Source organism: Ammospiza caudacuta, chromosome 1 (assembly GCF_027887145.1).
Source record: "Ammospiza caudacuta isolate bAmmCau1 chromosome 1, bAmmCau1.pri, whole genome shotgun sequence".
Lineage (NCBI taxonomy): Eukaryota > Metazoa > Chordata > Aves > Passeriformes > Passerellidae > Ammospiza > Ammospiza caudacuta.
Window position 1 is genome coordinate 115,448,865 of NC_080593.1, and position 60,948 is coordinate 115,509,812.

The window sequence follows — 60,948 nt, forward strand, 5'->3', positions numbered from 1 at the left end:
AGGAAAGATTGATATCACAATGAAAACATTTGCAGTGATGTTGTTAACAGATGTAGGAAGATGTGAATATTTTTTTTTATTGTTCTTTAATTTAAATTCCTTTTGTTTTCCTTACAGTGCCAGTAATGTCTTAGCCTTCCTTGTCCTTGTCCTGCATGGGATTCTCACAGAAGAGATGCTTTGTGCTGCATCTCACTTTTATGCTGCCATACCTGTGTTTGTTACACTCTGAATGTGTTTCTGGCACTTTACCAGACATGGGTGGAAAAAGGCATAGAAACCCTTTTTGGGGAATGAGGGTTAGGACAAGTTCTGGGGCTGGTAAGCATGGGCATGGAATATTCTTTGCTGCCATTTTTTGTGAGTTTGTAAACAAAATGTGGTTCCTAATTAAAGCAACCACTAAACCGTTTAACTTGCATAACTAGAAGTGACTCAATAGATTGGCCCAGGTCTCACTGACCCTGGCAGAGTGACAGGGCTGGCATTTTGTGTGGATGAAATGTTCAATAATTTCTCCAGAGCATTATGTGCAAATAGGCTTTTCTTTAACAGCAGGCATGCATGTCTTTTCCTTTCACCTTTCTGCTTATCAGTCAGCAGATCTTAGCCAGGCAATGTGAAAAATCATGATTTTCTCTCATCTTTTTGTTTTGTTTTGTATTCATCAGACATTAATACAAAAATATTATTGTATTTTTCTACAAGGAATGCAAACCTTGCTATATGCTACCTCTAATTCAGACGCCTAGGTGGAAACTGTTCCCTGTACATGCACTGTGAGCAGCTGAGATTTCTTTCATTATTATTTAAAGCATTTGGTGTTCCCTCCCTTTCAGAGGCAGGATTCTCAGTGGATCCATGACCTATGTGACATGTTTGAGAGGCAGGCAAAATGTGGAAACAAGTACACACCATGTTGCTGCTGAGCTTGGCAATCCATCTTTATCCTCTCTGTATTCTGGACTTTGGTAACAGAATGTGGAATTTGCATGGCATTTCCTTGCAAGCTCCTCAAAAACACACTGCAAACACTGAAATGAGTGCCTTTAGAAGAAATTCTGAGATCGGAGATCCCATGGAAGTTCTCCAAAACACTACATTTTCGTTAAGACCCACATTCCTTAGTCCTGTAACTGTGCTAGAACGAATAGGGAAGGGATGAATAAAAAGTCAGAAAGAAAAGGAGAGGACAGAAGCATGAGGGCAAGCTTTTACTTCACTAGTAAGAGAAGGTCAAAGATGGAAGATGAGAAGAGAGACTTCAATTAAGGAAAGTGAGGGACTACTTGTAATAGGAAGCATTTAAAGTTGTTTTGGTTTGTTCATTCATTGTGGTTTTATCTGTTATCTTTCAGATGTGAACTCTTAGGTTCTCTTTGTTTCACAGAAGAATTGAATGCCAGGCACTTCAGGTACACATGTGCTAAACTTCAAGACTAAAATCAACACAATTCATTATGGTGTTTAAGATTAAGGCTAAGTGCTTGCTCTTTTGAGGGTACATATGAAGGAAAGCTGGCTGATGGACATTGACCTTTTCCTACAACTCTCAGGCTTGTGGTTTAAATTAAGAGGAAGATTCACTGGCTGAAGAAGCTCCTATTCAGTTCTCATGACATAACATGAGAAGGACCCTGCAGGGTCTGAGTATGGCCTGTGTCCACAGTCTAACTCCAAGAAGACAGGAGGAGATGGTGTTTGGGGAAAGCCTGCAAGCCCAGCCACATCCTGTGGTGTTTTCCCATTACACCTCCCAAGAACCACAGCTGTTGCATGAGGGGTGTTTAGGGTGATGTCCCTGCCTACCCCCTTCAGAACCTTTATGTTCCCAGTGAATTTGACTAACACCTTTTGAACCTCACAGGGCAGCAAACTCACAAGGCTACTGCCTGCTGTGCAAAGAAATGTTTTACCTCTTTTAAACCCATTTCAGTTTCAATAAATTTCCCTTTTGTTCTGCTGCTGCAGAACTGGTGGTTGACCATTTCAGCTGTGTCACAGGCACCTTATTCACTGTCTTTGTGATGACCTTTGGCCACATTCCCCCCTGTCTTTTCCTCTCCTGAGGAGAAACAATATTTTTCTTCAGTCACTCCTTGTAGGACAATCCAGTTTTTTATCTAACCTACTTGCACTACAGCAGATGTTATTAAGTCTAGTCTAAAGAGGCACTTCATAAGAATTTAGCTAGTGGATATCAATAATTATTCTGGCCGTGAAAACATTGCTTAAGTGTCTGCCTACATCTCAAGCCTTCAGTCTCTTTTCTCACAAAGCTCCTGGGAGGTTGGTGGACTGTCAGAGTAAATGATTTGTTATGGTTCACAGTAGCTGCCAGTTCCTAAAGAAGAATTTTTCTTTTCATTGTTTTCTACTGATTTTTGCAGGTAGGGCAGAATCAATGCAAAGACATCTATTTCTTGTGTTTCAAGCATGTCTTTATGTTATGTTTTTTTAAAAGAATCACCTTGAAATTCTAGTTAAGGAAGTAGATAGTTCAAAAGGAGAATATGATAAAGGTTTCACGGCAGGCCCATGGTTTATATCACTGAGAACAGCTTTTGTCATAGTTTCTCCAGCTGACAGTAATTGAAGGCTTTCAATATCTTTGTCAGGGAGCACTGTGCTTGTATGGAGTTAAAAGGCAATCATTAAACAGCTTATGCTGTCAGCTGGCCTAAACAGCAGATCAAACAGAACATGCTTGAAAATTCTCTTAGCATTATCAAGTCACAGCTTACTAAACAGAGGCTCCTCTCTCTCTCTTCAGCCACAGGTCCCTCAGATGGTCCTGTTTTCTGCAAAGAAGACAAAACAAGGAAATGAACTATCATCCCTGCCTTCCAGTGCAGCACGTCCGCTGTCCTCTTGACAGGTAAATCTTGTGAATGTGTTCACCAGGGCTGTCATGTTATTGTTTCACATTCCCCCTGTAACAGCATGTGACCACGGGTGAACACGAGACACTTGGGAGCAGCACAATGCAGACCCTGCTTGTTTGCTGCTGTACCCTGCAAGAGAATATTTTAGCACCTGATAGCCCTGCATAGATTAGGCTTGAGAGGATGCCCATTCCCAAGTGAAACAATAGTGATCTGCATCTTCTCCATTGATGTCTTCTCCTTGCACTCTGCACCTGATTCACTTCTAATCAAGGAGCATTGTATGGGTGCTGCCTCTATGACCAGCACGGTGAGTGGATTGCGGATTAGCTCCGCTTTCATCTCCTAAACTTTTTAGAGAAACAGCAAGCTGAATTAGGGTGAGGATGCATTCCAAAGGCTTTGAAGTACTTTGTTGGTAAACAGAATGTATCAGTGCCTCCCTAAAAAATATCATGTTTTTCTAAATCTATTGCTTTTTATTAACCAAATATTTCTTGAGCAAAATGTAACTTATTTCAAGGAATGAAGAATTATCAATGTTATATGCATGCAAAGACAAACAAGTTCTCTAAAATGTCACCTGGAAGATGTTTTTGAACTGTGAAATGTGTGCCCTTTTTTGAAATAAAAAAAAAAAATAAAAAGAAACTGTAAGTCGTGTCTATGGTTTATTTCTTGAATAACATAAATATGTCCATAACAGCATCTGTTCTAGGTCAGACCAAGGTTGCTTGACACAGTATCCAATTTCTGGCAGTGACCAAAAGCAAATGCCTAAGGGAAACTATAAGAACAGGGCAAACGTATATCTTGTTTTCCTGAATGCTCTCTCAGCCTTCAAACATTTGAAGCTCTGGGATTTCCTGAGCTAGATATGGTTTCTGTGTAGGTAGTAACCCTTTATGAATTGCCCTTCCTCTGGTTTTCTCAGGGTCCCCTTGAACTGGTGTAAATGGCTTCCATGCCATTTCAATTTTAACACATTTAAAGAGTTTGTTAACTCAAAATTTAGGGTGCTTTTTCCCCAGTTATGGCTTAATAATATAAAGTTATTAAATTCCTGTGTAAGGCTTGTCTGTCTCATAGCCTTACTGCCATAATGCTACTACAAAGAGGACTATATACTGAAATGTCTGTCCTAATTATATTTAAAGCTGCTCATACTATCTATTTTAATAGCAGGAAGAACAGTCACTCTCCAGTTTTAGGTAGCCAATTAAAGTTTTTTACTTACTACCTAATCTGCTTAGACTCTCATTTTATTCAGGAAGACAGGTTCTGATGCAAAATTATGTAAATTAAAAATGAAATGCAGTGCTCTAAATTGTCCTTTGGAGCAGCCACTGTGCTTCTGCAAAAGGAATTTATGGAGAGCAGCTGAAGGACTTCAAAGTGCTTGGTGTGAACACTTCCACTCATGACAAGACACAATGGTTTGACTGAAATGGAGTATGTACTTTCCAACCATGAAAGGAGAGGCAATTTTAGATAAGCAGAAAAGTACAGAAAGGTCTAAATAAGAGTGTACCATGATTAATATTACTGTGCTTCTAAAAGACAAAATGAAATTTCTGGAGGCCTCAAGAGATCAAATATTTCCTTGAAAACTGTTATATTCAAAGCTATTACATAAAATAGCAGAGAGAAAAGTAGAAATAAACCCAAAACCTTACAGAAGCATCTTTTCATTGTCTTCTCTACAGCATTCTCAGATTAAGGATGTCAGAGGAAAACATTAGAGAGGGAATATTTTATATTAGGACAACTAAAGAAGTTGAAAAAACAGTCAATCTTACAGGCAAATGAAACTTTCCAGAGAAATCCCATGTTAGCCTGGTATCTTTTTTGGTTTCTGACTGTATAGATTGATCTATTTATTGGCCTAGTTTTAAAAGGGACACTATTTTCCCCTACAGATTTGTATGGTACTGTTTCATTTTCTCCAGCTCTTTTCTATCTCCCCTCTCTGTTTCCTAATTCCTGTGCTCTGGTTATTTAAGCTCACTTTTTCCAATACAATGAACCAAAACATGTTCCTAATGCCCAGCCTGTGTTGTGGGCTGGACACTAAGAAAGGCCCCTAGAATGTGCTGCAAGGAAAAAAGTAAATCTACTTATTTAGCAACTTCTGAAGCTTAATAGTCCTTCTACAGCCAGAGATTTGTGTCTCAGGTTGAGACTAAAGTAGGTTTGTAAATCAGGGGAATCTCCATCTGCATCCAGGACCCTTGGAGGAGATAACTACCCTTAGATGACTGAATTTTGTTGAGATGGCTCCTGCCCTTTATGTGCAGGCATCTAACCTTAGTGATCTTGGGGGTCTGTAGTGGTCTTGTGTTTCCTTGTTCTGAGTAAAAAAGTATAACAGAATCATAGAATAGCCTGGGTTGGAAGGGATTTTAAAGATCACCCATTTCCAACCCCTCTGCCATGGGCAGGGACACCTTCCACTTGATCAATTGCTCAGAGCTCCATCCAACCTGGCCTTAAACCCTTTAAGGGTTGGGACACCCACAAATTCTCTGGGCAACCTGCTCCCACCTCCAACCCTGGTGCCTATCCAGACTCACATTAAAAACATTCTCACTAATATCCAATCTAAACCTACTCTTTCAGTCTAAAGCCATTCTCTCTTGTCCCATCACTACATGCTCTTGTAAATAGTCTCTCCATCTTTCCCGTAAGATCCCCTCAGACATAGAAAAGCCACAATGAAGTCACCTTGAAACCTTTCCCTCTTCAAGCTGAACAATCCCAGTTCTCTCAGCCTTTCCTCATAGGACAGGTACTCCATTCCTCTGATCAACATGACATGCCTCCTCTGGATTTGTTCCAACAGGTCCATGTCCTTCCTGTGCTGGGTCCCCAGAGCTGGATGCAGCACTGCAGGTGGGGTCCCACCAGAGTGGGGCAGAGGGGCAGAACCCCCTCCCTGTCCCTGCTGCCCACATTGCTTTGATACAGCCCAGGACACAACTGGCTTTTTTGGCCGTGAGCATACATTATCAGGTCACCTCCAGTCTCTCCTCCTCCAGCACCTCCAAACCCTTCTCAGCAGGACAGTTCTGCATCTCTTCATCCCCAGCCTGTGCTGGTCCTGGTGTTGCTCTGACCCAGGTGCAGCCACTCGCACTCAGTCTTGTTAAACCTCATGGGATGCCCATGGGCCACTTCTTGAGCTTGTGAAACTAAATTCCTAGCTAGATCAAGCAGAACAAGGCAACCCAGCCTGAAGTGTGAAGTTTTATGGTAAGTGTTGAAAATTCCTCAGTAAGAGAACAAATTATTTTTCTTTAGATAAAATTGCTTATTTGACAGAAGTTGGGACTACTTGACAAAAATGTCTAGTGTTTAGAGCATATTTGAATATAGCTTTATGATCATTGTTCATAGCAAAAGGACACATAAACTCATTGCTGTTAAAAAGCTGTCCTTTAGGGGCAGTCATACACCAACATTCTGTTTTAACAGCAATAATAGAAGTAGCTGCGTGTACTAGCGATGCTTTTAGAGAAAACAGCTGCATGGAATAGATGGCAATGAATCTTGCTCAAAACAGCATGGTGATTTCTAATTCTTATCTAAATTCTCCTCCTAATTAAACTCTGATTAACTAATGAAATTATACATCTACACAGCAGGGCCCAGCCTTTATGCTTAATTTATAAAGGCCATGATATTTAAATTAAAACCATGAAAGTTTGGCAATCAGATCTTCTTCTAGAAGTTAACACCCTCTCTTCAGAGGTAATATTTGTACATATTTTTAAACAGAAGCATTGTCTTTATAGGTATTTTAAGCAGAAATTCAAATCCCAGGGTTTGAAAAAAAACCAACTTCTTGGATATACTACTAAAAATTATATTCCATTTTTAATTTATAGGAGAGAGTTTTTTATTACACTTCTCCCTTAGTTGTTCATCCTCTTTCCATAAATGCACTAATGATTTGAGTTCAGAGTGAAGGATAACACTTTTGTAGGACAGACCTGCTGATCTGGGACATGTATTATTAATGCCAAATGTCAAAAGACAGAAACAGCTGATGGTGATCTTGTCATTCACAGCAGGTGAATCTAATACAAAATCTCCAGTCACTCTTGCATTCAAACTAGTATGTTGCTCTCAGATTGGAAAATAGAACATTTTTCCTCAAAAGACTTAAATTCCATTAATAATTTCTGGTATATTCTAATAATTACATCCATTTTTACTGAAAGGAACTACTACACTGCCCACTGTTGCTATAATTGTTAACACAGAAAGAAGGCCTCAGGAGGTTAAAGATATAATTTTGAACTTGATTTGGCACCTTATGAACTTTTTGGTTTTAAAACTGAACTGCAGAACTTCACACTTAGGTCAGGTCTCTTGCTGAAGCCTGATTGTCTGAAGTTTTATACCCTTTTGGAAACATAAGTTCATTTTCCTGTTATTCTGTGGCTGAATTGCCACCTGAGTCAGGAAAGAAATTATTTCTAAGATGGAAATACAGCTGAAGTTGTTGATAATCAAGATGTTCAGCTGTTTCACCATGGCTGGCAGCCAAGGACTAAAAGACCTCTGCAGAAAAAAAAAAGAAAAAAAAAGGCATCACAAACTTACATAGCTAGAGAGAAGAAAGAAGAAATCTTCCAAGGACCTTATAATATGATAAGATTTTACTATTTCTACAGAATATACTGCCCAGAATTTCCTTCCATTATCTTGTAGGGCTTCTTTGGGGAGGAAGCCAGAACCAGTTTCTTTTGAAAACACTAACAAAAATCTTCTTACAAGCACCTGCTCTGAGTGACTGTCAGAAGGAATCTATTATATATGGAAACTAGAGAAGCTGTCATCAAAAACTTAATTCACAGCCTGAAGTAGCTTACATACATACATACACATACACACATTCATATATATACACATATATAAAAATTTAAATATATACATACATGTAAATTCTGGCTGGCCTATAAGTGTAACTATAAAATATATAATAGGAAAAAACATACCTAGCCTGGAACAAATACTCTGATTTTGTGCAAGAGAGGAAATTTGGAAGTATCTTATTACATCTGGAAAAACATGACAAGTGTTACTCAAGTCCTTGTTTCTATTGTATTGTATATTATTGTTAAAATAAAATATAAAACTGCTTGATGAATCTGAACAGAAAGTCCTAAAAGCCCTTGTGAGATCAAAATGCTTCAATTTTCAAAGTACAGTACTGATATTGATGTGAAATGCTTTAATATCCACAAAACTATGTCAGAAATGACAGAAAATTTCTGAACAGCTGTTGATATAAATTGATGGCACATTTCATTTTACTGAGCCACAAATGATACCGTAACTCTTTAAATAGTGTCAGTCCCTCTTTAGAGATAATTTAAATAAAGCAAATTCTGTCATAATTAAATACACACCAAATCCCAGAGGCTTGAAAGATTTCTGAACTCTGCTGCCTCCAAACAGAGGGCAACTTTATGCTGAAAGCAGTTAAGAAGTTTCACTTGTGTATGTTATTCTATAAATGAATCTTTCAGGGTTTCTTAAGCTTTCTTCTCAGACCATAAAATATCTGCCTTTTATGAGTACTGCCACACTAGTGTAGGCAGTTGATTTGCTTCAGTTTGTCCCTACTGCAAATGTAAAAGTGCATTATATGATGCATTATCCAATTTGGTCTTTTTATACTTTGCATGATAGGAAGATATGGAGGAGCTAATTATTTCACTTTCATTAATGAAATCCCCTTATACCAGACTTTAGAGAAACTGAGGTACAACCTACTCATTATAGCAACTGTTCATGTAGTATTTTGTAATGTTATTATCCATCTTGCATTTTTGTATTTTTAGTGAGGACACCTCATTTACATAGCAAAACCCCACATTTGTGAGTTTTAAGAAACTGTAAAATAAAATTCTTCAGAAAACAGAAACAAAATCCTGATAGAGAATAGTGTGGCCAAACTCTCACCCTGAGGGTTCACATTTCCTATGGTGAAATTACTTCATGCAGAAAAACAAAGTCAGCAACAAAGCTTGTCCACCTAAGCCATTACCACAGTCACAGCAGTGAATTATCTGCAGAATTCATGGTCCTACACTGCCCATTCTGACTCTGAGTCAGGTTACCAACCTGTGTGCTAAATGAAATGTGTATATATGTGTGCCACAAGATCAGAACAAAACCAGCCACTTTGTTTAAAGCCAACAGTTTAATCAGGATCCTCTATTGAAATATCTGGGGCATCCACAAATATTCTGCTTCCCTGACCCTAATGCACCACTCTGGCACAAAGGCACAGGCAAACATCAATAATAACTTGTATCAACAGCAACTTTCATTAAGTGCCAATGCAATAGTACTGTGGGAGCACCAGAACTGCTTGCTGGCGCTCAAAATTCAGCCTTCAGGTATCAAATTAAAACATCCACTTGATTACAGCTGCTCTTTGTGACAAAGTTAGTCAAATGAAAATCATACCATTTAGTGACCTTGATTGCAGCTGCTGGTTTGAGTATTTTGCATTGTTTTAACACTGATAATACATAGGAAAAAAAAAGTGGCTGAAGAAATTCTATCTGGGATCACTGTTAAGAGAGGGAAATAGGGCAGTCCTGTAATATTTTTTTTTTTACTAGAGCATATAGTGCTCTATTAAGATGTGCTTTTTTAATGTGCTTCTTAAGAAGGAAATGTTTTTCTCCATATATTTTAGCTCAAACTCCTATATAATGTTTCTATTCAATACCTTCAAATGGATAAAAATGAATTAGTGGAGTAAACCTTTATGTTTAATGGCAGGGGGTAGGAAAAGGAGAGGGTGGAAATCAATTTTTCCTGAAAACATAACACAGCAATAAAGGATACCCATGCTCAAGCACTGTTGGCTGCTTTATGGTTTTTTTCTCGGTTCAAACAAAGCTGTATTCAAAACAAGGATAAACATATCAATGCTAATTTTATATAAGACTCTTCCTTGTATAGTAATTTTACCTATTCTATTCATATAGCAAAGAGCAGGATTTCTTTGATCTCTTCCTGCCATCGATGTTTTGCCATTTAGGCTCCTACTTAATGCCTTTTGTTCTGGTATATATTTGCTAAAAGTGATAGATCATTCTGTTTATAATCTACATAACTGTCTATATTTCTGCCAGATGTCAGCTACTGTTCTTTCCTGTTAAAGTTCTCAGGAATATATCCCAGTAAATAACTCAGTACCAAATGACAACAAAAAAAGTGATGGTATCTTGGGTTCCCATGTGAAAATCTCAGTATGAATGGAGAATATTTAAGCTTCACTCATAATTATGTACTAAGAAAATAACCAAAACAAGGTGACTTCTGTGGAGTAGGATTTCTCTCAAGATGGTCATACATTAGGAAGATTAGTTGTTTTGCTGCACTCAGGATAATGAGATATGGTACGCATCTATTATTGCTTGTTGGAATTAGAGATGATATTCTCATTCCTGTCTGGGTTAGTGCTTACCTCCCTACTTGCTTAAACACCCCAGGACTAACAATTGCTTTTCTGCCAAGAGATTGCAGCTGCCACAGTCATCAGTCTTCTACAATCAGTACTACCTTATCCAAATCTACTACTTACCCAAATCTCTATTTTTGTCTTTAAAAACATAGGAAGGCAAATTACTTTAGTAGGGGTGAAACTAGGGTATGAATGACAAAAAGATACCTGTGACTTCACCAAAAAGCACTGAGGAAATTTTCTAAATTAAACTGTTCTCTGCTCATTTGACATTGGTTAGTTCTTATCACAGTATCAATCAGGTGTTTTCAGGCTTTGAAAAAACCCCACAAAACACAAACAAAAAACTCTCAAAACAAAACAAATATATTTTTCATTATCTGTCTGCCCAACTGGTGGCCTGTTTGTGATGGACAGTGAATCATGATATCTGCTCATAAACATGGGAGCATCAAACACAGGTGTGTGTGTTTGTGTGTGTGTGTGGGATGTTTTCAACATTTACCTAAAATTAAGTCTGCTTGGATCATTAATCTCATGCAGAATATTGTGACCTGTTTTTCCAAATGTTTGTGGTTATCTGTGACCTGCACCAGATGTTTAGGAAGATAAAATTGAGATTTTAGGTTATTAAGTGAGCAGAGAGGGTGTGTAAGATGCCTGATGCTGAAATGATACCTAAAACCTTCATTTTCACTTCCTCATGGAAACTTTGTGAATGCTATTACTTATTTTGCTCGAGTTAGTATCCAGTATATCAACATCCTTGCGCTTTTCTCAAGCACTGAATTTCACTTTGCTTGAAACCACAAAGCAATCTGGTGATGAAAGCATTTGGGAACAGATTAGGGAGCCCTGGATTAGAAGTAGCCAGCGGCCACAGAAGATGGTGTTACACAGAGTGGGATGGAGAAATGCCTGGAGGAATTTTGTGGCTTCAGAAAATTATCTGGTAAGTTTTCTGAAAGCTCCTCAGAATTCCAAGCCACATTCTAATGGCAAACAACATACTCACTAAATATTTCAGCTTCCAGTTTTATACCCTTATTAAGCCAACTCCAGCATTAAAGAAGAGTTAAGGAGTTTCATCTAATCCAGCTGTTCTGATATTTAAAATGGCATTTTTAATTGAGATTTCTTCTGCTTCTGTAAATTAAGTAAGGCATATTTTTCAATGTCTATAACAGCACACAGGAGGGAGTGGATAAATAGCAACTGTGTCTGGTCTGAAAACATTTTTTAATGTAAGAAATTCAATAGCTATGTTTCAAACCAAGAAAATCAACTTATATTTGACTGTTAGGAAGACAACAAGCAGGAATAAGAAGATCAGGGAGAGTCCATAGAACTTAATTATTGGACTAAAAATGTAACAAAATAAAGCCTCTTTCCATTTACATAAATATTTTTAAAGGTATTTCTAAAGTATCCCCCAAACAGCATTGTGCTGTTACTTTTTACAAGGTCAGATCATTTGTCCTCCCACTTGGTCATCTGAATTTCAGTTCACTGTATGATTTTTCATCTGATATTACAGCCAATCTACAGAGTTAGTGCTGATGGATGTAATCTTATGAAAAAAATCTTTTAACTGTATTCTTGGAAAGGAAAAGAAATGTGTTTGTTAGCCACAATACTGAGAAGAACTGTTTACTTGGCTAATTAGACATATATTGGGTTTGGAGAGCATGTATCTCTGTGTCTCCCCTAGGACTCTGCTACCTGTACATGGAGAAAAGCACCTGTAGAGGGCAAGAAAAGCAGTCAAATTTAATTTATGGGAAGAAAAATTAGGCTGAACTCGATCATGCCTTTGAACATACCACTTACTGTAAACAAAATATTGTTCTTTTCATGATGTATTAGCATTAACTTTTTATAGCTGCTGCATACATAGGGAGTTGTATGCATAGCGAATGATAGCTGGCAGAACTTTTTAAAGGCCTTGTTAGCCCTGACTTGCAGGATTTGTGGATATACCTTCAGTTCATTTATTTTGGCTTGCTCTTAAACTGTACTTTGATGTTCAAGTAAGTGTAAAAATTCATTTTGGGTGGAGCAACCCAATTTTGCCTCTGTTCCAAATTAATAAAAATCTCTAGATCATGCCAGAAACTGTCCTAGTTTTGCTCAAAACCTGATCTAAAATTGGGCCAGGTTTTGTCAGGCTCCACTAACTTTCCCATTATAGAAGTGCCACACAATAATGTTGCACAAGTTTGCTGTTAATGGCAGCTAAAAAGAATTACTTTTAGACAAGTGTCATGCCATGAACCAAATTCTTCTCTCTTACTTCCATACAAAAATGGTTAAGGTTATGGAATTACACTATTAAAAACCTTGTGGAATTTAGCTCTTTATTTTCACTTATACAGGGAATTTAGCAAATAAATAATGCTTCATAAGTTAAAGTTACCTCCCAGACTGCTTTTTCTGCCCCAGCAGTACTTACTCAAAGCAGAACAGGTCTCACTGACCTTGGCAGCACAGGTAGGTAATATATTTTCACAAAGGTGAACTTTTTTTTACCTTTCTTCAGCAGGAATAAGCTTTGACTCTTCAAAGGTATGAAATGCTCCAGCGTTTAAGATGTATTTTCAGTTTTTTTAAGTACTGATTTTTTCTTTATGTTCCTGCTGAACTGGTCTATTTTGCCGTAGGTTGGACAAGATTCTTGGTTATTCTTCCATAATTCAAAAGAGTGCAGTTGAACGATCCCAGTGATTAATTTGGAATGAGTTCCTGTGCACAGAGTTGGACACAGATCCCAAACCACGGGCACAAGTTTACTACTGTGAGTAATTGTAATTTTAGACAGGTTTTTGGACCTGGTGCTGGTTTTGATATCTTGCTTCCATTAAATGCAGTGGGCACTGGCTTGCACCCTTTATGTTTTGGATGATGGCCTTGTAAATTGTTTGGCCTCCACTTAAATATATAAGCATAAAATAGTAGCAACAAAATTGAAGTCTCTCTGTGCCTGAAGGTCATAGAACCACTGGGATGTGGCCATATATTTTTACATTAACTGACTTTAGGAGCTAGGGAATATTTGGACAGAATACTCTTTTGTTTCCTTGTTTTTTATTCTGAAAATGATGATTTTTAAAGTCAGAGGAACAGGCAAAACTCTATAAAATTAATAGTGGAATCAATAAAGACACTAACACTCTCTAGGTTACTTGATATTCCCTGAACAAGAAAAAAAGAAGAATAAGTGAGATCTAAGACAAATATTAAGCAGTCTCATTCATCATTGTGCTTCCTGGCTCTGGTATGGATCTGTTCTCTCCTTCATGGATGTCCTACCAGACATCAGCTATTCTAAAATCATCTCTTTCAGCATTGGGGTTATTTTAGAGATAATCTTTCTAAACCAGCAGAAGTCAGATTGCCAGGATTCCTCCAACACCCTCCCCTCCCCAATATAAGTGACCACCAGAGCAAGATCTTCCACATCATGAAGGAAAGAAATTAATAATGAAACAGGAAATTAATGAGCACTCAATTAGGCAAGTGGCTCTCCTGCTGCCCTCATTTTCAAAGGAAAAATATAAAATGTCTTTATTTCATCACAGCGTGGAACGGGAAGAAAACATAAATTCCCTTATGTCATGGGATGGGAAAATGACTTTATCAGCCCAGCTTAGATGGACTCACTAACCTAACTTTGAAAACTTTGGTGGCGTAACACAGAGCTACAGCCCTGGATCTCCCAGTGTAGGTGGCTCTTTACAAGCCAAATTTTGTCGGAGCTTTCCCTTTCTCCTTAAGTTGCTCCCTGACCTGTTTCCCATTGGGCAGTATATCAGGAAGCAGGTGATGTTGGTGATGTTTGGAAACATACCAGTGCAAACTAAATGCCTTGGATCCAGCTCTGGTATGGTGGAGCAAAACCAGCATTAAAGCCATTTCCTTTGGTGTGCCCAGGGTCAAACTAAATTGCTATAAACAAACCAGTCTGGATCCCAGAAGAAATGTTTATGTGAAATTGTACTTTCCCTGCTGCCTTCCCCTGCTTCCCTCTTCCCCTTACAAAGCTGCTAGAAGCAAAATACAAACACAACGAATGAGGATTTTTTTTTTTCCTCATTAAATTTAAAGAGACAGTAGGTGAGATTTTACACTTGTAGCTGTTCATCTTTGGAAAAGAGTGCAGTTGCTGCACAGCCTAAATACAAGAGGCTCTGCTGCTCCCTTTGCTGCCTGGTCCCCTGTCAGGCCTGATAGTGCTTCCTTCCTGACCTCTCGTGGCTTCCTGCCCTGAGCCTTATCGCAGCGAAAAACTTGACACTGTACTGGCTGTGCCACTTGGAATGCATTTAAATTCAGCAAATGGAAATACCCTCACCTTCACATTTACAAACAACCATCATCTGCAGATCACTCGGTAATTTCCTACTGGTACCCTTTGTTTTTTTTCTTTTAGAGATGTGTTGAAATAGAGAAAAGAAGGAGAAAAATAAACACAAAAAAAAAAAGGGTGAAGGAAAGCTCTCCTCTTTTAGGCTCACTTCTCTGCAATCTGAGAATCCATCTCTCAGAATGATGAAATCAACATTGCAATTACTTTAACAGCCATGTGTCAGTTTAGATCACTTGAGGAATATGTCTCCTGGATTTAAAGGGAGAATATTGAAGAAGTTCAGTATGCAAAAGAAATGAAGATGGTGCATCAAAATCTAATGTAATTGCGCCTCCAGTGCAAAAATGGAATTTTCTGCTAACAATGCTGTTTTTACCTTGATAGGAACTGAAAGATGCAGTACCACAATCAATACCTCATTGGACTGTAGGGATGTCAGAAGAATGATTCTACTGATTTTAGTTGACTTGACCCAGATGTGCAGAACTGCAATAACTATTTTAAATTAAAACATTGAATTTGCTAAAGAAATGAGTGTTGTCCCTCTCTGGCCAATTAGCCTCCAAGCCATGAGGAACAAGTTAGCAACATCTAAATGTAGGAACAATCCATGGGTCACATCCTTTTAATGACAAAAATGTATTTTACAGAACTTCTCATGTATTTAGAGACCATTTTATTATCATTTTTTAGGGTCAGAGGAGACTATTAACAATCACTAATCCAAACTCTGACATTCACAAATCTTAAACATCATCAACTTTCAATTTGATTGCCATCATAAAAACCTCAGAATAACATCATGTCAAATACTCCTATGGGTAAGTTTGGGAAGCATTCCAGTTATGTCAAATTCCATGAGTTTCCAGTCATCTCAGCATTTTATTGTCTTCCTGATACACTAAAGCTCTGTTTACTATCAAAAGTATACTAATTTTGTACTTGTTTGTAGTCCAAATACTTCACAGTCCCTTTGAAATGTTCAGTAGATTCTTTTTTTAAAGCATCTTTCTTCAAGGTCTATTTTACAACCCCAAATTATTGCCTTGCTTTTAAAAATTATGTCCAAACCTTTCATATATTTTTCTGAAGTGTTAACATCAGAACCAAACATAACATTTGAATAATTATTTCCTTAATACCATGTACAAGAGGTGATGTTACCATTTTATTCTTAGTTAACACTCCCTGTTATTTGTAGACTTCCATGTTGCCTTGCAAGCCTATATGTCAAAAAAATAGGCTCAATTGTAAAATCCCAAATGGGGAATTGATATTGAATACATTTTAGATCTTTAAAATTATTTTGTTAACTTAATCTAGAATTTTCAATGTCAGAGGACTAATATCCATGTTTATCACTATTAGGAAATAAGAGGATTGACTCTACTGAAGTCAAATGTGGCAGACTATAAACATGTTAAGCAATAATGAAAGAAAAATTTGTTCAATAAAATTCCAGATCAAATTATCTCAGATAATCTGTTTAAATTTTAGGGGCATATTTTGAATTAAAAATTTAATTAGATTTAATTTTTTTATTGTCTTGGCACCATTTAGGAATAAAAAATCAGAAAACAATTAAAGGATAGGCACATGGGTGATTAAATAGTTATTTTAAAATAGATTAATTCTTCAAATTAACTTTTTTCATTAAATAATTTGATTTTTAGGAAAAAAAGACATCAGATATTTGATAATATTTTTCTTGAGGTATAATTTTGCTGGATAAAAAGGTCTATTTTATATATTATATGTTTGTAATTGTTTATAGCATATGATAATATAATAAGCTGAATAATTTGGGTTAATTAAGATATTTCAATAAATTATTCCACATGGAAATCCTCCTATCACATAACTTTTTGATCTTGTTAACACACACACACATATATATACACATGTATGTCAATGCCATTATATCCCTTTCTGCTTTCCTTTTCCATATCACATTTTGGTAATATTAGTTAATAAATATTTTGAGGGAAAACTGTATTTTCCCACGTTTGTAAATGTGCCATGAGACTTGTGAATGCTTCTGAAATCAACTGTTTTCTGGTTATAAGTGAGACTGAGTGGATTTATTTCACAGCCTAGGCAATGGGGTGCAATGTCCCAATGTATGTGGTTAAGCAAATTGAACTGGCACCTCAACCTCCCTTCAGTTCACAAAAGAAAGGATTCCTGAGTGGGAGTTCCCTGACCTATCTTTCTTTAGCAGAAAGAGATAACAATACTTTAGAGTCATAACCTCATCCACTTTAGGCATAACCTCCTTCCTGATTAGTCAGTTGGAATATTGTAATTAATGACATCATGGTAATGATGAGAGAAGAGTACCTGCATTAAAATACCCAGAAAAATCTTAAATCCAGAGATTGGATTCTCTACAATTAAGCTTTTGACTGAACAGTGTTGTTTCTTTTTGACTGATTTTGCAAATAAGCTACTGAAATCTTTAAAAAAAGGAATGTGCCTCACATATCTAAGAAAAATGGTATTGAGTGGCTTAAAATCTTCCATGCTCTCTTAAATAAGCCTATCTGTAAAATGTCAAAGCTTGAAGTTTTCCAGGAACTCTTGCATCAGCTTGAGGGATAAGGTTAGACAGGACAAGCACCATTTAAATGGAATCCCATTTATTTCCACACTTGGTAGGCTCAATTCCTAAGTGATCCTTACTAATGCCATGCACACTTGCTGACCAAAGTCTCTGGGTTTTGGTAATATAACATGAATATGTTGCAAGGTTTGATCCAAAAAGAGATATAATAATCTAGAGAATAAAATAAAGAGAAAATACTTGAATTGTCTGCTGAGGCTTGGTATTGAGCACATCTGTCCTTGTGCCTTGCTCTATATTCCAGATGTGAATTTTAGGTTGAAGTTGTAGTCTGACCTCTGGATCCCAGGGTGGGTACTGTATAAGAAGAGAGACTGTGTGATTGGTCTTCCTCCTGGTTTGTCCCAAATGAATTGATGGAAAGGGATGTAAAATGAGCAATTTAAGACCTTACATGCACTGGCCAAGGAAGATGAATTTGTATCTGGGCAAGTACATTGTTCTGCACCAAAACAACATTAAAACCAAATAAAAACCCGTTTCTACCTAAGCTTAAATTTGAACCTTATTGCCTTTTCTTTTGCATGTCATGGCCCTCAGAAAGTCATGTGTAGCTTTCAGTAAATAGCATAAATATGTATTTTTGATACAGGAAATTTTTTTAATTTAAAAAAGCCACCATAGTCTGCAAAAAGTTATTCTGACAAAAGAAATATGCAATTAGGTTCTCTACTCCTGTCTATTCAGCTAATTATGTAGTACCCATCACTAAAGTATCTGACAGCTGCATAGTCATTCCTGGATTTTATTTTCATTAAATTCTCATGACACACAGAAATAATCCCCACTTTACAGTAAACAGACAGTGATTTGCTGATTTTCTGTTGAAAGTTAGTAAAATGGAATGTCATATTTGAGGAGGAAATATTATAACTGTCAACCTAAACCACATTATAAACCATTGTAGCTGCTGGCAGTTGCTAAAATTAGACTACCTTACATATGGGAACGCTTTTAAAAAATCTGGCTACTCTTATAAGTACTAAAGAATTCTGAAATTGTTTTTATTCTGTAATATATGCTAGTATGGTATCTGCTAAAGGAAGAGACTTTCTTTAAGACCTTTCTCCCCAAGCTAGAATAATGGTTATACTTAAAAGACCGGTTTTGTACAAATGTCTGTGTATTAATTCATTGGACACAATAGAAACTTATAAAACAAGGCAATCCTCACATTTGCAAAAGCTAGATAAGGCTGAAGGATTTTGAACTGTTCTAAAGAGAGCACTTCATGTGACAGTAGCTATTTAGGACAGTTTATGTCATAAGGAATAGGACTGAAATTAATGTGGATTTTTATCATGTCTTACTGTACTTCCCTCCAGCTACTTAGTAGTAGTCTAATAATACCGTGCCAGAATTCTGTGGGTTTATTAATATTCCCTACACATTGTGTTTGTTTCTGTTTTTTAAAGTTATTGCCAGATTATAGCCTGTCTGTGCCTGATAGTGGTTGTGTTTGTATATGAGCACAGGGTCATCTGATAACAAATTGTAGCACTGTGTGATAAGCAATGTTTAAAATGGGTGCAAGCCAGAAACCTATGGCTCCCAGTATACTTTTAGAAAGTCCCATCAACAAAAGAAAGAGTTCAAGGTATTTCGGAAAAGGTCATTGATTACAACCAACCTCACGATCGTTCTGGATGTGTTCCTTCCTGCACAGACATAATTACATTTGTTTTACAGTCAAACTTATTTTCAGCTTTGGGCAAGGACAATTGCTTTCAGATCTGATTTTTGACTCACATGTACCAGTTTAAGAAAGCTGTTAGCTCAGAGTCAGTGAAGAAGCAGTAATGGCCAGATCTCCTCTGGACCTCTCAAGTTTAAATATATAAAATAGTCTTGTGAGTAGCCAAAAAGCATTTAGCTTGCTGATCTTGATTTCTTCCAGGAACTATTATATTGGAATATCTTCCAGTACAGGGACTTTTCCCTATCTTTTACTGCAGGAGTTCATGCATCTGTGTCATTTCCCTTTTTTACTTTCAGCTGAAGCACAGCATTTTCTGAGAAAATCACTACAGCTGTAATCCAAGTGAACCTGTGGTCTCCTTTGGATCCTATGAGGATTGGATAACCTTCCTCCCCTGCCTTCTTTGAACTCTTTTACATGTAATGGTGACAAGTATTTTGAACCTCTCACGAAAAGCTGTATGTTGTCATATTTCCAAGGTGGTACAAGGTAGTACAAAAGAGAAATGTTTTTCTTATGTGTGTCTTTTACCTAGAGAGTGCATTTATCTGTAAGGGTGTGGTCTTAACAATAGGTAGTGGGTCCCTCAGGCTTGTAATATTTGGGGTTGCACCCCTGCTTGTGGTCAAGTTGTTCTTAGTGCTGTATCATGACTATTGTCCTAGATAGTGGGAATAGTGTCCAATGTGAACTGCACCAATACAAACAATATTTCAGATGCTTTCAGAGACTTTTTGTTCACTGTAAATCTTCCTTATATTAGTATGTCTTCATCTACTCTGTGCACAGCCTATGAGGAATGAAACAATTTGCCCCAATTCATCTTCATTAATTGAAGACATCAGTGTTTTGTTGTTTTCCTCTTTTTTTTTTTATGATCTACATTAGAAGTCAACCTGTTTATTAGCAACTTTACTACGACACTGTTTGAAAAAAGGTGTTGACCAAAGATTTTGATAGTCAGTGGGGAAATACTGTCAGGTTGTGGAAATTTAGTTGATTCAGAAGGAAGATATAAGTTCTTAGCTTTTCTTTTAAAATGACAGTAGTGTCCACAGATACAAATATTGTCATCTTCCTTTTAGTTAAATTTTGCTGTGACTATAGGAAAAAGGAATTGTGATTTTATTTGTTTTTTCAGTTCCTTAATGTACAAAACATGGGTAGGGGTTTTAGTGAGATTCTGTTCATGTTTAAAATTCACAACTGCCAAGTTTATGTTTGCTTGGTTTTTGTTTTGCTGTTTTTGGTGTATTGTTGTTTTGTTTGGTTTTTTTTAAATTATACTGCTTTCAAGATGTTGGGATGGCAAAAGTACCAACAGATTCTAGTCTGAAGAAAAATACGCTGTTGTGCATTTCACTGTTTGGAAACAGACCCTGCCTTGTGGCAGACCTGAGTGCCATGCAGCGTCACAAGAATTCCAAGGCTCCTTTCACTGCTCCAGCTAAGTGATGACCAAAGTAATTGTCCAAATCAAAAGAAATACAGGGAGCCACAAGACAGCTGGGAAGAGGAAGGAAATGCCAGTAGAGGTAATGCCCACATCTGTGTCTGCAGTGGTAAGCAGACCTGGCCTCTGGTCTGAAAGGAATAATCTGTCCTCCTTACAAAGCAAAGTAAATATCATTCTCCCAAAACAACCAGGAAGATCTAATTCAGGGTCTGTTAGAGCCAAGGGGAAGACTCACACTAACTCCAGGACACTAATAATACACAATCTGCTTTGAAAACACGAAACCATTAGTATTGTACACTCTTCTTTTTATTTAACATTTGACTTGTGAGCTTCCCTTGTATGTTTCACTGTTAAACTACTCCACATCAGGACTAGTTGCTACAGTTTCCTCTGCAAGCTTCTTTTTTTCTTCATTTCTTTCAAAATAACGTGCCATGTTTCCAACATAAACACCAAGGGGAAATAGATGAGCGAGTACGTAATCACAAAACTATCTCAGGCAGCAGGCTTCTGAAATGTGTTAAAACCTCAATCACAACATGCTTGTGCTCCTGCCAGTGCCTGATGAATATCCTTGCCATTTATCCTCTCTTCTGGCCACTTCCCCTGGAATACTTGAAATATAATTAGCTTTTTCAAACATAGTTTCCTATAAAACAGCTGCAGCCATTGTGCAGTTGTCCAAAAATAAGGTAATACATTGCACATAACATCCAAAAGTATTTATGCTAAGTTGTCCCTTTGTTAACTGAAAGACAAGTGTGAAATTAAATAAACTTTATGTCTTTTTGTTTTAATTGCAGGAAAAATCTCAGGAATTTCTATTGCTGGTGGGTTTTTTTCCTTTACATTTAAATATTTGTGACTCAAAAAAGGGGCACTAGGTGCCAAATTTTTGTGTACCTAACTTGCATGTTGGTGCCCAGCAGTACTTCTCTCAGCACCCTCCAGCAGCTGCAAGTCCCAGCTCTCTGTAGATATTGTTATGAGATCAGACTCTCATGGTGCAGGTGAATGCTCTGAATGACTCCAAAACTTTTGGTAACTTCATGCATGTTCTACTTCTTCTGCCAGGAAAACCCGAAGAACAGATTTCACAACAAAAAGTTTCTTAGCCTAAATTTTCTCATGGATCATAAAGGTGGAAGGTAGGGTAATCAGGTTTGAATACCTGTAAGCCACATGGTACATTTTCCTGATTTAAATATGATGTACTTCTGGACAAAAATACTGATGAAAAATTAAATCTGTGTCATTTGTCATTTTTAACAAGCAATGAAATGGAATTATCAGGATGGCAAAATTGCACTAAAATTTTTAGAACATGGAAAATATGCAGGACCATCTAATTTTTTCCTTTCACTCTCTATGACATTTTCCTTTCTGTTGCATACTCCTTCCTCCAGACTTCTATGTTGTCTTTGCAGTAGACCCATAAACTGCAGAGCTGAGAAAAACCTTTGTATTGCTCTCTTTCAAAAGCTGAAATTGTAGCCCCTGGAGCAGCTTTCACTTTCTCAAGATTTGGCTACTCTTTAATTTTTCTTATTATACCATTTATTTTTTTGTAAGGTTCCAAATCACCTTGTGCCACATTTTCTCAGCTGGTTTGTGGCACACATATATCTCCACTCCTAATGAATTTCAAAGGGAGCACTGTAAGGCTGCAAGTTAAGAGGTTCCTTGAATTTCTTCTCGGAAAGACTTTTATCTATGTCATTTGTGGCACGTACATTTTGTAAATAAACTGGAGTTTTCACTTCCCTGCTTTGTTATTGGAAGCTGTGATTTGGGACTGGAGCCATTCTGTCCTCTGTGAAAAGACACTTGTTTATGTGTTGTCTAGAATATTGGGGCCTGCTTGCCAGGGGATGTACAGTAGATGTGACATCTCAGCACAGCCTATTATGTCTGCCCTGATTTAAACAGTTGGGTTGAAAAATGTTATTTTTTCCCACAGCGGGTTTCTGTCAGTAAGAAAAGATAACATGAGCTTATGCTTTTATACCAATCCAATGCTATAAACCTTCTGGTTTCAGTTATGGATTTTCTACATAAAACTGATTTGGCATGATGTCTTCCAAGAGTAAAATTTTTATTCAATTGAAATTTTTGTTTATAAAGTCCATCTGATCCAAATTCTGTAATAGATAGAGTATTGAAATTGCATAACATCTTGCTAGCTACTAGAAGATAATAGTAGCTTGGAAGTTTTTTGTTTTGGTTGGAGCATCCATTGCTTGTCAGGTGACTTATAGAAAGGGGACACTTTAGTCCTGCAGGAATATGATCCTTGTCTCTTCCCTACTTGAGGCTGCTTAACTTTTTTAGTCTGCTAATGAACTACTGTGGTAACACAGACCTGTCCTCTGAAATGGCACTGCTAAAGTAACAAAATAAAGGAGGGATACCTATTTCAGGTGTAAAAACTGTAAATAACTTGTCCTTTTCTATAGGCCTCACATTTATAGCGTGATTAAGGTAAAAATGAATGTTAGGAATTGTCCTCTGCTCAGCTCAGAACTCATTCCCTCCTCAGCCTGATCCTTGACCAGACCAACTTCAGCAACTCAGAGCACAATTCTACAAAACAAGGGTTCTCAGAAAATGGCATACCATCCATATCTGTGTTAGATAACAAATGTTCTTCGTGGCACAGAAAAACCTGAACTTTGGGAACAACTGTATTTTCTGTAAATGGTGAAAAGAAAGAGATTTAATGTTCAAGATACATTCCATTTGTGCCCAATATTCTTCAATGTTCTTTGCAGAACAGCTGCAGCAAAACTGTATTTTGCAGTAAAATTCAAAATATTTGTGAATCTTTAAATCTTTAGAAGTGATGAGCAAAACAGCTGCAATGTGGGGTTCTCGCAAGAGTCCTGGGTGAAAACAAAAGATAAATAAAAAATGCCTTTCTATAAAGCCATTATGACTTACTGCAATGTATATTTTTGGAATAAAATTTCTTTGGTTTGTATCTGCATTAGTTCTCTCATTTGATCTCTCATCAGGTCTACTAAGTGCTTCTTCCTTACCACTACAGATAATGAAATCCCACATGATTTCATTGGTTTTCAGATTTTTTTTTTCTACTTTACTGGAAAGTGATTTTCACATTGAATATTCTTCCTTCATCAAAGAAGAAAACACCTTAGAAGAGCTTTTCTTTCTTTTTAATAATAGATATCTAAGCCCAAGAAATTTTGATGGTAAGTGCAAATAACCACATTTCACTAAAATCACTCAGGTTCTGCAGATCTATGCTTTAAAAAGCTCTGTTTTCATTTCAACATTACATTGAAACTGGGTCTCGTGCCATGAATCAGAGTTAAATCAGGAGGAGGTGTATTTTAAAGTGACAGGTATAATTTCCAAACACAGCCTTATTGTTCTAAATTAAATAATTATCTGAGGACATAACCTACCACTCTTTATTGTGACCTTGCTTGATAAACTCTCCCAAGATGTTTTTTTAGTGCCTTAAGTTGTGTTTCACCTAGAATAAGTATTGAAGAACATATTAAAAAAAACCCAACAAACCTGGAAGACCAATTCTAACATTTTCTCAGCGAGACTGTGCTGAGGGTATTCCAAAACCAGAAGTGAAGGAAGGTCTTGCTTTCTCTATTTGAGAGGCAAATATTCATGAGAGAAGTGATAGTTTACTTTTTTTTTTTCATGGGTCCTCCTGTCCTCACATAAGGAGCACTTGTGATTTTTGGTCACATAAGTGTATTTCAAGGTACAAAATCATATCTTTTACTCTAATACATTCATCTCTCTATTTTTATTGCCTGAAAAAGTGTTGTCCCTGTATGTCTAAATCAGCTCTGAAATATTTCTGTTATGAAACACTCTTTACTGTGACAGCTGTGGCCATGACTGCTGTTGTGGTTAGGCAGGACATCAGTGGAGACCAGTATATGTAGTGGAATTTTTGTATCTGCACAAATAAGATATCATTCAAAAGAATGACAGAGTTCTAGCCCAATCTCTTTTCTTCAAACCCATCCAAGAGGAATACATATCTCACTTTTCAGTGCCTAAATTACTTAATAACTTGTGTATTTAGATTTTAGCATAGATTTTGATGTCTCATAATATCAGACTTCAGCTTGGTACAGTGTTATGAAAAATGCTTTTAAACACTATGATTCCCCTGATGGCTAGAAGCTGCCAAAAATCAAATCAGATTGCACCTTTATTGTTCCAATGAACAGAAACTGATTGTCTCACTGAGAGTCCAGAATGCTGACAGAAACTTGTGGTCATTAGACATAACCTGCCAAAATTGGTTTTTTACTAAAACAAGGTGTGAAGACCCTAAAAAAATAAATGAATAGTTTTTGGTAAGTCTAACTAAAAGGTAAAGCCTGTCTAGCTATTTGTTTGCTTCATTTTGTTTATTCAGTTGTGTTTTGGTTTGGTTTTTTTAGAGTAATGGTTGTAGTTTCACATAGCATGAGCTTTAATTCCCAATGACTTTCAGTGAAGTTTGGATTCTTCACTGCACAGGACCTGGCTGAACATGGAAGTCACATTGTGAAATAACTTAGCTTTGAAAGTAAGATGACATAACACTTCAAAAGACAAATTCCAGCATGTTTCCTATTGTCTTTGTTGTCTGGGACTCAAGAATTAAACTCTGACACCAGAGTACCATCCAGTCAAAGCACATGTAAAACAATTCAGTTACTAGTTGAACATGAAATCACTGAGAATATTTTTATTCATGTAACACAAGAAGATAAAACACATTTGTGTTGCTCTGTATTTTGAATGTGTTGTTTATGTTTGGTTTTTTAACACTGGAAATGTCTTTGTGTGACTTCAGTTTAATTACAGAAAAGAAAGTATTATATCACAAATGAATAAAAGTGTGGTGTTCTCCTTATTGTTTTATAGCAAACAGGAAACTAAAGAGGTATGGACTTTTTCATGCTGCTGCCCCAAAGTGGAGAACTTTACAACCCCTCTTAGGGGGAATTGTGTTTAACATACTTTTCCAAACTGGCAGTTACTGAAAATTTTGTGCATTTTGTTTTTTAAACTGCAATATATTTTGCATTTGGCTCAGGACTGAAGTTTTTCTAAGTCTTTAGAAAGTGTTTTAGAAGTTCTGTTTATTTTTAAAACTTCTTTCTTGATCAAGCAAGCAGAATCAATATATGAGATGTTTCTGAGATCCTGGAATGTGACTTTAAGAAATTACAACAGCTACAAATCAAGAGCCAAATCCCTGCCTTACACAAAATGTACCAGTGATAAATGAAGGTCTTACTGACCTAATAAAATGCTACAGATTGATATTCCTTTTGTTGAACAGCCTGTAATTTCATTAATTTTATTGACAGTAATTATAACAAGTTGAATTTATGGTGACCATAAAGAAAAGTTAGTCAACCACATGAAAATGTCAGCATGCTCACTTTGGTATGAGAAGACTGAAGAGATTTTTCTTGGGATGGTGGTTGCTGATCTGCTGTCTTCATTCTGCAGTGGTGTTTGACAGAAATTTGTGAAGTCTAGGGAGTGTTCCTTTCAGTGTCTCTTGTACAGTTCTGTCTGTAAAAGTGAAAATATGTTTTTGTAGCCTTGTGACTTTGGAGCTGTAGTGACATTTCTTAAAATTGTTGAGAAGGTTCCTGATAGAGCTGTATGACACATTGAGCTGTCTGTTCAGCTGGATTGTAAGAAACAAGCCTTGAATGAAGATTTTCTGTTCTTCTTTCTGTGTGTGTTAAAGTAAGAATGCAATGAAACTGTGCATTTTTTGGAGCTGAGCAAATTGCCAGTTCACTGACTTGTTGGAGACTTGCCTGTGCTGAGAATGCAAGACCAGGCCTCCTTATATTAAACATGTGCCAAAATTTCTGTAAATACCTGTGCAAAAAATTAGCACAGGTTGCCACTGGTGGAGGACTGTGCAAACAAGCTGGGGTAATGCTACCATAAATTTCCTAGCCTAGACAGAACAGCAGCTCCTCTAAAGAGTGAATATGAAAATAGTGAGTGAATATAGGCCCATATGCCTATTTCTTTAAAATTGGCATATTTTCTAAATAAATTTATGTCTCTATTTAGCAGAATTTGGGAGGAAAGGTCTGCAACTAAGAAATTACAGGTTTAAGTCTTTTAACTAAAAATTAACTGGAGATAACATATACAGGAAAAAAAATCATAAATGTTCTGTTAGAAGATTGATCCTGCACTTGAGATGCTACTGGGTAGTAAAATACTTTCAAAATTCACCAGATCTCAGAGTATGTCCTGAAAAAAATATGGGAAGATACATGAAAGTTGAAAATAAACTCCAGGAGGACAGAGAAATCAATAAAATATTTTTGGTGAGAAGATTTCAAAATGAAATTTCTAGAAGAGAAGTACTTTTAAGAATAAAACATTTACAATGCCAGGTCTTGAATATACAAGGAAAGAATCCACAGCAGCTATGCCAGGGAGATGATTGAGCTGATGCTCAGTTATAAAAGACATGAAAATAGTAAGAGAGTATGCATAAGATCCCAAAATTTTGGGAAATTAAAAATCATAAAATCTTTGTTTATCTCCAGTACAAAACAAGTCTTTCTTGCTGATTATATTGGACAAATTGGTTGAGCTTCTTTCCTCTGTCCCACTCTCCCACCTTGGAGGACAAGTGCTCTAGTGGGGAACCCATGTAAAAATATGGAGGTTTTATTTGGCTCTTTCTGAAAAGGCTTTTAATTTCTATTTTAACCTGATGAACAGAAAAAAAAAAAGTTTGTTTCAATGTCTCATTGCATTTTCTTCTAGCTTCATATCTCTGGTTCAGCTGAAATACATCAGCTCTGAACCTTCCTTGGTGCAGCAGTACAGAGGGAAGTAACAGAGTAATAGTATAGACAAGTGATGATTTAGTAGCTCTTGTTTTCTAAGCTTGGTGGAATCAATCTTATCAAGACTTTTCTAAAGCAGATTTTTTTGTTGGTGGCCTGTCTTCACTGCTTCTGTGGTTTAAGAATTTAAATTAAATTCATAGTAGTGTTACTGCATGACAGGTTATCTGTAATCAGGAACCCCAATGCTATGTTGTAGCACATTTGGAAACTATGAAGATATAAGCAGGATAGAATATTGGCTTTGTAGATGTATTTTAAAGTTTTCCAAAGTCCTAAGATGGCTCTATTTATTCAAATATACAGCTGCTACTCCAAATCAAATACTTGCTATGTACAGAATTTCAAACATTTTAGAAAATGGCTGTGTCACCAATGTGCTCCATCCTACACAAGCCAGTCCTCTGAAGAGTGAAAAATATCTAAATATGAAAAACTGATTGCTATAACGTGCTTCATAAAATCAAACATAATATTATCCATAACCAAAACATTAAATATTTTGTGAGTGTCTCCATGGGGCAATTTTATCTGAAAATACCCTTTCTAGGCATGCACTGAATTAAGCTGTGACCTGTTCATACACTGCAAAATGAGTGTTAATTCAGATTATCTGCAATCTATTCTTTTTTGTTGTTGTTGCCTGAGCCTCCCCCAGTGCAATTGAAAACAATTTTAAATGACGGTATTCAGTTTATATGAGGCAAGTTAAATAATGCACATAATTCTAAATGTGAAAAAAAAGAAACTTGTTTAATAAGGAAATAGTTGCCCCTGGAATCCTGTGCATTTCGTGTTCAAGAAGAGTAAACTGTCACTGCCATATCACAGATGGTGTTTGGAGTAATAGAAGACTTGGAGAAGTGCCTCTGAAACTATTCCAGTTAAACCTGCATTACTTTATTTCCTTACATTGTAATGCTGCAATGTCTGTCAGCAAAACTGTGAGTCAGCCTCCCTCTTGCCTGATTCCTTTGTGCAGATAAAGTATTTGAGAGTTAGTAGCTATGCAGTAAATTGTGCCTGTGGTAGGGCTCCTGGAGAGACAGACACACACCAGGTATAAAAATATAGAGTGCACATGGAAGGAAATCATAATTCGTAACAGCTTTGATACTGCTCGTTTCAGTTTACATTAAGCAAAGATATGGTCTATATACCACAGAATCATAGGAAGCAAGAAATATGCGTCTTCTAGGTGGTTCATCTTGCCTTCAGACATCCAAATATTTTTTTCATCACCTAGATTTGCTTTCTTGCCACCCTGCTTCATTTGAAAAGAAATTTTATTTCCTTTGTTTCACTTATCTTGTCAAGCTTTTGCTTTGATTTTTATCAAATAGGACAACCTTTCACTAAAAAACACCATCCTTCCCAAAAGTGAGAGGGATGAATTTCAGTTTATATAGTTATATATAGTTTCTGTTCTATATATTTAGCATGTCCTCTGTTTTAGTGAATCAGCATGACTACCTCTTTTACTGTGCTATGGGTTGATTTTTCCAGGTACAGACTTTCTGGGAAGCACAGACAACCTGCAAGCCCCTCTCCGTGCGCTGCCACTCAGAATTTCCCTGTCCAAGTATCTGTCACAGGGACAGAAAGATGCCAAGTGCAATGCAGAACTGCTTTTTCCTGCTACCACTGTACTACAAACCAACATTTTTTCAGGTTCTTCCTTTCATGTCCTCTCTGATGTGAGGCTGAAAGGCAGAGGAAAGGCAGTGTCATGATCCAGGACTCCAGGATGGCTTTTGCTGCTATTCTGTTACCTTAAGCCCAGCCTTTTCTTAAGTATCTTTGATCTTGCGCAGCCTTTAAGGTTGCTATAACTTCGTGCTTATTTCTGACAAATAAGATACTGAATTTTGAACGAAAAATATTCAGAAATATCTGCATACTCAATGTGGACTGCAGCCTTAAAAGAAAAAATTTCCCTGCAGATCATGTCTTTGAATGGGAAGAGAGCCTGAAATTTTATTTTTCTGCTGGAATTTCCCTCTTCCATTGCACAAGAGTGATCACACCAAAACTGATCACACTTTGCACTTTCTCATGCCTCAACCCAGATGCCCAAACCACCTACTTTAAGGAATGAAAAAATGTCCTCTGAGTTTCTGGTCATGGTGGGTGTTTTCTGAAGCTGAGGTTTTTCCAAATCTCACCAAGAACTACAACACACCTCTGAATCATGTTGTAGAGTTTTAGTATTTAATTATACTAAATTGTGAGAACATAGCAGCTATATTATTTGGCTGAGGAACTTGAAATTTCAGTTGTTTGGAAGGAGCTTCCGTGTGTCTTATGCTTTTCAGAAGTAGAAAATAAGGAATTTCAGATGCACATAATTTCCACCAGATTTTAAGCTATAATGTAACCAAGAGTCTCTGCCACTACTGAGTGTGCCACAAAATGCAGTAGCAGAGGTTTTTTTGCCACCAGTCCTGAGCTACATGAGATGGCAGAGACAGCTCTCATGTTTTTCTTCTCCTCTTTCTGGCATCCCAAACACAGGAATGCAACTTAAAGAGTTGGGGGGAAAAAAGAGATGGCACATGATGAGGGAGATCATAATGTTCTTGGGGGGACAAAGGAGAGTCATAAAAACAGGAAGAGAATAAAAATTGCATTAAATTATTCAGAATTAGAAAGCAAATATGTGGGTAGGAATTTTATGCTAAGTGAAAAGTCTATAGAGCAACCAGAAAAGTCTAGAAGTTGCTTTCCAGAACCTGAAAATAAAGCCAGTGCTGTCAAATTTCCTCATTTTACCCACATATGGGAAGTCAATCATTTTCCCATTTACCTTGCTCTCCCTGCTCCCATCACATCAGTCCACAAGAGGGCTTAGCAGCCTGGGCTTTCTGCTGGTGTTGCTGAACCTGCTGCTGGGCAGATGTGGAAGAGGCAGAGGCACTACAGGAAAAGCTGTGGCACAGGTCGCTACTGAAGTGTGTGTGGATGGGTGAGAGAGCAGCAGAGAGACTGGGCTGATGGAGGAGCAGAAGAGTGCAGACAAGAGGAGGAAACCCATGAAAACCCTGAGAACATGCAAAGGGAGATACAGTTGGGATGCTGGTGTCCAGCTAAAAACAGTTTGAGAAATATTTTCAGAATTCATTTGATAAACTGCCTCTTGTCTGTAGTTACAAAACAGATTGAAGCTTTGACTCCCAGCTTTGTTCTGACCCCATTCTGCCACGTGATCTGTGGGGTTTTTTTTGTTCCTGATGAAATGCCATGTGATCTTTGCTACCTGCAGGTCTGAGTATTGATTTCTGCTCTGTAGTGTGTCACTTCACGACAGCCTCAAATCCACCAACCACTGCAAGACATTGATCACAAAATTCCTTGCCAACCACTTTGGTCTAAAATTATCACTTCAGCTATCACACCTGAACCCTGTGATGCTCTAACTTAGGCTTCTCTGGGTGAAAGGGCAGAGATGAAAGAATCCCAACTAACTTACTCTTCTAATCCTTCTTGATTAGGAAGCTCATGACAAACATTTATTTTTACACCTCTTCTGTTACTTAACTGTGACTCCTTTTTATTAAAGAACCTTCCTTCTTTCACAATTCCAGTCTTCATTTGTTGGATAACTACCAATTTTGCAAAGAATTTTTAGTTTTCTTTCCACAAGTTTTGGAAAGATGTTCTTAGTAAATTCTGTAGAAGGCAATAGAACAGAATCTGTCTGTATTTTAATTTATATACAAATATAGTCTGCATCATCATTGGTACTATACAATGTATTGTAATAAAATGGCTTTTTGAAGCTGCTTCAGAAGAGATAAAGAATTTTCCAAAATGTGCTTGCATTTAGCCTGGGCTAAATTCTGATTTCCAACAAAATTTGAAAATCTTCATTTCACATCAATGAAATGGACAAGGAAAAGCATAATATTTTATTATCTCCCTCTTCATTTTCCTTTAATTTTTTTCAAAAAAAGACTAACAGTTTTCAAACATTGATATTAAGATATTTAACAAAGCAGATCCTTGCTGAAAAGTAGTATAATAATTGATCAATATGAAACCACAGCCCAAAGCTCTTTCTGCAGAAGGCTGCAGAGAAGCTAACAAGGGTAATACACTCATTAATTTGTTGCTAAGACAATTACAAGACCTGGTTTTAACTCTTCCTGGTTTTAGATTATTAAACAGGATCTTGATTGTACAAAGCCCATATCTTACTTAAGTTCTTGTGCAGAGCTACCTCCCTTTGGAAAAGTAGTTCTTACTATTTGAGTCACATACAATTTGCTGAAACACAAGCTATGTGGCATTTTACAATTTGCTGAAACACAAGTTATTCAGCATTTTTCAATTTGCTGAAACAAGTTATTCTGCATTTGTTTGGAACGGATGGTAGAGCTGTAAGGCAGAGCAGGAGCCTGAGCTGGTAGAGAAAGCAGCGCCACTATTGTTGCTGGGCAGAAAAATACATTCATGTGCTACAATGCTGGATTCAGGTGACTCATTAAATTTGACTGCATTTTAATCTGTTCAGCGCCTAAGCTTACAGTGCCCCTTGCTGCCTAATTGCTCAGATTCCTACCTCTAATAGCAGCATGAGTGTGACTGTCAAGGTTTCTCCTGTATTGAATTTCAGAATTAGCACCTGGTTTTGAGCAGTTACACAGGTACATATACACAGATATATCGTGGTCCATCGGGTTGTTTCTATGGTGCCTGCTTTAAGGAAGGAGCCCAGAGAGGAGGAGATTCCTTTAGGAGCAGCAGAGCCTGCAAGGCTGCTCCAGGGGCAGCCAGCACTGCAGTGTCTGCTTTCACAATGCTGATCAGAGCCTGATAAAGTGTGTAGGTCACGGTCATGAGTACCTGAGAGCTGGCTGTGGCATGAGAGCTGATGTTCCCCACTGGCAGCCACTGTTTGCTTTTCCCTGTTGACTCAGAGCTTTTCACTGCTGCCTCTTTTCCCAGCTCGGCGCGGGAAGTGCCACCACCTTATGCTGTGCGGGCAAATATTGACTGGATCTTGGGACAAGCAGCTGGAGCAGCGCACAGGAGACAAGAGCAGCGACGCAGACGGGTCACTGCGGGGTCACGTCTAGGCTGCTAGCAGCTTTTATACATTGCCGCTGCATAAAAACAATGGGTGCCACCAGGAAGAGGTTAACCCTTTGGGATTTCACCTCTGCTACCACTGTCATAGGAATCAGCAGAATTCTGGGTGCTAGTTTCTGTTTCTCAATTGTTCAAAATAAGCAATGACTTTTTTGTATTAATTGAGCTCCAAACATATTACGATAAAAAATCGTGAAGCTGCCACCCAGAATTAATAGCTTTTTATTTATGTTGATATATCACTCTGAGTATTTTAATACACTGATACGTGCAATAAAATATTTTATTTATAATTTAACCTCTTTTAAAATTGATCACTTCTGGGTGGCTGTATTGGCTTGGCTGAGAAACTTGAGATAATTTAATTGATATTATGTTCTTTTAGAATATGTCTAAACTGCTTAAATCAAACCAAGCTTTAAACAAGTTGCTCTTTTGATTTTCTTTCCCTTTTGAGTGCCACGTGACTTAAGAAATATGGTGTGACACTAAAGTATTCTTCACACTTGCTTGATTGAAGAGAAGCTTGAAAATACCCATCCTAGAAGTTCAAAATTAAAGACAAGTAAGTCCCCTATTTTTTAGACATTAGATATAAAGCTAGTGACATTGGGTTTTTTTGAGATCTGCCTGAGAATATGAATTGTCATTAAACTCAGGCATAACAGTTTGAATTTTGGGGCCTTTGATATTTCACAATATATGGATTATACCTCTTGTGGACAAGGTCGTACTCAACACAGCTTTTCCCTGGATTCAGCTTAAGTGTAGAGCCTTAAATGCAAAACCACTTCTGCATATGCTCTTTAGGAACTGAGGCCTTAGTGCTTAGAAGGTGCTATAGTGATTTTACATACTAAGGGCATAAAAATAAAGTTACAAAAATAAAATAAACCCAAGTTATGTTGCTACTCAGAATTATTGCTCTATCAAATATTACTGCTATACCAATTTAATTTTTATTATTCAATAATACGCTTTTGTAAAATATTTGTTTAAAATAAGTACAAGAAGGAAATTTATCAGTGAAATACTCACTATTTTATCATAAAATGAAGCTATGAAGAAGTATTGCATAGTATTTGAGAAATTATTTAGTGCTAATGTAAAACCAAGAAAAATTGTATATATTTAATATCGATATAGAAATATGTTCCTGGTCTTACACTAATTTTTATTGATTTCAATAAATATCTCATTTCTTGAAAATGCAAATATTGACATTTTTACTGTTTAGCTGAACCTACTGTTGTTCTATTTTCTACCCTTTCAAAAGAACACTTAAGGACATACTAGAATCCAGTATGATGATAACTTATGTATATACCTACAAGTATCTTTGAAGGTATAAGAGATGTGTTCTTGGGGAAGTTGCCTGGGCTGTAAAATGAGGCTTCTCTGGAGCAAAGGTGGCAGATGTTGGTTGGGCTGTATGATATTTTCTGATTGGTGAGAGGCTTTTTACATTTTTTTTTTTTTTTACAGGGAAATATTTTATCACATTTTTAGCATCTTTGATATACCACTGCTGAAATGCATAACTTAAAAACGTACCCGACACAATACCTGCTGTGGGACTTGAATGGTTTTTTTCAGAGAATCTGAAAAAATCAGAGCAAATGGTGGGTGGGAACGCACTGATGCCACATCCTTGAACTCCTTTGTGTTTTAAGAACAATGTCTGTTTTAAACAGAACATATATCTTACACAAACCTGGTAGAATTAAAGGGAGTAAAAATTAGGAAGATTGTAGAGTTTGCCTGTTGTAGTGGATCTTTTCTTCGCTCTGATGGGTGGCTGTGACAGCAATTTGCCACTGTTTAAAAAGCGAGAGGAACGTAATGCGCGTTTTGGGGTACCGAAGTATGACTTTTCCCAATAATCCTGTCATCAGCTCATTTATTGCTTGTGACTTTAAATAGTTCCCTGAGAGCGCAGCGCCAGCACTGCAGAAAAAAAAAAAAAAAAAAAAAAAAAAAAAAAAAAAAAAAGAGAGGGGACTCGTAAAGAAGAAGTCATAAAGTCTGGAGCCGCGGCCAGATTTCCTTTGGAGGGCGAGGTGTGGCCGGGCCGTGCCGGAGGAGCGGCCGCCCTCCCCGCAGAGCCAGCCCCGGGCTGGCCGGGGGCCAGGCCGCCAGACGCCAGCGCCGGGCTCCCAGCGCTGGGAGAGGCCCCGGGCTCCCTCACAATGGCATTATCTGGGGCCAGGCAGCGCCCAGAATCCCGCCACGCTTCCTGCCCGGCCGCACGGAGGCTCCGCCCGGCCCCCGGCCCTGCCGGCACGCTCGGCGGCCCTCAGCGCCCGTCCCGCCTGGAAATGGCCGCAGCCGCCTCTTCCCGGGATTTACCGGCCCTGCATGCAGTCATGTGTGGTATTTTTAGTGTCTTCTGTCATGATCGACAGCATCGTGAGTCACGCAGAGGAAGGAGAATAAACTTCTACTCCAGGTTCTGAAACGTCGGCAGAGTCTTACAGTTAAAAGAATGAAAATTCTTTAATAATCTAACATTTCTTTTGCAAAAAATGTTGATTTGAAGTATATCTAAAGACAGCAGAATCCTTAAAATCAATTCTTCTGTTTGGCTTAATTTTTAATATGATATGGTTTTGAGAAATTGTAAGAATCATTTACAATTCTTAAAGTTGTAGATGATTGTATAAAACTGTGAACTCTTTTATAGGTTGGAAAGGCGGAAAACCCACTAAAACAGACCTCTTATTTTGCATAGCATCTTTTAAAAAAAACCCTTCAAGAACAAGTCCAATATTGTCATTCATGCATGTTTCTGACTTGGTTTTGTCTCATACTCTTGACATATATTATGTGCCCACTGCTGGTGAGAATGAATGTGTTCCCAAATTCTATAAGATGTCTATAAGCAATTACTAACTGAGTTATGAATAGTTAATAAACATTCTTATTCATTTTAATGTAGTAAACTAGTATCTGTTTAGAATTAATGTATTTTAAAAATGACGTTATTTTAGAAAAAATAGAGTAATTATATCTATATAATTTATATATATATATATATATATATATGTAATTTTATATATATATATATATGCACGTGTGTGTTTGTACTGTGGTGTGATGGGCCAGGGTCATCCAGTTTCACTGAAATTAGGTATGTGTTTGGCTAAATATCTCCCTAGTGCAATGAGGGAGTAGTTACCATCAATAGTAGTTTAAAAGCTTAACTTCTTACTTTTATTTCTGTACAATGACTGAACCTCATGGCGGAAAGACAGAAATATCTTTCATGCCTACTAGTGCTTAGTCTTAAATATTTCCTTACAAGCAAGGGAATGTCCATTATGTCCATTATGTTAAATGGACTATGGAGAGAGGATAATTCATGTCTAATGAAATACAACACTTTTATTAGGACAGTAGTGGTAGTTTATGTAAGGTCTATAATGTCATCACTGGTGTTGTGCAACTGTGAGATGATAAAGGTATACAAGCCACAAGATTTAAAATGTTCCCTTTTTTCTCCAAAAAAGAGGCCATTATACCCATCATTCTTACCAGTCAGGGTGGTGCACTCATCACAGGATGACATGGTTTTGTCTACAGAGTTTGATTCAGATGACATTACTTGGAGGAGGGCAGTTTTGTGTTAACACAGGAAAGTTTAGCAGATGACATCAAGGATCTCAGTTTGACATACCAAAGGAACAGAAAGAAATTTGTCATGTTTATACACTGCTTAGTGCACATTAGATTTTGTATTTAATTCTTCTGTACTTTGCATTTTTATCTTAAAACGAATAAATGACTGATCTATCTCAGGGAACTTTTAATAGAATTTCAAGTGTAGAAGGTATCCTGATAGCAGGAAGACATTTAGTATTTGCCATATAGTTATCATTTGATCACTGGCTAACTCTCTTTACAAAAAGGAAGGATGCAGTGGTTTTTCTATGGTCTGAGAGTATGACAGTCCCTCCTTGTACTGATTCTCATAGCTAAAAAAATAGAATTCAGATTATTAAGATCAACCTAATAGATACACAATCTATCTAATAGATTGTATAGATATACAAAATGTGCAAGAACACATTGAGGTACTGCTTGTCCTAAATTGGTGGTGAAAGTCCTGTGGTATTCTATCAGTTATTTCAATGTGACCTTGCTCATCACTTTTATGAATAGGGCTTTTACTAATTTTTCTACAGGACCTGCAGTAGGACTAATAAGATTTTTTTAAGATTTAAAAAAAAATAATTTGACTATAATTTTCCACAGTCCTGTTGGCTGAATTGCTTAGAATGAATAAAGTACAGAGAAATAGTTTCTTCAGTGGATACATTTTAGTTATGCAATTGTCTTGATATAGAAATGAAGACCTTAAATTAATCAGGAATCTTCACATGTGTTGCTGGTTTACTGAGAAATCTTTCTTGCATTTGGATCTCTACATGTGACCCTCCCATCTGTACAAAGGCAACTGTACTTTTAGAATCATATAGAATCATATCAATAAGATCAGTCCCTCCAGCTTGGTTTAAGTTAATTTTACTAATAAAAGGAAAAAATTCACCATTTTCACACAAAAATTTTGTCAGGAAATTCTTTCACACACTGTTACTGGTGGAAGTGCAGTTTCTGCTCTGTTATTTTTGCCCTCTCCATCAGACCACCTAGTCCCCTGTTCTGAATTGCCAATTTGAATGTTACTTTTTTCTGCAGGTTTCAGCACAAAAATTAGAAGTGTTTATAACTACCATAATATTGGATACAAGGAAATATTTTCCATAAAGAATTTATCCATGCCAAAATTCCACATATTTTTATTTGTTTTCTGAAAAGTGTCTAAAATATTATCTGAAAGTAATAGAATAATGTGAAAATATTAAGTGGAAAACAGTTCATAAAGTCACATCTATGGCTGCTTCTTGCTCACTGGATAACACATAGCAGATGTAGGATTCTTTCCCTTGCTTATGTTTGGCATAATTTTGTTGGGTTTTTTTTCAGTATGAAGACTTATAATGCTTCTTTTCTGAAATGAAGACTTGAAGAGAACTGATTCAATGGTCTGTGAAATTCTTCCCTCTTGAATTTATGTGAGTGTACCTGTCTTATCTAGGCATAAACTCCAACTGTAGGTGTATAGATAATTGTCTTAGTGCCTTGTCATATGAATGGCATTCTGAAAGAATAAATATATGACTGATATCAAAGTCATATTTCCAAGATCTATAGAAAAAATACCTGTGGGACATGAAGGGGAAGCCATATGTGTCTGAATAATTAACATACCCTGATCTTTTGTTAACATACATTTTCTTTTGTTCCATCTGCAGAGTCCATTGCAATTTGTGAATTGTATTTATTACTCCATCCCTTTCTTCTGTCTATATATTTTGTTACATTTAGCTGTTTCTGAAGATGGCATGTTTGTTCATTTAAATGTACTGAAGCTTATTTTCATGTTGTCAGTTTGGGAATTGATAACACAGGATTCAGTCACTGCTTACCTGGAAGCTTAGTCTTAGCAGCTGATTTTAAAGTTTCTGTTATTGGACTGTATTGATACCTCTCTTATGCTGTTTTAAACTGATTCTTGTCTTTCAACACAAGCAAGAGTTACATTTTGATTATCATGCAGATGCATGTTCTGACTGCCTTTATCCCTATATAATATTCACATATTATATTTTCTAATGCATTTGGTTTAAATATTTAGCTAGGAATAAAGGCCATTAGAACTGACAGCTCCATGTGATATGCTAGAGCTGATCTGAGGTTTATGCAAGCTTAGTTTTTGCAGGACTGGATAAACAGAAGTGGAGAAAAGGAAGGGGAAAAGAAGGACATGGAGGCATCAATGAAGACTTTGAAACTCTGGATAGGGAAAATAATAATAATTTCAGATGAGAAGGGTAAGGGATCAGCTGATGTTTCAGAGAATGAGAATAAAGACATGTCTGAGAAAGTGGGTTTCAGGGGGCTGTCAGAGATTTGGGCAGAATACAGACAGATACACTTCTCTCCTGGTCTCATTCTGCTGAAACACGGGATCTTTACCTTTTTAACCCCTGCATGACTTTTCCTTCTGTTGGCCCTGACTTTCTGGGCTGCTGGAAAGAAGTAATAGAAGAAAGAAGAAAGTGGAAAGAAGAAAAGACTCCTAATGTGAGGAAAAAGTAATAATATTTTTGAATTCTTACTTATACCTGCATAGTGAGTACTTCAGCAGCTGTTCTAAAAGTGGTCAGACTTTGTGTATCCCACCTGCATGTTGTCCTTGGTGCTACTGCAGGCAGCATTGGGCTGTAAATTTTCACAAAGATTTCCACAAACATGTTGAAATCATTAGTCATTAGAATAATGACTTTTGGTCTAAAAGGAAGACCTTATACCCTCCCCTGAGCTACTGAATGTGTGTGATTGTCAGAACCTTTACAGACATGAGAATCACTCACTTTTAAAGTCAAATCAGGAAGGGAAGTGATCAGACATTACTATTTTCCGTCACTTAGGAGTTGAAAAATTTTAGTGAGAAATTGCAGGAATTCAGGAATTTTATTTTTGGGGGTTAGGGTTAGATTTAATTTTTTTCAGGAAAATAATAAAACAAGAAAAAAATAGTTACACAGTTCTTGTGAGAAGAACTATTGCAAACTATTTAGTTTGTCAATTTTGTGATATTTTGATGTTTGTGAGGCCTCCTGTTTTCATGCTACTTCCCATATCCAGGTCAAGGACAGTCATGAAGGGCAGTCTTCACATGATTGTTGAAGTCACTTTAAGATGATTCCAGCATTTAACCAGTGTCTGACTAAGTTATTATTATAAACACATCACTATAAATTAAGATGAGAAAGAATGAGGGAATAAAGGGAAGAGGAAATGACTGAACTCATATTTCTGAAAATGCTCCAATAAAACAATTCTCAATGTGATGGAATTCTTGAAACTACTTTGAAATCCCTACTCCAGATTTATCTCTAGTGAAAATCTGAATTTGGTAGTGTCCCGTTATATGTGAATTTGGCCAGGAGCTTTAAACAAATCCATTTCATACCTCCACCCTTTCCTCTGAAATGTCCCTCCTTAAAATACACCACTTGCAAAAGACTCATAGTGTTCAGTTACCATGAAGAGATTTGTTTGTCAGTTTAGTAACTGATCATCTAAACACAGCACATGGTAAGATTAAAAATAAACCAACATAGCACTTGGACTATAATAGTTAGTCATTTCCGATCAACCTTTCCGTAAATATATGTTTATTTTATGTTTTGCTTCTTGGACTGTGCATGTAAATACAATGTGTGTTGCAATTAGGTTATAAGTTTTGGGAAATGGCAGTTTTGTTTTCAACCATTCATTGCTTTATGAAGCACTAAATTGAAATTATTATTTACTGAAATTGTTTGAAAGAATAGTAAAAAAACTGAAAGCTACACAAAAACTTTCAAAAATGTCTTCTTTGAAAGGGTTTGGAGTTTTTGGTGGAAAAGAAGGGAAATTTGGATTAGATTTATGGAAGAAATATTTGCTGCGAGGGTGATGAGGCACAGGCTGCCCAGGAAGGTGGTGGATGCCCATGCCTGGAAATGTGCAAGGCCAGGTTGGATAAAGCCCTGAGCAGCCTGGACTAGTGGCAGGCGTCTCTGCCCGTGGCAGGGACGGGGTGATCTTTAAGGTCCCTTCCACCCCCTTAACATTCTATGATTATGTCTTCAGTCTCCCAGATATTTTCAGAACCTGAAATGGAGAGCAGATGAGGAAAGGGAGTTCAGACCTGAGGCTTTTGAGCCTCTGTGAAACAGAGCATTTTAAATATTTTATTTCTGTGGGCATGTATCTATAAAGAAGAATATGTGTCATAGCAGAGGGACATTTTATTCCTTAAGAATTACTGCTTTCTACCTTTGTAAACCGTGTCAAATCTTGTTCAACTTTAGTGGAGTTTTTTATAAGGTAGCATTTCTTAATCACTGTCAATAAGTTCCTGCCTTCTGTAGTACTACTGTAAGTAAGCTACCAATGTCTACACTAAAATTGACCCTGTTAGTTGCCTTAAAATTTTTAAATTAACAAATACAAACAAACATATTCAATTGCAACTTTAGATTAGTAATGCTACAGATACATTTTCAGGTTCATTGGGTACGTTGTATCTGTAACAATTGTAATGCAATTGTTATCCTAGAGTCTATTTTTCAAAATCAATAAATTTGTCACATGTGGAAAAGAATGAGTGCAAACCAGAAAAATCTGGTAGAATTAGACCCATTAAATTTTTTTAAAGATCTAGTTGGAAAAACAACATTTACGTAGTAACGGGAAATGTCTCTTATTTCGTGCACAATGTTATGGATACTTAAAACCTGAAGGGAGAATAGTACTTTAATAAAACTTTTGCTATTAATAGTAAGTTTCTCTCTTCTTACATTTCAGCTTTAAATAAGAATGTAGTAATAGGAAGTAATGAAAAATCCAACCAGCTACTTTGAAGAGTTTATAGAGTTGAGGTGATGATAAGTGTTAGACAGATAAGAAAATTCAGCACAAGATTGAGACAGAGATGGACAAATGCCAAGATAAACCAGTAACATTATACAGAGATAATATATCACTTTTTTCATAGATCTACACTTATTCACCTTGGGATACTCCCAATTATTTTTAGGACCTTACTCATTTCCTAGATGACAGATTAGAGATGTTACATTGTCAAGTCCTTGTGAGTAGTGAAGGAAAGTTATGGAAAACCCCTGTGTCCTTCTGCTGTCTTTAATCTCCTAGAAAATAACTGTCATGTCTCCAGACTTCCAGTCTGAGGCCAAGAAATGTCCAGCATTTGAAGTCAAATTAAATAGGTTTGTCCCTCCAAGAGTCACAGTAAATGCACTAAAGATCTTGCATGAAATAGGATTTGGAAAAGGCCATGCAGATACTGTTTGCTATTCTTAGTAAGCAAGGTGATTGCTTGGTTCAACTTTCACATTTAAACCAGAAATCGTAATAGCTGACCTTGAACAAAATAATCTCATCACCAAAAATATGCTATTGTCACAATAATGTAGTTTTTTACAGCTAGATTTAAAAAGGCAAATTCACTTACAAACAGATTACATCATCTGCTGCTCAATTTCATCTCTGGAGCTAAAGGAAATTTGACAAAGGAGTTGAAATCTCTTTGTTTATGTTTGGAAAGTAAATTTCTGCAAAAATATGAGTAAGAATCTGAAAATGAAATATTGAATAGATATACAACTTGAAACGATTCTTTGGAAGAAGAGTAGTGTTGATTAAGGAACATCTACTGAAAACTTCAGTAGATTCTCAAAAGAAAAATATCAATCTGAATTTATATTTTAGGCTTTTTATGTGGAGACCTAGATGTCTGCAGCACTGAAATGCCCCTTATTTTTAATATCATTCATGCAAACAACTCAACTGCTTTTCAGAAGGATTTTGCTCAATATCTCAAAGCAGCCTTCAGCACATCTATCCTGCATAGGACAGATGCTGTTATTTTCTGGGGTTTGTAAAGTGCTAAGCATTTTACAGAAATTTACAGAGCTGGCAGTCTCACTCACTTCAGATGTGACAGAAAAGAAAGCAGTAAACAAAAGAGGGGAAGGAACTTTGGAGGATGTGATTATAAGATGCAGTAATGCAGGAAAATGCTTGACCGTGGCACTGAAGTAATAAAACATTGCAAATCAAAACTCATATGTGCATGAAGATAAATTTATTTTTTAATGTGTGTGAAAGACACACACATTGTGTCTTTTGGGATTTTTGAAAATAAAAATCCTCACCTTAACCTTTTAATTGATTACTCTCCTGTATGAAAAATGGCAGTTGAAAAAAATCAAAAAGCTGTTTGATAGATGAAAGTCCCTATGTTCTTTGTGAAATAACAGACTGCGAAGAAGGGGAGTGAGAAACAGAAATATGTAATACAAAAAGGGAAAAGGAGATATTTCTACTTTACCTTCTCAGTAGCCTGATGTAATTTGTCCCATAAGAAGCAGATCTTGCAGGATCTTTCTGCTAATGAGTCATATTGACATTATGAGGGTTATTTTTAATAATTTTGAAAGCTCTCTCACAGGGAAGGCTTTGGTTTTCCACTATGAATTGATAGTTGGATCAGAATTTTCCCAATCACTGTACAATACACCCCAAAAACTTACCTGCATCAGCAATGATGTGGATAAAAATGTTAATATTTTGTTATTTTGATAGAAAGCCATTCTTTTACTTGACACACTGAAAGTTTTCCTCTATGACACTCCAGTCAAAATATTGCACACTGTAAGAATGTTGCAGGCACTTCAGGGGTAAGAGGGCTTTTTACTTTTTAAGAAATAGTTTTGCTTGATTTTGTGAAAAATTCTCTTTTACAGCACATGCATTTTAGACTGACTTGTGGTCTGTTAAAGGTTAAGAAAAATGCTGTTCTTAAAAGTATTATTTTTCCCTTTTATGGATGAGCACCAGGCTTTAAGACATCAGTGTAAATAGAGTTTCCTGTTCCAGGGAAGTTTGGCTACTGCAGGAGCCCAAAGGTCCTTTGGGAAAAGCTTGATAGGAACTATGAGTTGAATGTGACCTGAGGCTCCAGGAACTGAAGAGCCAGAACTGAGGGAAACACATTTCACAGCCCTTTTGTGCAATCTTAAGTCCCAAAAGCACTTCTGGGAAAGTAAACCCTTCATCATACACACAGCATTTCTTGCTAGATGAGTTCTTATGCTGATGGCTTTTAGAAATCATTCTGTTATCAGTAGATCTGTGACTTCTTTCCTTGAAGCTTGCTGTATCTTCAAAAACATCAGCAGATTTACAGAAACGCTGAGAAGGAATAGGGATGCTGAGCATTTCTCCATGGCTGGTAGGCATCATGCAGTATCCAGTCCAAACTGCAGTTTTGCACTCAACACTTTTTAGAAATTTTCTGAAGAAAGTAAACTTCAATTCCTACATGCATTCTGTTCCATTAGAAATGCTAATTTGTCAGAACTATTTGGTTTTTTATTCAGAACTCAGTGTGGCATTTTTTTCTCCTCCTTTTCTCTCCCTCTCCCATTTACAGCTGGGCAGAATTCGTGTGTGTGAAGAAGGAAGGAGCAAAGCAAGAGGATTTACTGTGATGCAGAGCAACCACCCTACTTCTATGTTAACAAGGTTACTTGTGTGAATATCACTTGGCTGCTGCATTTCTTTCTTCACTAGACCAAGTTTTAATTGGAACTCTGCCACAGATTTTCCAATATGACATGAGATGAATCATACAATCTCAAACTCTACCCTTTATCATTTTAAAAGCAGTGATAACTCTCAGTGAGTTGTGTTGTTTTGCTTTGTGTTGTTTTGTTTTGCTGGATGTGTTATGGAAAACAAAGGCATTATCCCCTGCCTCTGAAAGTACTGCTGTAATGCAAATAATTGAAACATTAAAATAATTTGGAATATTTGAGGAGCGACACTCAATTGTTTATTTAGTGTTTCCATTTGCTTTCTTAGTACTGGTTTCTTTCTTTTAGCATCATCAAAAATAATGGTTTAAAAATTAATTAACATCTTTTAAAAACTCAAAATATATTTTGAAAAAAAATAAAAGCAGATAAATTACATTAATTGAAAGGATTGGAATGAAGTAATGTGTTCCAGCTTTTCTTCATAACCACTCTGTATTGCAAGAAGCTGGCCTTTGGAAATCTGGAGAATAACTTGCATAATTAGAAATTAATTCTGTTAGATTACCTCACATTTATAATGCTGAAATTAAACAATCATTCTTTTTTTGTGACCTAAACTTTAAAAAATAATGTTCTTTCTCATTCTCCAAACTTTGGGGATGTTAGGCAGTTTTCTATAAGGGTTATTCATGTGAAGAAAAACATTGGGCGTGTGCTTTCCAAAGACCTCAGTAAATCAACAAAGCTATACATAGCCCAGTCTGATGTAGTTACCAGCTGATATTTCTGCAAAGACACTCGAAATGAGAGAGGAAATTCCAAACTTCCTTATTATTCCAACATGCTGAGCTTGCTAGTCAATAAAAGATTTCCAAGTTTTATTTAGTATATTGGTGGCATTTGGCTGGTTCCAGTGGCAGGTATCCTTTGTTTCCTATCCCTTGTTAGCTATTAACTTTTTATTGGAATTGCATTTCTGAAATTTTTATTATATGAGATATAGAAATCAAGCTATTTCCATTTAAGCATCCCAGCTACATCCTCTTTTGCCTGTTAGCAGGCAGAACTAAAACTATTATATGAAATACTGCTTTCTTTTCCTGTTGGCAGGAGGCAGTATTACAATAATAGTGTCATGGAGAGTGTGTCTCTTTTGTGGATGGCATTTGGAGACCTCTGCTTTTTGTTTTATTAAAGGATACTGAATGTAGAAGGGACCATTAATCCTAAATGTTGAATATCTTTAGATTTCTCTGTTCAAGCTTTTATTCATATCATCTTAAGTCAGTCAGCTTCTGCAAACCCAGGCAATCTGAGGTGAAGAATAATGAAAAAAGAGAAGCAAGCCAGACTGATGGGAAAGAAATGTGGTTAGTAATTTAACAAAAAACCTCTTTTGGTACAATGGGGAATTAAACAAAAGCAAAATGAATATACTCATGCTAGTGGTTAGAAGAGTTGTGTGATTAAAAATCTCCCCTTTGACTAGAATGGGAATATATTTAAACAAAGTAAGAAATATCATCCTGTTTCTAACACACAAGAAGGACACAGCTGAGGAAATATGTTAAATAATCCACATGGATGTGGCTAAAATGTCATAGAAAAGCAACAGGCAAAGAGTGATTAATAGATAGTGGAGCAGACACTCTAAGAGAAATTTAGTGGAAGACTGTCTCTTACCTGGAAGGAAAACAATTGTATAAATAAATTTGGTATTTAGCTCCCACCTCTGCTCTCTGGGATGCAATTTTCAGCTCTGTGCTGGGGCAGGGTATCAGCACATTCCCAGCTGTGTACCTGTCAGCCAAGCACAGGCACCTTTTGCATCCTTTTTTTTCCTTGCTTAGTAGATGTGACTCCATTTTAAAAACAAACTTGTTTTATTTAGTGCATCAATTTAGTGCATCATTTATTTAGTACATCATTTTTATTTTTTATTTAGTGCTGTGTTAGCAGCACCTTGAACTCAATTTAAGATTTTGAGATAAGAGGGTTAGGATCTATTAGAAGACATGGAATGGTATTGACAGAATTTTCCCTTCAAAAATGCAGAGACAGTTTAATTTTCCAGACATTAAAACATCCTAGAATTGTTGTCATGGCAAAAATTAAAGGCTCTGCAAGTTAACAGTTGGATTCTTCTTGTTGACTTATCCTGTGGATAGCTCATTTTCATTTCCTTTTATTTTATTCCTCCTCAGATTTAAAAGCAAAACATTCCTTTTCTATTTTGTCAGAAAAGAAGAGCAGTTGGTACTTTTGTGGTAAGTTTTGATGTTATTGATATAGGTGCTCCAAAATAAACAGCAAATTCCTGAAGTTGGAAGTTTTTCAGGATTCTGTGTATGCATTGCAATCCTGAATCAAAACATGTTTGGCTAAATCTGCTTATCTTTTATGCAGGTAGTCTGGTTGGAATTGCTGTACAGCATTGTTGCCAGGTATTTCTGAAGGAGGAATGTACATATATTGTTCATAAACTCTCTGGATTAAATTTCAGCAATCTCTCACTTAACCTTAGGAAAAGTTCTTTATCAGAAAATCATACCAACTATAAAGATTGTCAGAGTTCAAGAAGTCAGCATTTGATCATGGGGGTGCAATTTAAAAGCTGCTTTTCATGACAGTGTGTGTGTTAGAGTATAACATTTATTGAAACAGAACTGAAAGACTTCTGCAGAGAGTCTTGACCTGTCAGGTTCCTTGATACTTGCAGAAAATATTTTCTGTTTGTATAACCCTGTGATTTCTACTCCTTAAACAGAATCTTCTGTAAACTTCTCCTGTATTAACACCTACTAGAAAATAAATCCTGTGGATTTTTTACTGTTCCATTTTCACACTCTTTTTTGTAAATTACCAAATACTTCATGTTGTTCTTGGTCATAGCTCCAGGGAAAGGGTGTTTGAGCATAACAGCCCATAAAATGAAACTATGTATTCCCTGCTCTGGCTCACCATAGTACTCCTGCAGATTGAGAGAAATTAGCCATGTCCTTTAACAATTATTACTGGGAATTAATCTTTACATTTCATTGTCTGGGACACTGAGCTCCCTTCACTCCTTCAAAGATGCTGTGTGTGTTTTCTTATTCCCATATTGGTGTAAAATAAACAAAATTCTATAAATGTGCTGTTTCAATGTCAGTTTCAACAATAGCTGTTGTGTATTTGAGATATTCTTTGCAGTCAAACTCATCACTGACATGATTCCAAATATCTGAGGGTAGTAGCTGAAATAAAATTCAAACATAAAGTCATAGGATTTGGCCAAAGCCATGTTTTTATGTAGACTGTGGCACTTTAGCAAGTGGAAAAAGCAATGACTGATGCTGTGAATGTACCTGCCTAAGTATAGCAGTGAGCTGTTAAGACTACAACTATTACCAGATTTTTTTTTTAATTGCTGCACTCACAAATATTTGGAAGCATTCTTGGTGTACTCTGGGTAAAAAAAAATACCCCCAAAACCCCAAATAAAAACAAAAACAAAATACCACCCAAAACAAAACAAAAAACCCACAAAACACCAAAAAGACCCCAAAAAGCAACCCACAACACAAAGACCCCAAACAAAAACAACAACAAAAAAACCCCAAACAAATCTCCTTGGTTTTAAGAGAACTGAAAATTCTCCCTAGAAATTTCTATACAGTATATCAAGTTGGTATCCTTTCAAAATAGTCAACAACATCCTGAATGCCACTATCATCTTCCATCATACTTATTCCTTTGCATCCATCTTCTGAAAAATGAGATTTTTTCCAATTTAGTTAAATCATCACAGGCCACTTTTTTTTTGGATTCCTCTAATTATGGGAAGCATGAGAAAGCTGACCTTCCCTTTCCTCACCCTCTTCATTGTACATCAGAAGCTGGTATTTTTGTCTGTTGCAGTTCAGACAATGTCAAAGTGGAGAGGATCAAAAAAAAAGAAAAAGAAAAACAATAACTGGGGCTGTCTGCCCATCCTTCCACTGTGTGAACAGGGAGGGTCGGAGTCAGTGCTTTCCATGGGACAGGATTCCATCAAGACTTAACACATTAAAAAAAAAATTGTTTTGATACCTCAGTAAATGGTGTGATTTTGTGGGGGAGACTTTTAGAAGTGCTTCTCAGTTGTGCATTACTGTACATAGAACTGGTACCAGTGAAAGGAATATTTTTAAGTACAGATACTAATGCAAATGAGGCTTTGGCTACTAATATTCAGATTCATAGACACAGTTTTAGAGTCTTATTTTAAAAAGTTGGCTGATAGATCTGGACATATTTTTTAGTGCTGTGAGTTTCTCATTAAATGAATTGCCATAGTGTTATTTACTTTGTTAGATATTGTTCTGTATTTAATGTCTATGGCTGTTCATCTTGGAAAGAGGGATGCACTACTTGAGCAGAAAAATGGTACCTCTTTCCCAAAATTCTTAATAACATGAAAACTAATTTTACTGTTATTTTACCATTTGATGATAATCAGGCTTTTTGAGAGGTGTTGTGTCTGTGACTCAATATGATTGCATCTTTTCATTACTCTGCTGAGAATTTTTTTAACTGTTCCAAAATGTGTGTTTAAAATGGTAGTTATACATTAAGGTATAAGGTAACTTCAAAGACAGCTTTAAGAAACACAGGTTTAAATTTTCTTTATCTCTGACACAAAGTTTATTTGTTGATTCTGAAGGAATTAAATTGATAAATGCAGTGCTCAGGTAGCACCCTGTGACATTTTAACCCGGGTTCAAAGCTTCTCTTGTGGTTCAGCTCCCTCAAAGGACCTTTGATGTTCTTACATTTATTCACCCCTCATTTGCTATTGTCTTAAGTATTTACTTTCTGGAGTTTGTTTAGGAAAGGTATTCTAGGATGTAGCAGTGTATCTTAAAACAAAACTATGGTAGGATAGAGATGCTTACAGAGATGTTACTTACCTGTCACCTGTCAGGTACTTACATATAAATTGCAAGGTCAATACAAAACCTGTATCATTCTGAATTATTAAATGGGAGGAAAAACTGTATATTTCCTTGAAAGATATTTCTGTCATTTTGTCTTTGGGATGGTTTTCAAATTTGAGTATTGGTTTTAACTGTTTTCACTTCAATGATAAAATTAGAAAAAAAATCCTTGAAACTCATTTGAAAAATAAAGTTTTCAGAATACACTTACTTTGTGTTGCCCTTATAACTTAAAATATTCAGGGTTTTTTCTGCTCTGTTCCCTGGAAATACTAAGTACCTCACGAGGCACTTGATCTCAAAGCTGACTGGAACATCTGCCTTATCTTTATTGCAAGGCTGACCAATGGGACTAATGTACATTATGCATGAGGTTTAAAATTAAACTAGGAAGAAGTAGCATGACCAGAGCATGCAATGCAAAATCAGAACTGGACAGTTACAATGTTTTCTCAAGGGGAATACTGCCAAGAGATTGTTTACCTAATTCCTGGGTATAAAATCTATTTATTCTATTTTATTTTAGAAATGTTCCTTTTCCAATCCCTAAATGAACAAGGCTGTATCATGATATTGAAATAGTAAAGTAAGGATTTAAATATAAAGGAAAAAAAGTTATCAAGTTCTCACAGGAAAGATAAATCTTAGCATAAATTTTCATTTTTGATTTCACTGAGAAGACTAAAGGCTAGAAGGAGCTTCAGGGTCTGACTAGTGTTGCCCCTCACAGGTTGCTCAGACAGGCTGTGCAGTCTCTGTCCTGAGCTGGCTCTGGGTGACTCTGCTCCAGCAGGAGGGTTAGACCAGATGATCTCCAGAGGCCCCATCCAGTCTCAAACAGTCTGTGATTCTGTGACCTGAAGCAAAATCAGTTGTGGATGTGCCATTTTAAACAAATATTTGCCAGCTTGATTTTAAAATGTATTTGATCTCTGTTTATAAAAACTGGAATGCTTTATCCATAGGCAACATATTCCAACACTTTCCTGTCTTCAGCTTCTTTGAAACATTTTTCTTATCATTATAGCTAATTTTTTCTTAATGCAGGTTAACTCTGTAATGATTTTCTGTCCTACCCTCAGTGGATATTAATCTAAGCTGAATCAACTGTCTAGGGAGGTGAGAACTCTTGTCTATCTGAAGGTTGCTTCAGAGGCTGGAGAGAACATGCATAGCTGCCTAGCCCAGTGTGGTGGCTTTTTTCTCTTCCTTTCAGCAGCATGATGTTCTTGGCTGATATTTACCTGTCATCTACAATTACCCCTCAAGACTGTTTTTTTTGTGACTGCTTCTAACTTATGTGTTCCTCATCTTTCATATAGATTATTCCAGCCTTACTAAAATACCTTGAATTTGTTCATGTTGAGTTTTATCTTACTATGTTTAGGCCATCTGTGTAAATTTGAAGATAATTTTAATTAGTCATGTTCTTGAAATTTCCTTATGCTCCTCCTCACTTTCTGGAAGTTTGTAAGTTTAATAAGTATAAAACCTCTTGAATCAGCTTGGGAAAAGTTTATTTTTACAACTGGTTGATCCATATAAAACTTTAGTCTAGAAATCCTTCCAATTTTGATAGTGAACCACTGATAAACAATCTCTGATTTTTTTTTTTTTTTGGCAAAGAAAATATGTCTAAAAATTTACTGCTGAAATTCTTCTCTATGTAAGTTTTGCTATTGAGGATAAAAGATATCTGTGAAACTTAGTGCAGACAACATGTGTATCTCTAATTACTATACTTATTAATACAGGAAGTATTCAACATTTCTATGCAAATTTTATGTAAAGAACACTTTATACGTAGTTGTATGTAGTTGTTGCTTGGAAGGGGATATAACTGTAGTCTAGTAATTCACAACTGGAATTACCCAGAGTTTATAAATGCAAGATAAAAAAAAAAAGGACACCTTTTTTTTCTTGGGCGTTCCTCCTACTTATCATTAACAAACTAATCAAATCCCTTAATTAAGAGCCTGAAGTAAGGCAGTATGAAGTCACTGTGTAAACAAAACCATAAGGAGCCAAAAGAAATTATCTAAATTGAAATTTCACCCATACTTACTCAGCAGTACTTAGACAGCAGTAGTAGTGTAGCTACAAAAACTGAGCTGACTAATCATTATTTTCTGGTTTGCTTTTCTCGTAATTAGAGATGTTGGTACAGTTTTAAAATCAGTCTTCAGCTTGCCATCATGCTTTTTGTAGTGAAAATAATGGAAAAATAGGTACACTAGTACTGGTTATGTTGTCAAATGTAGCATATAGTAAGTAGTGATTTATATCCTATAGTGTAGATATAAGATATAATGCCATCTTTATTCCATGTACGTTGTTTGCAACTTAGCAGTTTTCTAGCCTCAATATGGAAAAAGGAAATTAGGCTTAAAAGAAAGGAGAGTTAAGCTGCAGTTCCAGAACAGCTCACAGGATGCTGAGTGGAAATGAAGGTTTGGGTTCCTCATGACTCAGTTTCTTTTGGACGATTGATTTACCCTTTTCCCAATTGTCTGTAACCAACCTGTTATTGCTAATCCCTGACCAGGCACCCTACCAAAGACAAATCCGCCAAAGGCTCCTAATGATGCTCTGATTCTGCCAGAGCTTTAACAGGAATGTGGGAGAAAGGGAGTCTAAAGGCAGTCCCTTTTAGTTCAGCATGGAACTATGCTTAAAATTGGAGAAGAGAAAGGGACAGGCACATGATCCATGGCTGCCTTCTGCTCTGTTGTGACTCTGGACAAGTTAGCTAGAACATTTGTTTGTCCTGAATTCCCAAAGGTCCAGAATAGTGTTAGTAATGCTGACATATCCTTGTAAAGCACTTGATGGTTGAAAAATGGTATTTAAATGCCCTTTGGAGTGAGATAATATATGAAAAAAGCTGGGTTAGAAACAAAAGACATGAATCCTTTTTTTATTAATGTCCTTAGTTACAAGGTAAGAGCAGTAAGCAAAGGCCTGATAAACCACTTCTAGTTGATCAGTGTTTCAGTCGCATGGGAATTCTCAAGGAGTGTTGTGTCTCCTTGAGTCTTGCTTTAATTTTTAATGTAATGGCCATTTGACTTGTGACAGAGTTGAAGCTGCAGCTGTTTCTGTGATCTTGGTCTGCTCAGTTGTAGTCCCTTGAAAATCTTCTGAAATGGTAGAAATCAGCTTCTTCCTTCCTGTATAATTTTTCAGTTACACTTGCAGTTATTCCATGGAACTGAGGTGTGACCAGAGCTCTTCCTCTTAGGCTTACCAGAAAAAGGACTTAAATACTTGAAATCAAGAACTTTGGGTTTTTAATATTTTGTTGTTGTGAAATTTATAGAATTGATTTTGATTTGTTACTTTCTGGAGAGTCATCTTAATACTGTTAACCTAACATCTAACCCTTCTTTAAAGATTCAAGCTGGTTATCCAATTTTAATTATTTTTACCAGAACAGTGGATAATAATTAGTTCTTGAAAGAAAATTTTCCCTAGTGAATGTATTACACTTGTAAAACAACTAGGATACATATATTGATTCTGGCTGGAAATTCAAAATGCAACCTTGAACACTTTGTGATCTTCTCAGTGGAATGTTCAAACTACTTTTGGTGCCAAGTGCTGTATTTAATCCACATTATTATTTAAATTCTTTCTGTTACAATATATTAAATTAATTAGTGACTAAGTTATATCACTGGTATTTGCAGAGATGGAAAAGTATTTTTTCACAGTATCTCCATCAAATTTTGTCATACAAGTATGTCTTTCTACTCGCCTATTTCCGTATTTTTGGACAGATTCTGACCTACAACTCTAAAAATAATTTCTTTAATGCAAAGTTATTCTGTGCATGAAATCACATTAAATACATGTGAACCTATAAACTCTTGTTGTGGGGGTAAAGATGAGCAATAATCTCATTTGTGAAAGCTGCCAATAATCAGCAACCTGTGTATTTGTCTTTATAACAAAAAATTTGTTTTAATCCTAATTAATTATATATCTTGGATGTCTGTATACTTCAGTAGTACATTAGAAGTTTTTGTAAGCTGTGTCATTGCAGCTATCTAAACACTCACTGCTTATAGCACTATTCTAAAAGCCCTGTTAGTCTTTTGCTATAGTACTATAACAAAATATACATATCCTATACCTCTTCTGGTCACTATGATTGTAATCCAATCAATTCAACATGTAAAAATACACCTGTAGTAAGATGGGAAAGTGTTTTGTCAAAGGCTGTGCAAGAAATCTTTTGTTTCAGAGAGCATCTGAACCTGTATCACAATCAACCAGTTTTCAAATACAGATTTCTCTAATTTCTATTTTATTGAAAATCACTAGCAGAGGAAAAATGGGTGTGAGTAATTTTTCTCTTTAGATAATAATTCATGCTTACTAATAATTTAGAGGTAACTGTGAGCAGAAGTAGTTGCCAAGGAAATTTTGAAACAGGAAATTTGAAATTTCATGTTGAGACAGTGACGCAAAAGGCCGTGGTTTATAAAGACATGCATAAAATCAGAAATCATGCCACCAAAAGATCTGTAACAGAATTCTTTATTTTAAAGACTGCCTGTGGAATATTTTACCATTTTGTGTGTGCTTAACACTAAGAGCTCTTCTGAGCCAAAAAGCTGTATGCACCTGACAAAGGGATTTCCAGATTCCATACTCATTCCCAAATGTAATTGAGTATGTCAATATCTTTATTTTGTCTTCTTGTTTCAACCTCAGATTAACTTGGTACAGTGAAGTTCTGGTAGGCTGGTGTCTAGCCAGTGCTGTGTTGAGATTCATTATCTATGATGGACCAGTGAGTCCCCATTAATGTGGAACCTTTCCAAAAACAGGTGATAGACCCAGCCTGAGTTCTGTAATCTAGCCTTCAAATAAAAATCAGCTGGCTGTATTCGACATGTTTCTGAAGATACAGACTGCAAAGAAAATTCTGAGAATTAGTTTAAAAAAGAAATTGTGCAGCTATTAATTAGCAACTTATGTAGTATAATTACTTACCCAGATCAAATTCTTGTTTCTTGGATTTTGCTATTGAATTAGTCTGACAAGTGGCAAAAAATGTGTGGCTTCACTATTGCAAATCTGAAAGGGAAATTTTAAAAGTGACTGCACCAACAAATATGCCTTCCATGGAAGGCAATAATCAATGGGGCTTGATTTTTACTTATCAGTATTTTAGGTCTGTGCTGTGGCATCTACTGAGTGCTGCCTCACAGTATCTGTGAAAAGTGCAGAGGAATTGCATTAATCAGTATTTAGGAAACAAACATAAACACAGAAGACTCCAGAAGCAAAAGTAGTAACTTAATAATATCTCATGATATTAAGGAAAGGAAAAGACAGATATCAGAAGGTATGAAACTGTAGATAATCTTCTAGTGCCAGAAGCACGTGCTTACTGATGTAAGTATGTCTTCACTAGCAAGATTTTCCTGTTTGGATAGGCAGCAGGGGAGTTTTGCTGCTACACAGATCTTCTGTTTACCTGGCTAAAGATTAAAAAAAAAACTAACAAAAACCCAAACCAAAAAATCAAACCACCCAGCAACACAAAAAAATCCCCACTTTTGCAGTTCTGCTAGGTTCTGAAAGCTGCCAAGGGATCTCTCTATCATGCCCTGTTCCAAACATTGTGTGCACACAGTCTGGCCCTAGAAGGAGCTGCAGGTCCCTCCTGATCAGGACATGTCCCAGTGTTAGCTATGAGCTCAGACTTTATTCTGTGCTTAGTTGAAATGCAAATTATATTACTAAAGCTTTAAACTTGGACTTTAAAGTATGTATGAGGTACACTAATATATTAGAAGGCTGATTCTCCCCTTGAGGAAAGGTAAAGTGAGAAGGGTCTGTCTTTGAAAAAAACTTTATTTTTCTATTGAAAAAGCAATAGTTTTCTTGCAAGAACCTGGCTTAAAGTGTTCAATGGCAGTATATCACAAATGCAGTCTAACAAATAATAACAAGAAGCTTACCTAGGACAGTATAAAATCACCTCTGTCAGTGACATGCTGCAGATACGTAACTGTTTTCTCCCAGACACATTCCATTTGAAACTCCAATGTAGCAACTTCTTCAATAAAGAACATTTTGTGCTGCAGAAAGTACTAATCAAGCAGCGACAAAAACCCTTTACACTCTGTCCTTTCCTGTTCACAGCATGTCCGTGTGCCTCCCTTAGTTGGCAGCTGCTCCTCCCAGCAGCTGCAGAGTTTTTAACGGGGTAGTTCTGAGGACCCAGCAGGTTGGCTGTACTACAAATATCGGCTTTTGGGGAAAATGGGCTCCCTCTGGTGAGTGGCTGAGTGGTTGTCAACTGAACTCCCTTCGTGGTTTGGGTTGTCTTAGCTCAGATTTTGTTATCAAATGGTATTCTCAGGGTGCTTGAGCACTTGCATGCACTGACATAAAATGTGTTCCTATCAACTGTCAACACTCGTCATCTTGATTTCCTGGAGTAGCAGAGGGCTTGAATATAAATCTTGCAACTTTTCACAGCTGGGATGGAAGGCTAGGAGACTGCTGCAAATAGATGCCCATGGAAAATTAGGTATTACAATTGTGTCAGAAAATTTTGGTGTGCTTCAGTTCCAGCTCTGGCCTCTGTAGCTGGTTAATGTTTCTTAAGTATTTTGCCTTTCCCCCTGTGCTGAGTGACTACCTTTACTTTTTGCAGGTTCCTGGTGTGAGTCAAAGAAGCAGGAATATGCAATCCTTTTGTGGCAAGTGTATTCATACACATGTAAACCCAGAAATTAAAGTTGTCTACTAATCCACCTTGCTTCTTCAATCCAAACCTCTCCAGCCTGTGATGGTAGAGGTCTGTTGACACTGTACATCTAGTTCTAAATAAACTGTCTCCTAAACAAGACTTGACTAATTTTTAAAAAACTGAAAAGGCCATTAAATTTATCATTGAAGCAAGGTTTCTAAATTGCATGTTCATGCAACTTTCATCTAGAACTCAGTTAAACAGGCATCCTATCTTAATGGAACAGGTAAACTGGAGATAGCTGGGTAGAAATCGTCTTAGATCTTGCAGGTTGTTTGCAGTAGGAGTGAGGATCTCTAGTCCTTGATCTAGCTACAGAGAAAGTTTATTGAAATTCCTGGTCTTCTTTTTTTAAGTTTTCAGTTCTGTGTGATAACCACTCTCTCATCCTTTCAGTAAATACCCTTCAAAGGGTGTTGTGAAGATAAAAAGGTGATGTTAAGGGGACAAAGCAAGAGGAAAAGGGGCTTTCAGCCTTGGGTTTTGTTCAAACAGAAATAGGCCAGGCAAGTGAAATAGGTGTGACTGCTGAACTGCAGCTGGGTAATTTTGAGCACACCTTAAGCCCAGGAAATAATAACTGGATCAAAAAAACACCCACCTGCATTGTTCATCGTAGCTTGGAGGTTTGTGAAGCTTAGCTGTCTCTTTTATGTGGTTACTTCTTGTGCCAGGCATGATCCCATGAGGGGCTGTTTCCTCCTCTCTCACAGCTCAGTGGCAGTCAAAGGTGTTCAGAATACTGAATATTAATTGTTCTAGGCAGAGAAATTGCAGATTTCATTGTGCCCAGTAGAGAAAGCAGATATGTGTCAGTGAAAGTACTGCAGTGTGGCAATGTTAGAAACATGATCAGATTGACTGCTTTGGATTTGGAAGATGTACAGATGTAATTTTGTTATAATTTGCAACTTTAAATTGTTTTTAAATGGAACCTAATTGAGATTTTAATTAATCTCAATTAATTGAGATTTTATTAATATTAATATTAATAACCTAATAAGAAAATAATGAATATGAAAATTAAAAATCACTTCCTCCATTAAGAGTGCTCAAAGAAAACAAATATCATAAAACGAAACAGCTGCAGCTATCACAAAATTAAACCAAGCTAATTTCTCAAACCTTCCAACTGCCTGATGAGTGAGGTCTTTTTCTTGTAGTTTATTTCACTAAATAAATGTTAAATGTCATCTGTTGTACACTTAGTCACTGTATGTAATTGTAAAGATACAACAAAAATCCAGAACATTTCTACTAGGCACATTTAAAAATTAAAACCTTAAACAATTGGGTTTTTTAATTTGCTAATCAATATCAAATGTTGTATTCCTATGTTTTCCTTATAGAGAATTTTGATCAGGTAACAAAACAGGTATTTTTAAACAACATTAGCATTACTTCTAATTTCAGTGATTGTGAATTTATTTTAAAATAAATTTATCATATTTTCCATTTTGGAAAAAGGTTTTATCCATCTTTCCTCAGTGTTGTTGAGGATTTAAATCCACTCTTAATTTCTGTCTGATCTTACCTGCTCATCACTGCTGATTCATCAGAACTACAAATGGGAAGATGTTGATGTTTGAATTTAGGCTTCATTTAGTATTTTTATTAGTGCTTCTAACTTACTTCTACTAAACAGCTAACATAGGATTATTTCCTTATGCTAAATCACTGATCATCTCTTCTGTGACAATAAGTAATTAGCATGCTAGAAGTAACTGCCCAGTTACAAGCCCAGCTACTTTCTCATTTGTATAATAAAACATTTTTATCCTGGCCAAGACAAAGAACTTCACCCTTTGAAACTACTGTAAAATACTTTTAAAGCAATGTATAGATATGTATTACAAGACTGCAATAGCATTATATGTAGTGTAAAACCCATAATCTAGAGATTATCTATGATATTCCATCTTCTGGCCTTATTAAGAATATGCTAGGAGCTGAGTGATGCCAGTGAAGCAGTTTTGTTTTTTTTTTTTCATTTCAGTGTAACTGAGGTCAGCTTTTTAATTCTACAGTTACATGACTTGTCCTTGACTAGCCCATCACTTTGGTATCTAGCATGTCAGAATAAATCTTAGAGTAAAACAAGTTAGCAGTAGCTCCACTGACATAAAACCAGCATAAATACAGAGGCTGGGCCAAATTGCCTCGGTCAAATCAGATCTCTGAACTTTTGGAGTGGGTCCAGCATTGTATAAAGCGTTCCTTTTTTTTTTTTTTTAATTTCATTTAATGTCTATTATATACTTAAATATTTAAAGTAACAGGACTTCTGTTCTTGGAAATTCAAGTGTAGGCTGGTCTCAGCTACTGTACTGCTTCATGGTCTATGCAACTCATTTTTAAACCAAAGGGCACAGAAGTCAAAATGAAGCTGGAAACTCATGTAATCAAATTGTTGACAAAGGAATATGCAACAGGTCTGTGATATTAGTCTCACTAATTTATCTTTATATTAAATAAGTATGTAAATTTATTTGTATAAAGGGTGATGAGGCTTAGGTCCATATTATGCTGTTATCGGTCTGAGAGAAGTGTCACTTCTATCCTCCACTCATGAAAGTAATGTTATTTCAATGTCGTTCAACCTTTGGGTCCACAAATTATCTGTCTGGAAGAGGCATTACAGAAGTACCGAGCACTCAGTTAACCATGTCCCTTCCCGCTGGTTCCCAAGGTTTCTGCCTTGGGACGGGGGCAGGGAGGGCGTTACGGGCGCCTTAGAGCCCGGCCCAAGCAGCCGCGTCGGGGAGATGAGTTAACCCCTTCCAGGGAGAAGCCGCGGTCCAGGCTCTCTCCTGCTCTGCAGGTCCTCCGGGATGCGTTCCATCAGAATTCACCATTAACTTCATTGAAAAGACATTTCCTTCAGACTGGGAAGTTTCTGACCGCGGGCATGGTACATGGCACCATGTAGTTGAAAGAACGATGGATGGCGAGATATACGCATATGTATATGTATAGAGAATGTATTTCCTAGCACCGGGAAAAAAGGATGAGAGAAATAGGACGGTAGTCCACGGCTCTCCTTCCTCCTGTGCGCTCGCCAGACCCAGGGCTGAGCCTGCCCAAAGGGAAGCACAGCAATCGCTGCCCTACCCCGGGAGGGGGTTGGTTTCTGCTGAGCCCGGTATCCCCGTGCAGATAAATGCACAATTCTCTCCAGCCCCTTTCGGACTTGCCGCTTCCCCTCGGCATCCAGGGGCTGCGGGAGGCGGGCTGTGCCGAGGGGGATCCGGGGCAGCGCCGGGGGAAGGGGCGGCAGCGGGCTGCAGGCCTGGCCCAGCTGCGGGCGGGCACCTCACCTCGCGGGGGAACCTCGCCCGTGTCCGCCGGGAGCCAAAGCGCTCTTACCTGGCAATGGGAGTCGCGCACGTCCCGCTCCCCCCGCAGCGCTCCCTTCACCCTAATATGCGGGGACACCGCGGCTCAACACCCCCCAGGCAGATGCGGGGAGCTCGCTGTGCGCGGCCGCGCTGTCCCACAGCCAAGTGCCCGTCCCCAGCCCGCGGCGACGGGACGTGATTCCAGCCAAGCGGCTCCGCTTCGGGTGCTGAGGGCAGTTGGAGCCTCGAGCTTTCCTCGGGTCTGCGTGCATTTGCTGTAAAGCAACTGGCAGATTAAAGTGAGGCAGGCGAAGATGCTGGGGACTATTATTTTGATGTAAAGTAATTAATGGTGTTTCCATAGTTAGAATTGCTGAAAGGGATAGTTCTCATTTTTGAGGTTTTGATTTTTTTTTTCCCATTCAATAGTGGATCCTTCCTGACCAGGGCCTTTGCAATAAACTCACTTTCCTAACGCAAAGTCCCAAAATTCTTCATTCGGGGAGATTTCTCGTACTATGCCGCGCTGTCGGGCTCGGCTGCTTTCATTTAGTGGTTTTGAATCTCCCTAAAGAGGCATAGTGTGCTGCCTTTAAATACACGGGTTTTTTTAAAAAGGCTCTTGTCTTGGGAAACTGCTCGATTTGCAGGAAACCCTCCGGATGTTTGCTGCTTTTCATGTGGCATTTGTGGTCGGCTCTGATAACGCTGGGAGCACCACTTCCAACGCCGCCTTCTGTAATGGACCTGAAATAGAAACACATCTCTCGCCGGAGGATCCCCACTCCGCGCCCCCGCGCTGCGTACCGGCGGGTTTAAAAGGTCAATAAATCAGAAGGATGAACTCTCGGTGGCATTGTTAGGTTGGGAAAGTTAACGAATGACCCCAGGAGTCGTGCGACCACGGAGGTTTCAGGAGTGTCAGAAGAAGCTCCCTATTAAACGCGGCGGGGAAGTGAAGTCTAAGCGACTGGATCGAGAAGCAGGGCAGTGCTGTGTGTTCTAGGGTTACAATTCGAAAATACCCAAACAGTCAAAACAAAACGCCAGAAAAGAAGGGAGATAATCCGTCTATAAGGCCAGGGGCACTTGAGGGGTCACAAACTGCCAACATTTTCTGTACAAACCAGGGAGCTTTTACTTTCTCGGCTTAGATTCAAAACACACCTTTGTTTCTTTGATCCCAGATCAATGAGCTGTAGAAACGGTTTCAACAAATCTCCCAAACAAAGTCAACTGTAGTTGCTTAGTTTATTACCTCATGTTCATTATACAGAAAAACATTTTCCTTTCTCCTGAAAGTGACAACCCTAAAAATTGCTGCAAGCTTTATGTGCAAGCAGTCCCTCTACTCGCTGAACTTTTTCAGTAAAAGCCCCTGCGGGATTTTTTCGCTTGGCTCAATTCTGCTAATTAGAGCGAAAGGGAAAATTTGGCGTTTTAACACGATCAACTGGTTAAAAAAAGGTAATACCCTCTCCTGCGGTTTAAACTCCGAGTTGGTTAGTTTGTCCGAGCCAGTGACGCGGCGTGAGCTGGGAGCTGCTCTGGGGAGCAATGGAAACGGACCGGCTCCCTTAGAGCAGCGCGTTGTTGCCTACTGGGGTTTTGTTTTGCTTGGAAGTCATGTTGCTTTTTCCCTCAGCTGAGCACTCTGGTATCCTCAGGGAAAAATACACACGCTTTCCTCACGCATGAGTTTTCTTTAAACACGATTCTGATACTGTTTAATTCCGAGTTTTCTCTGGGTATCGGCCGTGCGGCCGTGCGTGACCCGTCTCGGGGCGGCTGGCCTGGGACTGAGGGCTCCGAGTCCCGGCACGTCGGGTGGGGAAATGTCACAATCCCAGCCATAAAACTAAAGCCATTGGTACACCAACCTTACCCAGGTGTGCCCTAAGGTAGTGTCCCAAAGGCGGTGGAATAAAAACGAGTGAAAAAGCACTTTAATCCCAACGAGCGTTGCTGGTTATCGCCAATTCTGGGCTGACGGTCGGTTTTTGCAAGCGTAGTGTCCCCGATAATTTATTTTACAATCAATTCTAAGTGCATAATACTTTTGCAAGAATGGCGCTAATATATACTAGTTTGAGATTAATTTAAACACACATATACGTAGGATCACTGTTTCCACCTCCGCTGCTTCTTAGAGCATGTAATATAAGGACTAAACGCACGGTTGTTGGAATCACTGCCTCTATGCTGGA

General features: G+C 37.2%; 1 long non-coding RNA gene across 1 annotated transcript; it reads right to left on the reverse strand.

The window, feature by feature from the left end:
* Positions 1-53,324: 53,324 nt before the first annotated feature.
* Positions 53,325-56,141, reverse strand: LOC131568221 (uncharacterized). Its single transcript, XR_009275712.1, has 3 exons — positions 56,005-56,141; positions 53,633-53,716; positions 53,325-53,550 (listed from the first exon to the last, which is right to left on the reverse strand). It is a non-coding gene; the product is annotated as an uncharacterized LOC131568221 (long non-coding RNA).
* Between the last annotated feature and the right edge of the window lie 4,807 nt (positions 56,142-60,948).